The 72,089-nt window shown below is 39.0% G+C and overlaps 2 protein-coding genes across 4 annotated transcripts; both read left to right on the top strand.

Moving 5' to 3' along the window:
• Positions 1 to 17,934: 17,934 nt before the first annotated feature.
• Positions 17,935 to 23,823, top strand: LYZ (lysozyme). The gene is made up of 4 exons (XM_003259506.4): positions 17,935 to 18,138; positions 19,688 to 19,852; positions 22,099 to 22,177; positions 23,043 to 23,823. The coding sequence occupies exons 1-4, from the start codon at positions 18,003 to 18,005 to the stop codon at positions 23,107 to 23,109; spliced, it is 447 nt and encodes a 148-aa protein (XP_003259554.1). The 5' UTR covers positions 17,935 to 18,002; the 3' UTR covers positions 23,110 to 23,823.
• Positions 23,824 to 29,295: 5,472 nt separating this feature from the next.
• On the top strand, positions 29,296 to 57,824 carry YEATS4 (YEATS domain containing 4). Of its 3 annotated transcripts, XM_003259500.3 has the most exons (7): positions 29,296 to 29,619; positions 32,510 to 32,629; positions 35,358 to 35,424; positions 35,514 to 35,608; positions 40,394 to 40,486; positions 40,577 to 40,664; positions 57,171 to 57,824. In XM_003259500.3, the coding sequence occupies exons 1-7, from the start codon at positions 29,569 to 29,571 to the stop codon at positions 57,338 to 57,340; spliced, it is 684 nt and encodes a 227-aa protein (XP_003259548.1). In that variant the 5' UTR covers positions 29,296 to 29,568; the 3' UTR covers positions 57,341 to 57,824. The 3 variants fall into 3 exon arrangements, with proteins under 3 accessions (XP_003259548.1, XP_012355570.1, XP_030675866.1); XM_030820006.1 differs by lacking the exon at positions 32,510 to 32,629 and having other exon boundaries at positions 29,352 to 29,619; XM_012500116.1 differs by lacking the exons at positions 35,358 to 35,424; positions 35,514 to 35,608 and having other exon boundaries at positions 29,307 to 29,619.
• Positions 57,825 to 72,089: the final 14,265 nt, after the last annotated feature.

Raw genomic sequence — 72,089 nt, 5'->3', positions numbered from 1 at the left:
GAGTGATGGAATTGTGTGGTCTTTCCTGGACTGCCACTTTTCCATGTTTACCAGACCCATCAGTAAACAGTGTTAAAGCATTAGGTATGGGGGAGTGCAATACTGCTTCGAATTACCCTTTACTTAAAGGAATCCTGATGATATCAGGGTTATAACTTAGCAATTGACTGCATTAATCATTAAAATGGCAAGTTGAAATAAGTAACATGAAGTTTAAAAAGAAAATCTGAAAGCATCTCTAGAAGCAGAAACTTAAATAATATACTTTAACCATGTGCTTAAAGCCACAGGCAGAATAGCTTAAATCTTGCAATTGAGTTTTCAGGCTGATCAAGTTTATGGACTTTAATCTGGCCAACAGTCTTGAAAACAGTGACCCAGTAGTTGGGGAACTGAATTCAGGACTCTTTTAGCAAGTACAAATCAAAGACTATCTAATCAGTGGGTTAAGACAGTCATTCATGCATATGCTTTCACTACATACAACTTTTCTTCTAATTTAACAAATATGATTTAGTTAGGCTTAAAGTTCTCCTTTAAAGGGTAGTGTGTGGTTTTACATGCCTAGCTTTTAACTTTAACTAATTCATCGGCCTTCTGTAATCTCTCTCCCTTCAGAGGTTACTGTTCTACCTAAATTGGATTTGGAGAGCTACGTCGGGGTAGGAGAGAGATAGCAACAGTGGCCATTATCAGAAAAGAGGTTTTTCAAATTCTTACATTTTACTTAAATTTTAGCAGAGAATTATAATCTGGGATGTCGCTCGTAAAGAAGGAGCACTTGCCTTGGGTCACCTGCAGAGCTAGAGAGCTGAGCTGGCGGGTCCCTGGGCGGTAGCTGTTTTACACTTGTAAAAGCGCTGCCTTTTGCCTGTGCTGGCTCTGTTTCTGTGAACTTCCGGGCTGCCGAGCCTTTCTTTTTATTTACTGCTTGCTCGGCTGCATGGCTTTCGGCTCCTAATGCATTTTTTCTTATCTTTTTATAAACATACACCTGATTGCCTTGCCGATTCTGCATTACTGGGCAGGCTAAGAGCTCTGCTTCTAATGCTGCCTGCTTAAGACAGGGACTGATAGCTATAGCATATCCTCTGTCTTTTTTCCTATCTATTGGAGGAGGAGGCTCAGGTATAAACTCCGTTTCCTCTTTGTTATTTCGGCCCGGTGATATTAGGGTGGAGGGAAGAGGAGGTGATAAGGCAGGTGACCTTTTCTCCTCCTTGCTCTTTTTAGGCTCTTCTGTGTGTAACAGAGCTAGGGTTGCTCTAATTAAAGCCTATAACGTTAAAGTTGTTACTGGGACCTGTTGCCTTTGCACATGTTGAGATTTCTCGCCATTTGTTCCCAGAGTTCTACGTCTAGCGTTCCTTCTTCCAGGAACCATGGGCTTGGGATCACAACAGTTTGCATTACAACAGTTTGTCTAGCATGGATGATTAGGTCCCTTAACTGAGCCTGTGAAACTGAGGCTCCGTTAGCCTTAAGCAACTGTTTTAATCCTTTTATATAATGTTTCTGCTGTGCTAATAACTGTGGTCCCATGATGAAAACTCAGCTTGACCCAACTTCCCCCAGAACTTGGTAACCTTGAGTCAGCACCAATGACTTACTGATTACTCACTGACTTGACCGCGCGGTTCCTTTCTTCACCTTTGTTTTCCGGGGGGGTCCATCACTTTTCCTTCACGCTTCCTTCCCAGCTTTCCTCATGAGGGTGGTCCTCACACTTCCTGAGCAGCTTGCCTCATGAGGAGCTCCAACTGCGGGGAGTCTGTTTCTGCAGACCCCTGACTGGCCTCACACGGGTTTCCTCACACGGCTTTCCTCACATGGGTTTCCTCACACAGGCCACCAGTTGAGGTATTGCTCCTCACATGCGAGGGCATTAGCTGCGGGGTCTGCCCTCAGACCCTGACCCAAACGACAGATGAATAAAACGTACACTGACACACAGGTATTCTGTTTTGCCAGCCCAGCTGAGTGTCCAGCCGCCTGCACACCTAGAGAGGTTTGTCACTGTGGCTGGCCCTGAGCAGCTCCAACTCCAGGCATTTATTTAGTATACAATTAACAACAGAAGCTTTGAGTAAGCTTGAGTAAACACACTTTGAGTAAACTTGAGTAAACACACTTGTGGATAACTAACATGGTTAAGAGGAATGATTAAAGCTCAGGTACCACGGTCTCAGGTAAATACTGTCAGGCCTCTGAGCCCAAGCTAAACCAGATGGCCTGAAGCAACTGAAGATCCACAAAAGAAGTGAAAATAGCCTTAACTGATGACATTCCACCATTGTGATTTGTTTCTGCCCCACTCTAACTGATCAATGTACTTTGTAATCTCCCCCACCCTTAAGAAGGTTCTTTGTAGTTCTCCCCACCCTTGAGAATGTACTTTGTGAGATCCACTCCCTGCCCGCAAAACATTGCTCTTAACTCCACCACCTATCCCAAAACCTTTAAGAACTAATGATAATCCCACCACCCTTTGCTGACTCTCTTTTCAGACTTAGCCCACCTGCACCCAGGTGAAATAAACAGCCTTGTTACTCACACAAAGCCTGTTTGGTGGTCTCTTCACAGGGACGCGCGTGACAAATACCATTAGGGGGCAATATCCTTGGTCGACCTCCCCAGAGAAGGCCATCTGGCTCAAAGTTTAGTTAATTGAAGTTAGGTAAACAGACTTAACTGGGGAAGCCTGTGTTGTCCCTTGTATTTACCCTATGACCTAATGCTCTAAGGTAAGAACCAGCCGCCTTGGCCTGTTCAATTGTTACAAGCTATGTAAACTTTCGGCCTTCTAAAAGGTTTGTGACTATTTCCTATAACTTTCTCTAATATTTCCTTTCATGCGCGTCTGTGTGAAGAGACCACCAAACAGGCTTTGTGTGAGCAATAAAGCTTTTAATCACCTGGGTGCAGGCGGGCTGAGTCCGAAAAGAGAGTCAGCAAAGGGTGGTGGATTATCATTAGTTCTTATAGGTTTTGGGATAGGCGGTGGAGTTAGGAGCAATGTTTTGGGGGGCAGGGGGTGGATCTCTCAAAGTACATTCTCAAGGGTAGGGAGAATTACAAAGAACCTTCTTAAGGGTGGGGGAGATTAAGCTCTTCACTTCCACTTCCTACTTTGAAAGGAACTTCCACAGCATACCATGTTCTTTCTTATACCTTTTTTCCTCTTTTCTTTTCTTCTTTCTTTTTTTTTTTTTTTTTTTTTTTTTTTTTTTTTTTTGAGACAGAGATTCCTTCTGCAACCCAGGCTGGAGTGAATGCAGTGGCACAATGATGGCTCTACCTCCTGGGCTCAGGTGATCCTCCTACCTCAGCTTCCAGAGTAGCTAGGACTACAGGCATGTAACATCATGCCTGGCCAATTTTTTTTTTAAAAGACAGAATCTCACTATGTTGCCCAGGCAGTGTTTATTTTTAAATAAACTTTTAATTTCAGCATAGTTTGAGATTTACAAAAAAATTCTGCAGATAAGACAGTTCATTTCTGTATTCCCCACACCCACTTTCCCTTATTACTAACATCTTACATCAATAAGGTACCTTTGTTACAATTAATGAACCAATATTGATATGTTATTATTAGCTAAAGTTCATACTCTATTCAGATTTTTTAGTTTTTACCTAATGCCCCTTTTCTGTTACAGGATCCTATCCAGGGTGGCACATAACATTTTGTTGTTGTATCTCTTCTGGCTTCTCTTGGCTGTAACAGTTTCTCAGACTTTCCTTGTTTTTGATGAGCTTGGCAGTTTTGAGGAGTACTCATCAGGTATTTTGTAGAATAATCTTCAGTTGAGGTTTGTCTGATGTTTTTCTTATGGTGAGACTGGGGTTATATGTTTTGGAGAGAAAGACCACAGAGGCAAATACCATTTTCATCACATCATATCAAGGATGCATATTTATCAATGCGGCTTATCACTGTTGATGTTAACATTGATCTACTGACTGAAGTAGAATTTGTCAGGTTTCTCTCCTGTGAAATTATCCTTTTCCCTCATTTCCATACTGTATTCTTTGGAAGGAAGTCACTATGCACAGCCTCAATACTTCCTTGAGGGCAGAGTATCTACATAAAGTACTTGAAATTCTCCTGCATGGAGGATTTGTGTATTCTTCCTTTCTTTTATTTTTAAATATGTTTACCTCTACCTGGAATGCTGAAATAACACAATTTCAAAATTTCAGTGGCTTAACACGCATTTTATTCCTTATTCATTCCAAAATGCCTATCACAGTTTAGCAAGTGGCTCTGCTCCACATAGTCACTCAGACGCTCAGGCTGCCGGAGGTTCCACCATCAGGTAGCTACACTTTCTGAAACACACAACTTCATCAGTTGCCAAGGAAAAGTAAGAGCACTGGAGTGTTTTGCACCAGCAATTAAATGTTTCAACTTAGAAATGACATTTCTACCCATAGCTCATTGCCTAGATTTAGCTACATCACTCTGCCTAACTCTACAAGGGTACAGGGAAGTATAATCCTCCTCTGTGCCTGGAAGGAGAGGGAACTAGAAAAGGGTGAGTATTGCAAGTTTCTACCACAAGTCTTCTACCCCACTTGTCCACTAAACAAAATTCTATTCTTTCCCCAATTCTCATTCAGTTGAAATTCTATGAAGCGTTCACCATCTCTTCCAGACAGACTTCGGGTTCCCTCCATGCTCCATCATCACTTCGTAGCTATCACCATTAAAACTATTATATTGGATTATAATTGTTGGTTTGCATGTTCTGTAGAAGAAAACAACCGTGTTTTTTCACCTTGGTATCCTCAGCATCAATACAGTGCCTCTTACATAGAAAAATATTCAGTCAATTTTTATTATTGGCTGGGCACAGTGGCTCACACCTGTAATCCCAGCACTTTGGGACGCTGAGATGGGAAGATTGCTTGAGCCCAGAAGTTTGAGACCAGTCTAGGCAACGTAGTGAGATCCTATCTCTAGAAATAATGAGAAATCAGCTGGGTGTGCTGGTGGTGCACCTGTAGTCCCAGCTACTCAGGAGGTTGAGGCAGGAGGATCCCTTGAGCCCAGGAGGTTGAGGCTGCAGTGAACTATGATCATGCCACTGTACTCCAGTCTGGGCAATAAAGCAAGACCCTGTCTCAATTAAAAAAAAAAAACTTGTATTATATTGAATTAATGAATAGATAAATTCTTAAACTTTGTAACCAAATGTTATACAGGACCTTATTCTATAATAAAATCATAGTGTTCTTAGCAATGAAAGTGGAATTTTTTTGTCCATATTAACTTTATTTTTATTTTTATTTTTTTGAGACAGGGTCTCACTGTGTCACCCTGGCTGGAGTGCAGTGGTAAATCTCAGCTCATTGCAACCTCTGTTCCTCCTGGGCTCAAGCAATCCTCTTGCCTCAGCCTCCCGAGTAGCTGGGACTAAGGCGCATGCCACCACACCCGGCTAATTATTTGTATTTTTTGTAGAGATGGGGTTTTGCCATGTTGCCCAGGCTGGTCTCGAACTCCTGGGCTTACACGATTTGCCCACCTCGGCCTCCCAAAGATCTGGGATTACAGGTGTGAGCCACGGCACCCAATCTCTTATTAACTTTAAATGAAGTATTGAATCATACCTTCAAATAGTTTCTACCTAGATTGGTATGAGAAATCCTGTGCCTCAAACATATGGTCTTATTTCTAATGTATTCCAGAGGACTAAGTTAACTGTGTATTTTTAAAAATTATTCTCTTGGCCAGGCACAGTGGCTCACATGGTGGATCACACCTATAATCCCAGCACTTTGGAAGGCTGAGGTGGGCGGATCACTTGAGGTCAGGAGTTTGAGACCATCCTGGCCTGGTGAAACCCCATCCCTACTAAAAATACAAAAATTAGCTGGGCATGGTGGTGGGCGCCTGTAATCCCAGCTACTCAGGGAGGTTGAGGCAAGAGAATTGCTTGAATCCAGGAGGCGGAAGTTGCAGTGAGCTGAGATTGTGCCACTGTGTTCCAGCTTGGGTGACAGAGCGAGACTCCATCTCAAAAAAAAAAAAAAAATTAATTAAATAAAAAAATAAAAACTATTCTCTTTTTTTCTTTAACTCTAAGCTATATTTTGTAATTATTTTCTAATTAAAAAAACCACATTCCTCTGTAGTTTGTGGTTGGCTTTTATTTAGCACTTTGTGTTACTTCATAGCATCATGTGTAATGTCAGAATCCTGTTTTAAAACACATGTTCAGAAGAGAAGAGCAACAATTTAATTGTGGGTGGGATGTATTTTTTATACAGTGACTTTACCAAATTTGTTGAGTGTCTACATTGTACAAGTGAAGGCTTCTTACTGGGAAGGCAGAATCAAAGGTTTAAAGGAGCATAAGCCCTCAAAAAGCTCATGATAGCAGTTATAAAGACAATACAACAGCAAACAACAATAATAGAAAATGAAGTCATAGATGACATGTAATGACACATGTGTGTTTTTAACACTAAGTCCTCTGAGTTCAAGAATGGCACGTTCTGGGTGTGGAGTGGGTCAGAAGAGAGAAAACCTGGAGTTAAGGGGATTAGTAAGAAAGCCATGTACTAACATGAAGTTATCATGAAGTCCATACATGAAATTCAGGTCTAAAATAGATTCTACACTCCACAGAGGAGATTTAACTTGCAGTGTGATTGAATTCCTTACATAGGGATGATAATTCTAAGTGTAGTTTTTATGTGTTTAGGTTTATTTTACTACCATTTTTTTCACAAAAATTAGTAGTCAAGTGTGTGTATGTGTGTGTATAAATTTTTCTGTTTTAGAAGATAGCACATTTACCATGGAAACTTAAATATCTTTACTTCCTTAGATGTTAAAAAATCCATTTTTTTTTAGCAGATTAGGGTTTAGCATCCTATTTTAAAAATAACATTTCTAATTTACTGTTACTCTTCAATTACATGTCAGTTTGAAACAGCAGTCAAGGAAATTATTTTCTAAAATGAATGTGTGATCTCAACACAGTGTTTCTGGAACTAAAAACACCCACACAAAATAGATGTGCAAGACACTGATACCAGCCCTCATCCTCTTTGGGTCAGGCTGACTTGATTGCAAGGCCTGGGTGTAAATGGCACTACATTTGTGGGTTCAGTTTCTACTTGACTGAGGTGGAAATAGAGTATTTCCATGCTGGCAACCAGCTACCTCACAGAGGTATTGTGTACTGGAGTTGGAAATAGAGTATTTCCATGCTGGCAAACAGCCACCTCACAGAGGTATTGTGTACTAGAGTTGGGGGAGTGAGGGAGGAAAGAATAAGATAGTGTAGCTGCACCCAAAACAACTCAGAGTGATGCCAAAAGGGAGACCAGCATCATCTTCAAGTAAATGTGTATATACAAATCATCGTTAATAGGAAGTTAAGCATTTTAACTTATTTGCTTTCTAAGGGTTGCAGTAAAATGTTTGTCAAGAGGGAGTAAAATGCAACCCACATATATGACCCCATTATCCTATTTACAACAATTTCTTCCCTCTTTCATCAACATTTTGTGATGTTACCAGAGCTCATTTACAGGTTGAAATCACTAGTTCAGTGGGAGGGAATTTAATAAATATACAATTAGATAGGCACAAATGAAAAGATTATACAGAACCTAGCTTACAAAAACAAAATGGTAAAAATAAAAACAAAATTTTAAAAATACAAAATGAAAAGATTATACAGAACTTATATCCAAAGATCTTATTTAATACAGAAATGAAATCAGAATGCCCTTCTAGAAAGAGGAAGTTAAAATGGGAACGCTTCTGTTTCTTTGCAAACAAGACTGCATTTCATCACGTCTGAAAAATCAGTTGATGATTTCATTATAATTTCTCAATGTTGAATACCCAGTTATTGTGTAAATTGAGGAAAGATCTTTGTAACTTGACCAAAGTGGGAAGAACAGTGTTTGTTTATAATGGGAAAGGGGGAAGTGAGATCCAGCCAAAGTTCTAATTACTTTGGCCTTGGAAGCTTAAAGATAATGGAAATAATAGAGCATTGAGAAAGAAATCAAAAGCCCTTCAGAATGATTTTATCAGTTGTTCAACACTGACAGCCTCTAAGCGTTCAATGGCATTGCCTGCTGTTAGACCAATCTCTTACAGAAAACTCACACCTTTAAAATAAATATAGAAACCAGGTGTGGTGGTGTCTGGCCTATAGTCCCAACTGCTCTGGAGGCTGAGGTGGAAGGATCACTTGAGCCCAGGAGTTCAAGGCTGTAGTGTACTCTACCCATGCCTGTGAATAACCACCACACTCCAGCCTGGGCCACATAGCAAGACCCATCTACAAAATATAACAAAATAAAATTAAAATTAAAAAGAATATAATGGGTTGGCACAACTATATCAGGAACTGAAATCAACGTTATAGCTTGTCAAAGCGTGAGAATTGGGTCTCAACAGAATTTATTCCTTTTTCACTTCAATTTTTACAAGGTAGTATGGTAGACTGAAAAAGGGATGTAACTGAACCTGAATCCAAATCCCTGCTCTCACATTTATTAGCTATATTTCTTTCTTTATTTGTAAAATTGAAATGATACTTATAAAATCCCTGTAAGAATTATAGGTAATGTTTATTAATGGACTAGCACTTTGTAAGTATGTGATAAACAAAAGCTAGTATTGTTTCCTTTCCCTTTTTTCTTAATCTCCAAATAGTCTGAGTAATCACCACTTTAGGAGGCTGACTATTCAACCTCCTAAGTATCTCTTGAGCTCTCTCAGTTCTCTCCATAGGCAATCATCACCTGCCATCTGGATTATTTGTCAGTTCTCTAGCAACTCTCTCTGAAGCCAATATAGAGTGATTTCTTTAAAAATTTTGAGGCTGTTACTCTCCACTTCAATACTCATAAATAGTTTCTCATTGTCTTTGGGATTAAATCCTAAATCCCACTGTCTTTGGGATTAAGTGCCTAGATGTGGCCCTGCCCCTCCCACCCTGACCTCAATCTCATTTCTTTTTGCCACTTTATCCAGTGGCAAATGTCTTTCACCAGACATTCTAGCACTTACAGATTTAAAGTCCAAATGCCTTTTTATTTTATTTTATTTTATTTTATTTTATTTTATTTATTTTTGAGACGGAGTCTCGCTCTGTGGCCCAGGCTGGAGTGCAGTGGCGTGATCTCAGCTCACTGCAAGCTCCGCCTCCCAGGTTCACGCCATTCTCCTGCCTCAGCCTCCCAAGTAGCTGGGACCACAGGCGCCCACCACCATGCCTGGCTAATTTTTTGTATTTTTTAGTAGAGATGGAGTTTCATCGTGTTAGCCAGGATGGTCTCCATCTCCTGACCTCATGATCTGCCCACCTCGGCCTCCCAGAATGCTGGGATTACAGGCGTGAGCCACCGTGCCCAGCCAAGTCCAAATGTGTTTACTAGACATTCTAGCACTTCTTTCAGGGTCTTCATCAACCTGTTCTTGCCTCTTGCCTCTGGGTTTTAGAACATGCTGTTTCAGCCCCACTCTGTCTCCACAATTTCCCTACCACTCTCATTTGGCTAACTACAACTCATCATTCAGGTCTCAATTAGAACCTCCTAGACAGGTTTATCACTTTTGTTAATTTCTTCTGTAAACATATTGCTTCTATTCTGAAGTACTCACCACACTTAAAATTGTTTTCAATCAGCATGACTTACTATTCTATAAACTCTGTGAGGGCAAGGATGTTATCTGCCTAGTTCCTCCCAGAACCTGAGTTCCTTGCGCGGTGCTGCCTAGCAGATAGTAGCTGCTAGATAAAATTGTCAAACAAATTATTTCCCAATAAGTGCATGAGAGTATGGCACATGGCAAAGGCAACAACCGTAAGAAGCATATTAAAAGCAATTTAAGAGCTTAAAAGCCAGGATGCCTTTACAAAAGTGTTTTTGAACTTTAAACATAACTCTGAAAGAGTCTTAACTCTAAATATCCCTTTAACAGAAATGTTGTTACTTTTTAAAAACTATTTTCAGTGATTCTTTCAGATATGGCCTACTCTCTTTGCTCTCTGCCTTTGCTTATGTGACTTTCTGTATTTAGAACACTGCCCACCTAACCTCAATTCCTCCAGTCCCCTGGCTGGCTTGTATTTCTTGAAGACTTTGCAGAATTAAGAGGCTTTCCATAGGCAGAGTAGGTGGGGAAGGGCATAGCAGATTGAAGAAATAGCAAGAGAGAAGGCAAAGAACAGAGTAAAATGCACAACAAATACCAGAAATGGTGAATTCTCCTCTGTGGGTGGAGGTAAAATGCATGGCAGAGCCTAGCAATACCCTTACTAGGCTAGTGCTACTTATTAGGCCAAGTGATCAAGTGACAGATTTTAAATACAGTAACATGTGGCTTTTGCTAGAGACTATTGTAGCACAGTGTTGGCAATATAGTAGAAATAATTCCCTATTACCCAGTCCTCGGATGTATGGTGAATAGTATTATTTCCTTTCAGATTTAACCAGTTACCTGACCCAAAATGCAACAGCAGCAAGACCACAGCATAAATTAAAGTTAGATGATTACTGGAGTTTGGATGGTGTCAGAAAACCTGGGAAGGAAATTATCTAGCTTGTTTAATCTGTTTTGCAATGAGCAGGACCTCAAATTACAGGGATATTGAGTGCTAAAAGAACAGATTGCACGCCAATCACAACGGGAAGAAAGAAAACAAAGAACACGCTGTGATCACTAATCCTTGGGAAAAAAATACACTAATCTGAATTAGCCAAGCCTGAATTAGTTACCATTTCCTAGCAACCCATGTGCCTCAGGAGCCAACAAAATGCCGCCTTTGGATTGGGGTCAAGCCCTACTCCTCATAGGGACTGCTCCCACAGGAAGCCATTCTGACCCATGGCCAGGCTCCTGGACTTGCAGGGGGCAGCTGGTAGGGGTGCTCGTCCTGTTTCACGAGACTGGTACACAGCAGCTCCACTAGTTGAGAGAGTAATTACTTCACTTTAACCTTTCAGCATCTAGTGTCCCCCAGAGAGTCTGAGGGTATTGCTCCCTACACCCCAACTCTCTCACTCCCTGCATATTCTGCTAGCAGCCATGCTGCCACAACAGAAATGAGACTAGGTCCTCTGCACCCCTAAGCCAAACCCCACAGGACAGCCTCAGCTGAGTCATGAGTGAAATGCCGCTATCCTAACCACAGTATCCAAACGTCCTCAATAACTTCGAGGAAGCAGCACTGCTTCACTACCAAGTGGTTATTTGCACCCTCTGACAAAAGCCATGCCAATGCTTCTCTCAATTAATACAATTTAGATTTACCTGCGTCAGTGACATTCTGAGGGTTTTTTAATTCATTTTTCTCATATACTGACACAGGTAATATTTTAATTACTTAATACTAATAGCAAAAAAAGATTGCAGGAACAAAAAATATATAGTAGTGACATAAATTATAGTGAAACAAGATTATAAAGACAGAGAGGTCTGTCTCACTAGTGTGAGCTGTTGAAAATCCAAACACTGGCCGGACATAGTGGTTCACACCTACAAGCTCAGCACTTTGGGAGGCTGAGGTGGGAGGCTCACTTGAGCCCAGAAGTTTGAGACCAGCCTGAGCAACAAAGTGAGACCCCGTCTATACAAAAATTAAAATAATTAGCCAGGTGTGTGGTACGTGCCTGTAGTCCCAGCTACTCTGGAGGCTGAGGCAGGAGGGTGGCTTGATCCCAGGAGTTCAAGGATGTAGTGAGTTATGTTGTGCCACTGCACTCCAGCCTGGGTGACAGAGTGAGAATCTGTCTCTAAAAAAAAAAAAAAAAGAAAAAAAATGACCTAGAGTTACCTCTGGAGCTAATGGTGACCTGAATCGTGACACCAACGAGCTAGTTTCAGGAAAATAGTTTAATCCCTAGAGCCCCAGGAATCATCTCATCTTCTGCTTTCCAATCACATTCTAATCAGAGCAAGCAAGTCTAGGTCAAGTAGTGTGGTTAGTATAGATCTGATGTACCATAAATGGACGTAAGAAACATCACTTTGCTTTCTTCCCAAATCTAACAAAATATGTCTCTAAACCCCTCTCCCCCCATGTGGTGAGGCAGTGTTAGTTTTTGTTAAACTTTTTAAGCTGACCTCCTGTCCAGGAGCTTCGAGGAGTCTCAAAAAACTACAAAGTTCAGAAAACTTTGGAAGACCTTAGAGCTTCAGCCTGTCATGGTCATGCCTGAGCTATTCAGACAGTGGTTATTGCCCAAGCTGACGTGGTCATTCAAAGGCAGGAGGCTCCTTTTCCAAGCTTTGTTGATGCCCAAGGCAGGGCAATTTGTGTTCAATTTCTCTAGCAACTACATGCCATCCAAGAGACCTCTTGTCATTGCCCTGGACCCCACATGGGAGTGAGATGCAGAGTGCTACCAGTCTTGGAATCTGCTACCACTATCACCCTAGATGTGACCAAATTTGCCCCGTTAATACCCAATGGCCTCAGAAAGTCCCTCCCCAGCTTATCCTCTCTCAGTGGAATTTGTTTCCCAAACAACAGCCTGGATAGGAGGTAGCATTCTGGAAGCATGGCAACTTGTGTTTCTTCCAGGAAATATAAATGCTATTCTTGCAAGAGTTTTAAATCTTTTTTTTTTAAACTATGTAATAAAAGTGACCCTAACAAAAGAACACTGTACTGAGATATTCTTTCTAGTTACTTTTTACATGGCTTATATGTTATTTGAATGCTGCTCATGAAGCTCTGTGAAAATATTTCGCTTATTTCCATTGAAATTTAAGAGAACACAGATCTGGGTACAGATGAGCTGCAGGAGAAAGATGATTATAAAGTAACATGACTGCGTCAACAAATATGACAGAGTTCATATATGCAGATGAATGAGGAAGCCTTCAAAATAATCACCCTTACTTTAGTAATTCCACTGTCGATTAAAATATTTTTGGAACGGTCTCTCTTAGAGTTCCCTTCAAGGCCTAAAACACACTCCTCTCTTTCTCCCTCCCTTTCTTTCTCTTATTTTCTGTTATCTCCCTGAGATATTCGTTATAGCTTATGTCTTATTTTGTTTTGCCTCTGCTTCCTTTGAGTTCTTCTTCTCGAAATGTTTCTTTTGATATTAATGTCACTCTGTCTTTCGCAATAGTGTCTTTCATCAAGTATCCTCCACTGATTGTGTAAGAGTAATACAAAGCACCAAGGAGCTGAGCAGAAAATCTGTAAGCCTGGGTACGTCTCACCACAGGCAATTGATCAAGACCGGCCATTTCACTGTGGGCCCCAAATATTAATATCTATAGGTCTTTTCTCCTGGTTCAGACATTTACTCCAGAGAGGATCCTATTGGCTCCTGCCTGGGAGGTGGTTTTGGCAGCCAGACATCAAGGAGCTCAGTTCAGGCAAGTTGAGAGCTGGGTGACTGGCTTACTGCTCAGAATGCAGATTTGTATTTAATGCCCCTATTTTCATTATGGCATTATCCCCTGTCTTTAGTCATGCCCTGAGTCCTAAGTCCAGAGTATCTGGTTCATCCTCTCCAAAGAGTGATCTTCTCATCCTTCTTCTAGGGTTGGGAAAAGGCAGCAACCTGGTTACCTGGTCTGGGGGAGAAAATCTGGGGCTTAACTCTTCCATATACAGATTTCCAACCTGTTTCCTGTTTATAGCACTGCTGTGCAGTCCTGCCTTCGGAATTACCAAGTTTTTTTCCAGGATCTAGGGCACAAACTAGTTTGCTTTGTATTGATTTCCCTTTTTCCAGGCACTCAGGTGTCAGCTTTCTCCATTATCCTAAGTTAGTTACTACTCAACCACTCTGTATTATAAACTTTTATTGACATTTCTCATCTATTATCATTTCTTCTGCTTTTCCTTTGCCCTTATTGGTTTATACCTTTTCGAACTCCTTTTGTTGATACTTTAATGGAATTTGGAAAGTGAACAGAGAGAAACCTGTGTGCCCAACCCATCACTTTCAACAGAAGGCCTAGTGGCTTATGCTTGTAATCCCAGCACTTTGGGAGGCCAAGACAGGAGGATTGCTTGAGCCCAGGAGTTCAAGACTAGCCTTGGCAACATAGCAAGACTCTGTCTCTACAAAAAATGAAAAATTAGCTGTGTGTGGTGGTACATGCCTGTAGGTGGGAGGATCACCTGAGCCTGGGAAATCAAAGCTGAAAAAACATGATTGCACTGCTTCACTACAGTCTGGGCAACAGAGTGAGACCCTGTGATATAGTTTGGTTATTTATGCCCATCCAAATCTCCTGTTGAATTATAATCCCCAGTGTTGGAGGTGGGGCCTGGTGGGAAGTGTTTGGGTCATGGGCGCAGATCCCTCGTGGCTTGGTGCTGTCCTGGTGATAGTGAGTTCTCCCGAGATCTGGTTGTTGTAAAGTGTGGCACCCCCCCAACCCCCGGCAACTCTCTTGCTCCTGCTCCACCACGTGAAATACCTGTTCCTCCTTCACCTTCCTCCATAATTGTAAGCTCACTGAGGCCTCTCCTGAAGCAGATGCTGATGCCATGCTTCCTGAACAGCCTGCAGAACCATGAGCCAATTAAATGTCTTTTCTTATAAATTACCCAGTGTCAGGTATTTCTTTATAGCAACACAAGAATGGCCTAACAGAGCTGCATGCAGTGGCTCCTGCTTGTAATCCAAGCATTTTGGGAGGCTGAGGCAGGAGGATTGCTTAAGTCCAAGAGTTCAAGACCAGCCTGGGCAACATAGCAAGACTGTGTTTCTACTAAAAATTTAAAAAGTTGGCCAGGTGTGGTGGCACACACCTGTGGTCCCAGCTACTCGCCTGTGGTCCCAGCTACTTGGGAGGCTGAGGCAGGAGGATTGCTTGAGCCCAGGAGTTCACGCTGCAGTGAACCAAGATTGTGCCCCTGCACTCTAGCCTGGGCAACAGAGCAAGACCCTGTCTCCAAAAAAACAAAACGAAACAAAACTGGCCTAATGCCCTATCTAAAAACAAAACAAAACAGAGGGCTATAGCACATTCTTTAGAATATCTTAAATTATAGCAAATCTTCATCTTTTCAGGATCGTTTTAGTTTTGGGGAATAGTCAAAAGTGTGAGAAACCCTTGGTCAAATTCCCTTTCCTAGGCCTGAAGACCCCAACACTCACCATAAATAATTATTTTTCTCTATCTTGAGAAACAAATAAGTTGAGTAAATCATGACTATCGTCCATTGTAATACAACAAAGTAATCTAGGGTCTGTAAGCAACTTTCCTAAAAAGATAAAATGCATACATTGCATCAAAAAGAACATGCAGTACATACAAAATTTCTGAGGAAGAAAAATTATCTCTGCCCTCAAATCATGCTTACTTGCTATTTTATTTTTAAATAGATTGCTCATTAAACCTACCTCAACTGGAATGACAGGATTATAAATGGATGTTATAACTGCCCTTAACTTCTTCCCCAGAGGAGATAATTAAGGGGATCAAAAACACTTCTTCCCTTTGCAGTAGTCACATGATAACATGCTATCACTTTGGTTCAGGTTGGCAAGCAAATATTTGCTTGTTCCACTTCCAAGAAAGTATAAGGTCATAACTATTTAAACATTTGAAAACAAAAATTAATCTTATCAGCATAAGGCTGAAACCAGCATATGTAATAACTGGCTGTTCTTTAATATTGAGTTGGGAACGGCATAAAGGGGACCAAAGACTAACTCTTTTTTTTCTTCTTTCTTTTTTTTTTTATTTTTGAGACACAGTCTCACTCTAGTTGCCCAGGCTGGAGTGCAGTGGCACGATCTCAGCTAACTGCAGCCTCAACCTCCCGGGTTCAGGTGATCCTCTGACCCTCAACCTCCCAAGTAGCTGGGACTACAAACATATTTTTTTATTTTTTTTTATTTTTAGTAAAGATAGGGTTTTGCCATGTTGCCCAGGCTGGTCTCCAACTCCTGGTCTCAAGCAATCCTCCTGCCTTGGCCTCCCATAGTGCTGGAAATACAGGCATGAGCCACTGCGCCCAGCCAAGACTAACTCTTTTAATTGGTTTCTGTCTCTTTGGGTCCTGAAAACCTGTCTCACTATTTTTTTATTATTATTATTATTATTATTATTATTATTATTATTATTTGATACAGAGTCTCACTCTCTTGCCCAGGCTGGAGTGCAATGGCACAATCTCAGCTCACTGCAACCTCCGCCTCCTGGGTTCAAGCGATTCTCCTGCCTCAGCGTCCCGGGTAGCTGGGATTATAGGCACCCACCACCACGCCCAACTAATTTTTGTATTTTTAGTAGAGACAGGGTTTCACCATGCTGGCCAGGCTGGTCTCGAACTCTTGACCTCAGGTGATCCGCCCGCCTCGGCCTTTCAAAGTGCTGGGATTACAGGCATGAGCCACTGCAGCCAGCCATTTTTTTTCCTTTCTTTTTTTTTTTGAGACAGAGTCTCACTCTGTTGCCCAGGCTAGAGTGTAATGGCACAATATTGGCTCACTGCAACCTCTACCTCCCAGGTTCAAGTGATTCTCCTGCCTCAGCCTCCCAAGTAGTTGGAATTATAGGCTCACCACCACGCCCAGCTAATTTTGTATTTTTAGTAGAGGTGGAGTTTCACCATGTTGGCCAGGCTGGTCTTGAACGCCTGACCTCAGGTGATCCACCCGCCTTGGCCTCCCAAAGTGCTGGGATTACAGGCATGAGCCACGGCACGTGGCCCTATTTATTATTGAAGAATCAAAATTAGGCCTAGCCCGAAAAATGAGATTATTCTTGATTTTTGAACAGGGTCCTTGAACTGTCATTTAAAACCAAATCTGGTAATCTTTAGAGGCCATTGATGAAAAATAAGGGTAACTACAAAGTGATGACACTTTGTGTGGCTCAGAATCTGTCCTCATAGGCAGATACAGAAGCGCAGTTCTTTTTGAGTTCTGGTAGCATTGTTTTAAAAGCTGTGCACAGCCTCCTGAGATTGCTATTTTCAAAGGTAGCATTTAGTTGGATATATGTTTGGGTAGGTTTTATTTTAAAAATGCTGTTGCTTTCTAATGACCCCTTATGTTCTAATATGGAAATGGGAGGCAAAGTGTTGTGAAAAGTAGTTGGTAAAGTAGGCCGGATGTGGTGGCTCACACCTGTAATCCCAGCACTTTGGAAGGCTGAGGCAGGCGGATCACGAGGTCAAGAGATCCAGACCATCCTGGCCAACATGGCGAAACCCTGTCTCTACTAAAAATACAAAAATTAGCTGGGCATGGTGGCACATGCCTGTAGTCCCAGCTACCTGGGAGGCTGAGGCAGGAGAATTGCTTGAACCTGGGAGGCAGAGGTTGCAATGAGCTGAGATCACGCCACTGCACTCCAGCCTGGCGACAGAGTAAGAGTCCATCTCAAAAAAAAAAAAAAGGTAGTTGGTAAAGTTGTTCACATGAACCTTATTTATAATAGTAAAACACTGATTTATAATAATAAAAAATTTGCTATAGTAACAAAAAGAGTCTAGAGTAAGAAACTAGCTGAGCAACGTGGTGTCACCCTATACACCCATTAAGACAACAGGCACATGTGTCATGTCCATTTTGTGGAAAAGATATGTAAAATAATTTTAAGTAACAAAGATAAATATAAAAAAGTGAATGCATACAAAACAATTTCACGAAATTGAATGTTACTTAAAAATCACAGATCATTTTAAGGTGTACAAAATAGTTATTTTTTTCTTTATAATTGCTCAAATTCATAATCAAACAGAAGAAAGTTCCTGTCTTGGAAACAGTGCTATGCCCCAATTCTTCCAGAGCCAGTACTTTAAACAATTCAATTTCATTATTTTCCTGTAGACTAATTCTTAGGAAATCAGCGTATCTCTCTTCAAGCATTAAAAAATCTCTTTAGAGTCAGTAGATCAATAGACAGTTTCTGTTTTCCACACAGCTGAAAGGGTGGAGCCCTCAAACCACAAGGGGAAGAAGGAAGTTAAAAGATGTTAAATACTGGAGCCAGCTCACCCTGGCCAGCCTAGCACTCTGACCTAGAAGTCAACATGAAGGCTCTCATTATTCTGGGGCTTGTCCTCCTTTCTGTTACGGTCCAGGGCAAGGTCTTTGAAAGGTGTGAGTTGGCCAGAACTCTGAAAAGATTGGGAATGGATGGCTACAGGGGAATCAGCCTAGCAAACTGTGAGTCTACTCTCCATACTTCCAGAGAATTAGCTACATATGGAACAGACACTAGGAGAGAAGGAAGAAGAAGAAGGGGCTTTGAGTGAATAGATGTTTTATTTCTTTGTGGGTTTGTATACTTACAATGGCTAAAAACATCAGTTTGGTTCTTTATAACCAGAGATACCCGATAAAGGAATAAGGGCATGGCAGGGGAAAATTCCATTCTAAGTAAAACAGGACCTGTTGTACTGTTCTAGTGCTAGGAAGTTTGCTGGGTCCATGAGATTCATGGCACATGTAAGCTGACTGAAAGATACATTTGAGGACCTGGCAGAGCTCTCTCAAGTCCTTGGTATGTGACTCCAGTTATTTTCCATTTTGAACTTGGGCTCTGACAGCCTAGAGTGATGCAGTATTCTTCTTGTCTTCAAGTCCCCTGCCATGACATGGGATTTTTTTTTTTTTTTTTTTTAAGACAGTCTCATTCTGTGGCCCAGGCTGGAGTGCAGTGGCATGATCTCAGCTCACTGCAACCTCTGCCTTCTGGGTTCAAGTGGTTCTCGTGCTTCAGCCTTCTGAGTAGCTGTGATTACAGCTGTGCACCACCACACCCAGCTAATTTTTTGTATTTTCAGTAGAGATGGGGTTTCACCATGTTGGCCAGGCTGGTCTTGAACTCCTGGCCTCAAATGATCCGCCCACCTCAGCCTCCCAAAGTGGTAGGATTACAGGTGTGAACCACTGCACCTGGCCGACATGGGATTTTTAACAGTGATGTTTTTAAAGAATATATTGAATTCCCTACACAAGGGCAGTAGGAACCTAGTTCCCTTCAGTCACTCTTTGTATAGGATCCCAGAAACTTAGCATGAAATGTTTTATCATTTTTATCTACTCTACTTGATTAACTATCTTTCATTTTCTCCCACACAATTCAAGATGTGCCATGAGGAAAAGTTATTTTACAGTTTAGTACATAGTTGTCAATGTAATAATCTCCGTAGTTTTCAGATTTAATTCAGACATTTCCCCTCAATAGCTATTTTTGAATGAATGAGTGAAGGGATGAAATCACAGAATAGTCTTGTTTTCAAGATTCTAACTTGATATCCAAATTCACCTTTAGATATTATAAGAAAATTTCTATCAGAAAATCCTTACGTTTTTCTGATTTAAAAAAAAGCATTTTTCCATCAGCCTATGTATCTGCTATGAATTTACAAAGTCTATTCAACAGCTCTGTTGATTTTTCTGTTCTTGGCTGAATGTTGCCTGAGGGATGGGAGCACGCACGGGAAAGGTAAAAGCAATGGAAGAAACATGTATTTTAATATTTTTAAAAGTATGTTATATTGTTCATTAGTGTTACAAGATGATTTGCATTATAAAAGGATTCTCTTACAAGTCCCTTATCTTAACACTAAAGTGCTAAGATATTTTATAAGTAAATCTTTATACTTATAAAACAAATCATAAAATAGAAGTAGCTAAATAGAACTGATTTTGCTATAGAGTATAAGTCACTTAGTGTTGCTGTTTATTACTAAAAATAAGTTCTTTTCAGGGATGTGTTTGGCCAAATGGGAGAGCGGTTATAACACACGAGCTACAAACTACAATCCTGGAGACAGAAGCACTGATTATGGGATATTTCAGATCAATAGCCGCTACTGGTGTAATGATGGCAAAACCCCAGGAGCAGTTAATGCCTGTCATTTATCCTGCAATGGTAAGACAAGCTAATATTTGACCAATCTGGTTATACTTACAAGAATTGAGATGCAATACAAATGAAAAAGCCTTGAAAGGTTCATGAGGGACCTAGAAAAACTACATCTCAACTTCCAGAAAGTCATTATTATTTTCCTCATAATTCCCTGAGTAAGAAATTAAAGAAGTGGTATCATAAAAGGTTGATGTTTTTTAATATACAGAAGTTTCTGGAATGACCTATTAATTTACTGTCAATGGCCTTACTGATGCTTTGCCCAGAACAATGCCATTGCTCCTGCCTACTCTGGGGAGGTTTAGGGAGAATTTAGTTGTATGGTCCTTTTTCAATTGTTTTACTTTTTTTTAATGAAATGTTCTAAATGTATGGAAAATTAGAGACATTAGTATAATAAACAGCCATATGCCCATTATGCACTTTAAAAGTTGTTAACATTTTGCCATAGTTGCTTCTTCTATGTCTTTTTTTTTTTTGCTGAGAGTGTTTTGTTTTGTTTTGTTTTGTTTTGAGACAGGGTCTCACTGTCCCCCAGGCTGTAGTGCAGTGGCACCATCACGGCTCACTTCAGCTTCAAGTGATCATCCCACCACAGCCTCCCAAGTAGCTGGGACTACAGGTGTGCACCACCATGCCTGGCTAATTTTTGAAAATTTTAGTACAGGCAAATTCTGTGTTGCCCAGGCTGGTCTTGAACTCCTGAGCTCAAGCAATCTTCCCACCTCAGCCTCCTTAAGTGCTGGGATTACAGGCATGAGCCACTGTACCTGGCTTCTGCTGAGAGACATTTAAGTGAATTAGGAACATGATGATATTCCATTTCTAAATTCTTCAGTTTACATCTTCAAAAAATACAGTTCCTGTAGAATTATTATTGTAAATAACAAATTAACTTAAGGATTTATTTATTTGGGGTGAAACAAATATTTTATTGAACTCATAAAAATAGAAATACCATGTGGAATCTTCAGTGTCAAAAATATTGCAGAAATCTTGCAAAGTTGATATTATTAAATTGTTAAATATTAAAATTCCCAATAGAGAACATTAATTTTATTTCAAAAATCCAGTTAATTAAAAAATTTATATTATATAATAATCTTTGGTCATTAAATAAAAATTAGAAAATACAAATAAGAAAAATAACACCCATAATCTTACTACCCAGAGGTTTATAACCATGGGTAAATTCTGGTATATATTCTTCCAGAATGTATATCAATCATGTGTATGAATGTTAAATTATATCATACACATATATACCCACATACAAACATGTAAATAATGTGTGCTTTTGCAAAAATTAAATTGTATTGCCAGGCGCGGTGGCTCAAGCCTGTAATCCCAGCGCTTTGGGAGGCCGAGGCGGGCGGATCACGAGGTCAGGAGATCGAGACCATCCTGGCTAACACGGTGAAACCCCGTCTCTACTAAAAATACAAAAAATTAGCCGGACGTGTTGGCGGGCGCCTGTAGTCCCAGCTACTCGGGAGGCTGAGGCAGGAGAATGGCGTGAACCCAGGAGGCAGAGTTTGCAGTGAGCCGAGATCGCGCCACTGCACTCCAGCCTGGGGGACAGAGCAAGACTCCGTCTCAAAAAAAAAAAAATAAATAAAATAAATAAATAAATAAATAAATTGTATTATACACACTGCTTTACAATTTGCTTATCACACAAAATTATTTGCATGTCAGCAAATACAAATCGGTTTTTAATCATCTTTTGCTCCATTTTCCAGATGAGAAAAAAATACAAATCTGTTTCATCATTTTAAAATAATGACTAGAATTTTAATATATGAATATTCTATAATTTACTGATCCAACTGTTACTACTGAGCACTTAGGTTGTTTCCATTTTTCCCTCATAAATTGCTATGAATAGCTTTGTGTATACATCTTTGGGTGCATTTCTTATTTCTTTTGGATAAATTTTCAATAATAGAACTGCTGAGTAAAATATCACTAGGTTTTTTTTACAGTGTCTAGTACAAAGAAGACCTTTAATCATTTCATTAATACTTCCAGAGCTTCCAATGACTTTGGTAAATGAAGAAAAAAATGCTTCATTTCATGCTGAATGGGAGAGAATGAAGAGAGTTTTCCCCAACAATCACACATATATGGACTCATAGAAAATAATATCTTAGCATTCTTTCCACAGCCTAACAGAAAAAAGCTGACTCTACCTAAATTTAAAATAAAATATCTATTAAAGATTTTATTCCTTACCACCTGTCTTTCAGCTTTGCTGCAAGATAACATCGCTGATGCCGTAGCTTGTGCAAAGAGGGTTGTCCGCGATCCACAAGGCATTAGAGCATGGTACGTCTTAAGTGTTAAAAGGGAAAACTATTTTACTCTACTGTTGATATATACAATGAGAGCAGACTTTTAAAGACCAAAGTATGCTAATGACACCTAAAAATTGCAGCTTTTGGCTTATGCTAAATAACGTATTACCTATATCCTTGAAGAAACAATCTACTTTAACTGATCCAGAATCTTACTCTTTTACTCCTCAATTTATTTTAGGGGATTTCTAGAGTTTTAAGATGATTCACACTCTATCAGTTCCTTGTCATATCTTGAAATTCTTTTTAGAATAAGTAAATGTGGGCGGGGCACGGTGGCTCACGCCTGTAATCCCAGCACTTTGGGAGACCGAGGTGGGTGGATCACCTGAGGTCAGGAGTTCGAGACCAGCCTAGCTAACATGGCAAAACCCCGTCTCTACTAAAAATACAAAAAATTAGCTGGGTGTGGTGGCAGGTGCCGTAATCCCAGCTACTCGGGAGGCTGAGGCAGGAGACTTGCTTGAACCCAGGAGGTGGAGGTTGCAGAGGATTGCGCCATTGCGCTTCAGCCTGGGCGGCACAGTGAGACTCTGTCTCAAATAAATAAATAAATAAATAAATAAAAAATAAATGTGGCGTTCACTTTGCAGTTGCTGCTGTACAACGCACATTACTCAATCTTTATGTTCGGCATTCTATGCTCTACTGAGAAATTTGGGTAGGAGTGAAGTATTTTGTATACATATCTTCATTTAATAAATAGCAATAGCTGGGTCTATCTTACTATTTTATCTATTGATAAAATATTTTGTTTCCCCAAGGGGTGTGAAGTATGTATATTACAATGAAGATATGTTTTAACCTTTCACCATTTGCTTCATCTTTTTCTACAGGGTGGCATGGAGAAATCGTTGTCAAAACAGAGATCTCCGTCAGTATATTCAAGGTTGTGGAGTATAACTCCAGAATTTTCCTTTTTCAGCTCATTTTGTCTCTTTCTCACATTAAGGGAGTAGTAATTAAGGGAAAGGTCACACTACCATTATTTCCTCTTCAAATAAATTATATTTTTACAGAAGCAGGAGCAAAATATGGCCTTTCTTCTAAGAGACATAACATTCACTAATGTGGTTATTTTATATTAAGCCTACAACATTTTTCAGTTTGCAAATAGAACTAATACTGGTGAAAATTTATCTTAAACCTTGGTTATCAAATACATCTCCAGTACATTCAGTTCTTATCAAAGAAATAACCCAGACTTAATCTTGAATGATACGATTATGCCCAATATAAGTAAAAAAATAACAAAAGGTTATCTTAAATTGATCTTAGGCAAAATACCAGCTGATGAAGGCATCTGATGCCTTCATCTGTTCAGTCATCTCCAAAAACAGTAAAAATAACCACTTTTTGTTGGGCAATATGAAATTTTTAAAGGAGTAGAATACCAAATGATAGAAACAGACTGCCTGAGTTGAGAATTTTGATTTCTTAAAGTGTGTTTCTTTCTAAATTGCTGTTCCTTAATTTGATTAATTTAATTCGTGTATTATAATTAAATCTGAGGCAGATGAGCTTACAAGTATTGAAATAATTACTAATTAATCACAAATGTGAAGTTATGCATGATGTAAAAAATACAAACATTCTAATTAAAGGCTTTGCAACACATACCTTGTCTGTTTTTATTTAGACTCCTATAGTGTCTCTGAAGAAAAAAAATACAAATATTTGAAAAAATATGATTTGGTGCTCTTAATATCTCTTATATCCTTACTTACCTCACTTAAATAGTCAGATATTGCTGGAGAAAAATCCACAAACATGCTGACAGTTCTCACTTTAAATTCATAACCATAAATCTCAAATAAGCCCTCAAGCCTGCCTGACCATTTTAGTTACTTCTCTACAATCCTTCCATTTTTATGTCCCTAGTCTCCAAAATGACTGTTACTATTTTACTTTTCTCTCTTCAAAGCCTCAAGACACACATTCAGCCTCCTCCTCTGTCCCCTTATCCTCCACCCTCCTCTGCTCTCAGCAGATAACCTGGCCTCATATTACACTTATAAAACAAAAGCAACTTCATACCAAGTTTTCCCCTCCACATCACCAAAGCAGCAGTCATACCTTCCCATAGGCCCATCCTTCCTTCCTTCCCTCCTATTGTCAGGATGAAGAGCCTCTGCTCCTCCCAACAGCACTGACTCCACATGCAGTTTCCCTCCCATCCCTCTCACTACTCCAAGTTAGGCTGTTTCCTGCATCCCTAGTTTGTCCCTTTTAGCTGGATCACCTCCATCATTCTACAATCTGCCCTAGTAACCTTCCATCTTACAACAAATACTCCACTGATCCTACATAATCCTCCAACTGCAACTCCATTCTATGCTCCCTTTACAGCAAGACTTCTGGGGAAGGATGTCTGTACTTACCAACTCCATGACCTCACCTCCCATTGTCTTTTCAGCCCTCTCTAATCTGGCTTCCATCCTCACCCAGCTGAAACTGCTCCTCCAGGATTTCTCCCATGACTCCTCAGTGCTAATTCCAGTGATCATCTGGTTCATCTCAGCGGAATTTGACAAAGTGAACCGCTTCATACTTTTAGCAGTTTTTTAATCCCTTGGCTTTTCCTTATTTACATCCTACCTCACTGACTGTTCTTTCTCAGTCCTTCTCGCTCACTCTTTCTCTGCTATTTAATTTCTAAATGTGAGAGTGCCTCAGGGCTCAAGTCTATAATAATTTTATATACTACATATTTTACTTATTTGTCTCTTCTCACCAAAATATAACTTCCAAAATGACAGAGGTTTTTCTACTTTTAAAAAAAACATTGAAATAATCTCAGTCTTTCAAAAAATGTAGAAGTACTGTACAAAGATCTTTTATTTTTTGGAACTGTTTTGAGAGTAAACAGCCAACATGATACCCAATGGCCCTGATTATATCAGTGTGTAATTCCTATAAAGACATTCTCCTACATAAAACCTTAAAACAATTATCCAAATTAGGAAATTAACACTGATACATTACTACCACCTGGTCATCAGATTCCACTCAGTTTCATTGATTGTCCCAATAAGACCTTCATAACAAAAGCATCTAATTCAGAATCATGTTGTATTTGGTTGTCATGTTTTTTAAGTCTCTTTCAATCTGGATTGTTTCCTCAGTTGTTTCTTTCTGGACTTTTATGACCTTGCCACTTTTGAAGACCACAGACTAGTTATGTTATAGAATGTTCCTAAGGTTTTTCTGGTGTTCTCTCGATTCCATCAGGTTATGCATCTTTGGTAGGAATACCACAGAAGTGATGTTCTCACTGCATCCTTTCAGGTGGCATGCAGTTTTTGCAGTTTTGATTTGCCCCATTATTGATTATGTTCACTTGGATCACTTGATTAAGGTGAGGCCTGCAAGCCATCTTCACTGTAAAGTATTTGGGGAGGAGGTGCCTTGAGACTACTGCTCATCAAATTTTCAGTTTGTTTGTTTATTTATTTAGAGGCAGGATTTCACTCTGCCGCCCAGGCTGGAGTGCAGTAGCGCAATCTTGGCTCACTGCAACCTCTGCCTCCCGGGCTCAAGCGATCCTCCTGCCTCAGCCTCCTGAGTAGCTGGCACTACTGGCACGTGTCACCATGCCTGGCTAATTTTGTATTTTTAGTAGAGATGGGGTTTTGCCATGTTGCCCAGGCTTGTCTTGAACTCCTGAGCTCAAGCAATCTGCCTGCCTTGGCCTCCCAAGTGCTGGATTACAGGTGTGAACCACCGTGACTGGTCATGCATTTATTTATTATATCAGTATGGACCCATGGCTTCTATTTTATTCAAATCATAAGGAGTTATAGTCCATTACTATTATTTATTTTGATGTTCACACTGTCCTCGATTTGGCCAGTGAGTCCCTGCAAGTTGGCTTCTGTGCCATTTCGACATATTTCCATCATTCTTCAAGCACTTTCTTGTTTTCTGGCACAAGATATTCTAAGGCTCACCTTGTTCCTTCCTTGCTTCCAAAAATGGAATAGGCATTTCTCCAAGGAACCCTGATTCCTCAAACTGCATAATAGTATTAAAAAACAAGATCTGGGCACTAGGGTTTCACTGTTCCCAGGCCCTATCAGTGAACAGAGCTGGAAGATATATGTATTTACACTATATTTATCTCTATATCTATCTATTTATATTGAAAATCATGAATCCACACCAATATCTCCAATTTTAATCTCATACCACAGGATTCACTCTAGTTTTCTTCTTTCGCATGTTTTAACTCTCTTCTCCGACAGTAAGAAACTTAGCATCCATTATACTCATTATCCTTAAAATGTATCCTTAGTACATTCACCTATTTGATGGGTTTGCCTGTATGTAACCAATTCCCCAACTCTGCCCAACACTGAGTGCTCTCTACTCAGGCTCTGACATCCCTCAGTGGGTTGCTTCCTTCCCCAACACCTGGACACCCTCCTTACCATGATACATCTCTGATTTTATAATATGCTGAACCACTGTCCTGATAGGAAGAACAGAAATTTTTCACTCATTCCACTTCTGTATTCTAAACACCTAGAGAGTGACTGGAACATGGTACATGCCCAATCAATATCAGTTGATCGAATAAATCTCTTGCTGATTATTTAGTATGTTCCCTCCAAGCTGAACATTCTAAGCTTTTTGTTTTTGAGACAGAGTCTCGCTCTGTCACCCAGGCTGGAGTGCAGTGGCGCGATCTCGGCTCACTGCAACATCCGCCTCCTGGGTTCAAGCGATTCTCCTGCCTCAGCCTCCCTAGTAGTTGAGACTACAGGCATGCGCCACCACGCCCGGCTCATTTTTGTATTTTTAGTAGAGAGGGGGTTTCACCATGTCAGGAGGTCGATTTCCTGACCTCGTGATCCGCCCGCCTCGGCCTCCCAAAGTGCTGGGATTACAGGCGTGAGCCACCGCGCCCAACCTTTTTTTTTTTTTTTTTTTTTTTTTTTTTTTTTAATTAACTCTTCAAGGCCCCATGACTCCAGTACAACAGCTTGCGGGGTTCCAAGCCACGTCTTGGCTACGTAAATGCAGCACATAGACTAGCCATGGGAGGGCAGCAGAGGGCCACTACATAGGTGCAACCTTAGGCTTCAAAATTCTTGGACCATTCTGATGTGATTAAACTAAAAAATAATGAGTTTATGCATATCGAGATACCCTGAGGTGTACAAAGGATGAGTCAAGGTAGGGGAGAGAGAGTTGAAGAGTGACAGCTGAGAAACAGAGATAGGACATGTCCAAGAAGTGCCAGGATAACCCAACAACACAGGCTGATTGAGGAAACTGCCAGAGAGTAGACAAAGTAGACTGAAGAGGGAAAGCAATGTTTGTTGGAGATTTTGTTTTAGTTTTTGATAAATATTTCTTAGTCATAACAATTGTTTTAAATATAATTATGCCCCCAAACCAAATTTCTACTCTTATTCTGGCAACAGAAAAAAAATCAATATCAATGTTTGATCATTTTCAAAGAAACTCAGTTCCTATCTTGGTTGAAATGCAGTCACATCCATATGACAATTGAGCTTTTCATGTGGCACTAATATAACTAAGCCTTGAGCACATCCCTTGCACTTCTATTTAGTGAAGTCTTTTAAAAAATATTTTCTTAGAAGTTGTTAAATTGAATTACTAAAAATTACAATCAGCAGTATTTTCTACTCTTTCAGCTTATTTTTCAAAATATTTACCTCCATGCTTTTCAGTATTACACTTATATTGCTTCTTCTTGATTTTTCCATTTTAAGATATTGACTTCCTACTATGGAAGTTAAAGATTAAGCTCTACTTCCTCCTCCTCCAACCCCATCAAGCATAGTACCCTTCTCCAAAGCCCATCCTTCCAAATGTAATTCTTTTTTTGAGGGGGAGGGGGGAACAATACTCAGTATTTTTTTTTTTTTTTTTTTTTTTTTGAGACGGAGTCTTGCTCTGTCACCCAGGCTGGAGTGCAGTGGTGCGATCTGGGTTCACTGCAAGTTCCGCCTCCCAGGTTCACGCCATTCTCCTGCCTCAGCCTCCCAAGTAGCTGGGACTACAGGCGCCCGCCACCACGCTCGGCTAATTTTTTTGTATTTTTAGTAGAGACAGGGTTTCACCGTGTTAGCCAGGATGGTCTCGATCTCCTGACCTCGTGATCCGCCCACCTCGGCCTCCCAAAGTGCTGGGATTACAGGCGTGAGCCACCGCGCCCGGCCAATACTCAGTATTTATGTAACCACAAATACAATTACTTTCCTTTCTTGCACAAGATTTTATTTTCCCTAGAATTAATAGCTGCATAATTCTTACAGCCGCTTAGTTTTCTGTGACCTGTCATGAGTTAAACTCCCAAACTCTCCGTCAAATCTCCTCTTGAGGATTCAACGCCAGCTGGAATTTTGTCAATTCCATCCTTCTAAAGCAGTGTCTCCCAAAGATTTCTGACCAAATCTAATCTGGATGCGTTGCCGTCTGTGCCCGTACACAGCTATCGTCCCCGGGGCTCTTTCAGTATCATCTTGGGATCTTACTATTTTCTGTTTGTTATTTATTGTATTTCCTGTATTTCATAATTTCCTCCTTCTTGGCTTATTCCCTCATTTTGGTGGATCAGATCTACAGGATCTTCCTGGAGGTACTGAGAAAAGTAAGATAGGTACTATTTTTTGTGTGTAGTGACTTAGCACGTCTGAAACTCTATTCTATTCACACACTAGATTGATAGTTGGATGAGTATTGAGGACTAAATCGGAAGTAATTTTCCCTCAGAGTTTTGAAGACAGTACCGTATGGCTTCCTAGATTCTAACTGAGCAATCTGAAGCCACTCTGATTCTATAGTCTTTATAACCTGGAAGGGTGTGGGATCTCTTTTTCCTCGATGTTCGGAAAATTCACAATGATATGCCTTGACGTGGATGCTTTAATATTTGTGCTGGGTGCTTAGTAGGATCTTTCAGCGTGGAAACTCATCTCCCTAACATCTGGACAACTTTCTTAAGTCATTTATTGATTATTTCCTTCCTTTCATTTTTTTTTTTGTTTGGAACTCCTGGACTGGTTCTGTGGTGTGACTGCAGCCGCCAGGCGCGTGCGCATTGTACACTGCGTGCCCATACGCGAATTCGTTGCGCCTGCGCGCGGTGCTGCCGTCGCCCCTCCTTCCGCGGCGCTCTCCACCTGCGCGGGCCTGAATGGCCTTCAGGAGCGCTGTCGGCCTGAGGAGTTGAAGGTTACTCAGCGCCGCGAGCCCTAGTAACTCGCCCTCCCTCGGCCAAAAACCCTCCGCCTGGGTCCGCGCGCGAGGAGCGCGGCCTCTGAGGGGAGCGGCGACCCCGCCAGCCCCGGTCTCTTTCCCTGGCGGCGGCGGCTTCTTCCGTGGGACAATATGTTCAAGAGAATGGCCGAATTTGGGCCTGACTCCGGCGGGAGAGTAAAGGTCAGTGCCCGGACCGCCCCTCTTCCGGGGTGGCTCTCCCGCCCCAGCTCCTCCCTGCGCGGTGCGGGGAGGGCCCACTGGGTTTCCCTTCGCGCCTTCTCTCCTCGGGTTTGAACCGTGATTTCAAGGCGGAGAGCGAGTCAGAGCCATTGAGCGAAAAACCGGCGTTCATTGGGCCCCAACTTCCTCGCGTCACTGCCAACTCCCATCCCCGCCAAAAAACAAACAGATCAGTGGTGGCTTGGGGAAACCCGGACGTAGCTGCCGAGGAAACGGGCGACGCCGAGGAAACGGGCGACTCCGAGGGCTGGGAAAGCTCAGCTTGGTGCACATTCGCTGCCAATCTAGGTTAATGGTGAAGTGGTGACGCCACCCCCCTGGTGTGAGGATAACAATAACTGTAGCAAACAGTTGCTGAGCGCTTACCCGCAGTATTTCCAAGTGCGGTAACTGAGGCACGGAGGCATACGAAAGCTAAGAAAATTTGCCGGAGTTCATGGTGTTCACAAAGCCCCAAAGCAAGAGCATAACACTGTGCCTGGCACATGGGGAACATTCAGTAAATGTCAACTTCTTTTGTTTTTGATGAAATCATAGAGCCTAGCGTAATGTTTGACATTGTGATATTTATTTCCGTCACACATCCCCTGGCACGTTAATTTTTTTTTTTTTTTTTTTTTTGAGACGAAGTGTCCCTCTTGTTGCCCAGGCTGGAGCGCAATGGCACGATCTCGGCTCACTGCAACCTCCGCCTCTCGGGTTCAAGCGGTTCTGCTTCAGCCCCTCTAGTAGCTGGAATTACAGGTGCCCGGCTAATTTTTGATTATTTAGTAGAGACAGGGTTTCACCATGTTGACCAGCCTGGTCTTGAACTTCTGACCTCAGGTGATCCAACCCGCCTCGACCTTCCAAAGTGCTGGGATTACAGGCATGAGCCACCTTGCCCGGCCCTGCACGTTAATTTTTAAGGCAGGACCCACTGGCTCCTGATAAAACAACTATTTGTACCCCTTCTGAATTTTATTTATAAAGGAAAGGAAATTTTTCTTTAAAAAGAATCAACCACGGCTGGGTGCGGTGGCTCACGCCTGTAATCCCAGCACTTTGGGAGGCGGAGATGGATGGATCACCTGAGGTCAGGAGTTTGAGAGCAGCCTGGTCAAGATGGGTGAAACCCCGTCTGTACTAAAGATACAAAAATTAGCCGGGCGTAGTGGCGGGCGCCTGTAATCCCAGCTACTCGGGAGGCTGAGGCAGGAGAGTCGCTTGAACCTGGGAGGTGGAAGTTGCAGTGAGCTGAGATCGCGCCACTGCACTCTAGCCTGGGCTACAGAGCGAGACTCTGTTTCTTTAAAAAATAATAATAATAATAATTAGTAGGTTTTAAAAATACTTATCTGTGTGTGTGTGTGTGTGTTTTTTGAGGCGGAGTTTTGCTCTTGTTGCCCAGGCTGGAGTGCAATAGCGCAATCTCGGCTCACTGCAACCTCCACCTCCTGGATTCAAGCGATTCTCCTGCCTCAGCCTCCCGAATAGCTGGGATTACAGGCATGCGCCACCATGCCTGGCTAATTTTGTATTTTTAGTAGAGACGGGTTGGTCAGGCTGGTCTCGAACTCCCGACTTCAGGTGATCTGCCCACCTCGGCCTCCCAAAGCGCTGGGATTACAGGCGTGAGCCACCGTGCCTGGCCACTTTTCTTCATTTTTATTGTTGTTGGTTACATTCGCTCAGCACTTTTCACATGTTTGGTAAATCTTGCTCATTGTCCTTCAGATACATTTCTGTGACTGAGCCATTGGTTTCAGATTCATGTGCAACATTCAATATTTTCACTTCAATTGAAATTTTTTATCTTTCCGACATAATCTGTCAATACTCACTGCCTTTGCACTTATCAGATATAAGAAATATGTATGTTAAACTAAGGACAAATGTAGCAAACATGTCATCAGCCGCTATTTGCCAAGCTTCAGTCATCCAAATGACACTTGGCCATTTTTGCCATGTCTGAATTCAACTGTAATATTTATTGTAACATTTACATTTAAATCAATTTACTTTTTAAAAGCCTCTTTCTAAGCGTTAATGTTTTTTAAATTGTAGGGTGTTTGTTTTTCTGTTGTTTTTTTTTGGAGACAGAGTCTCGCTCTGTTGCCCAGGCTGGAGTGCAATGGTATGATCTTGGCGCACTGCAACCTCTGCCTCCCAGGTTCAAGCAGTTCTCCTGCTTCAGCCTCCCAAGTAGCTGGGATTACAGATGCACACCACCAAGCCCCGCTAATTTTTGTATTTTTAGTAGAGACGGGGTTTCACCGTCTTGGCCAGGCTGGTCTTGAACCTCTGACCTCAGGTGATCCACCCGCCTTGGTGAAATTGTAGGTTTTAATTTCTAGTTACAGTTATTATTATTTTTTAATACTCATTAAACACGTAAGTAAAAAAGTGAAAAATGTTTGACCTTTATTCTACCTCTCACAAATTACTCTTAATATTTATACTATACTTTGAGAAACACTGCCACAGGCTCGGTGATAAGGACATTACCACAGATGATGCCAGTCAGAATTGGCAATTTTTATTTCAATGCCTAGCTTTCAGATGTTTAAGTAAAGGCCTTTTGCATTTCTTTTAACAACACTCTAAAAGCGCTTTACGTGGTAATTTAAATAAAAGCATTTTCAAAGAGGGAACATTGTAATTATTCTGGTGTTTTTTGTGTTACTATGAAATGAGGATGTGTCTGAAATTGATTTGAGAGAAATCCATATTATAAGCAAACTATAGATTGTTAGACTGCCATTCTTTAAAACAAGTTTTCAGAGTTCTTATTCTGCATATTTAGCTAATGGTACAATATTCATTTATTTTAAAATTATTTTTCTTTTAGGGTGTTACTATTGTTAAACCAATAGTTTATGGTAATGTTGCTCGGTATTTTGGAAAGAAAAGAGAAGAAGATGGGCACACTCATCAGTGGACAGTATATGTAAAACCATATAGAAATGAGGTAGGCACTTGTTTTTTCTGTAACTGTTTTGCTTAAAGTTGTCTGTAATTTGTTTTGCTTAAAGACAACCTGTAATTTTTTTTTTTTTTTTTTTTTTTGAGACAGAGTCTCGCTCTGTCACCCAGGCTGGAGTGCAGTGGCGCAATCTCGGCTCACTGCAAGTTCCGCCTCCAGGGTTCACGCCATTCTTCTGCCTCAGCCTCCCGAGTAGCTGGGACTACAGGCACCAGCCACCACGCCCAGCTAATTTTTTGTATTTTTTAGTAGAGACGGGGTTTTACCATGTTAGCCAGGATGGTCTCAATCTCCTGACCTCATGATCCACCCGCCTCGGCCTCCCAAAGTGCTGGGATTACAGGTGTGAGCCACTGCACCTGGCCGACAACCTGTAATTTTTTATAGTAACTTTCTGATTATAAAATTGGTCCATTGTAGGAATGTTGTCAGAAAGTTTTTGAAAAAATAGAGAACTATCATCTTCATATGATACTAGAAATCAGTTTTCCAAAAATGTTTCCTAATTAAAATTAAGATAACAAGAACTATTTATGCTATAAATACAGTACAAGTACATCTTCCTAACATCATATCTAAGTTAACATAGTATTTAATCAGGAGTTTCAGGAATAAGCAGCTAATCCTTAAAGTAATAATGTGGTAATAAGTGTGAAAGACAGCTCTGCTGTGTCATCCGATTGCTAGTAATTTTGTTTCACTGCTGAATCTTCAATGCCTGGAACATAGCCAGTACACAGTAGGTATTTAACAGATATTTATCGAGTGAGTAAATTATTCCTCTATTTAAAACCCTTTAGAGTCTACCCAAAAACTTGCATGTGAATATTCATACCAGTGTTATTCATAATAGCCAAAAAGTGGAAACAATTCATTTGTCTATCAACTGATGAATGGATAAATAAAATGTAGTATATCCATACAATTGAATATTATCAAGCAATAAAAAGTAAAGTATTGATAAAGTAAAGATGCTACTACATGGATGAAACTTGAAAGCATTATGCTAAGTAAAAGAAGCCAAATATAAAAAAGGCCACATATTATATGCTTTTATTTATATGAAATGTCCAGAAGGGGCAAATCCATAGACAAAGAAAAAAGTGGTTGCTAGTTGGTGGGGGAGAAAGGGTATTGAGGTAAGTGCTAATGGATATGGCTTTCTTTTGTGTGATAAAAATGTTCTAAAATTGCAGTGATTCTTATGAGACTCTGTAAATATTAACTAAAAACCATTGGCTAGGCAAAATGGCTCATTCCTGTAATCTCAGCACTTTGGGAGGCCCAAGCGGGAGGATCGCTTGAGCCCAGGAGTTTGAGACCAGACTGGCAACATAGTAAGATTCCATCTCTATAGAAAAAAAAAGGTGTCATTATAGTAAGATTCCAGTTTATTTTTTAAATAATAAAGTTAGATATTAATGTAGATATAAGTAATTTAAAAATTCCTAAAAGTAAATTAAAAAGTTAATAAACATTACTATTGAATGTGACTTATTGCTTTGCATTTTTTTATTCTTCTATAATGAATTATATATTTTAACAGCCACCTTTGCCAACAGAAGCCCTTTTATTTGCCATAACTAATGAATATGCTTCTGTACTTTTAAAATAAAGTTAAGAAAATGAGGAGTTTTTGTACTCAACAGTCTTAGATTGCTTTAAATTAGTTGTCCTTAGCTTTATGTAATATAATTTTTTGTTTGTTTGAGATGGAGTTTCTCTCTTATGCCCAGGCTGGAATGCAATGGTGCTATCTCAGCTTACTGCAACCTCTGCCTCCTGGGTTTAAGCAATTCTCCTGCCTCAGCCTCCTGAGTAGCTGGGATTACAGGCGCCCGCCACCATGCTTGACTAATTTTTTGTATTTTTAGTAGAGATGGAGTTTCACCATGTTGGCCAGGCTGGTCTCGAACTCCTGATCTCAGGTGATCCACCTCCCTTGGCCTCCCAAAGTGCTGGGATTACAGGCATGAGCCACCGTGCCCAGCATATGTGATATAATTTTGTTCTTTGAAATTGACTATAGATTTGCCTTATATTTCTGTAACAGTACCAGATATGTACGGTTGTTTTAATGGAAAAAAATCAAAATTGATTTAGAATATTATCTATAGAGGTGTATTAAAACAAGATTTGCCCAAAAAAAAAGTGAATTTGGGATGTGTATTTCTATATATTACAAATCATAAAAGAATTCAACACAGGCTTCCTTTGTTTTAGTTTTTGTTTTTTAAAAAAGCAAAATAGGCCAAGCGCAGTGGCTCACGCCTGTAATTCCAGCACACTGGTAGGCCGAAGCGGGTGGATCACCTGAGGTCAAGAGTTGGAGACCAGCCTGGCCAACATGGTGAAACCCCGTCTCTACTAAAAATACAAAAAATTAGCCGGGCGTGGTGGCAGCCACCTGTAATCCCAGCTACTCAGGAGGCTGAGGCAGGAGAATTGCTTGAACCTGGGTCAGGGAAGTTGCAGTGAGCCAAGATCGTGCCACTGCACTCCAGCCTGGGCAACAAAGCAAGACTCCATCTCAGGACAAAAAAAAAAAAAAGCAAAATAACTTCCCAGGTATAATTCATGTTTTTTAGAAAATTAGATTCCATAAAATTTGAAGGGAAGTATGTTTTTTATAAAATTAAGTATATATGCTCAGTGTATTTTTTCCTAGTTTTCATTTGTAGATCATAAAACTAATTAATTCCTTATATTTTAGGATATGTCAGCATATGTGAAGAAAATCCAGTTTAAATTACATGAAAGCTATGGCAATCCTTTAAGAGGTACAATATAGTCTTTTGATTCACAATATCCAAAGTTAAAAATGGCTAGGAAACTAAACCGATAATTTACTATTTTTTTCTGTCTTTAGTTGTTACTAAACCTCCATATGAAATTACTGAAACAGGATGGGGTGAATTCGAAATAATCATCAAAATATTTTTCATTGACCCTAATGAAAGACCTGTGAGTAGCATTAATCTTTGTAAATATAAAATAGATTTCTTAGTAAATGTGAACATGTAATAATACTTAATGAATAGTTTTCATTCAGATGTGTTTTATGTAAATTTATGGCACAATGTATCTTGCCATGAGTTACGTTTTTCATTTTTAAATGTAGTGCCTTTCAAAATCCTTTTTTTTTTCAAGTATGGAAAAAAACATATAATATGAACATATATTGGAAGGAAACCATGGAAATCAGATGATTACTGCAGCAAAAAAACTTAAAACTATTATTATCATTCAGTTATTAGTAATAAACAAGTTGAGCCCATATGCTGTGTAAAATGGTTTTTATAGTTTTTGGTAGTTAAACCCTAAGAAATAGTGTTTTTGCTTTTTTAGGCTGTCATCAGTACTAGCGCTTCATTTTCTATCTTATTTATGAGTCTTTATAGCCACTAGCTTTTTCATCTTTTAATCTCTTCTTATCAGATTGTTGCTTGATAACGTAAAAAAAATCCCTCCAGGCTTTTGCTTTGATCCTTCAGCAACTTTGTTAGGTTGTGATACCCTCATTTTAGAGATCAGGATACCAAGGCTCAGAGGTCAAGTCACTGCTCAAAAACACTCAGTTAATTATGGTAGAGCTAGTTTTTGAACCCAGATATTTGCATTCATACCTTTTTCTAGTATTTTTTCTTTTGAGTAAAACCACTAGACCTTTTTTTTTCTTAAGCCTGTAGGGTCAAAACTCAGTAATGGCTCTCACATTCCACATATGTGGCTGGGGTTTAACTCCAGTTTCAAGGCTTTCACATTCATCACCATTTTATCTTGTTAGAATCACATCATTCTTTTAGCACCAAACATTTACATTTTAATTATCAGATTATATTTTTTAAACTGTGTATGTATTTTTAAAGGAGCTGAATATCACCTGGACCAGTATTTCAGCAAACCAGTTCCTAACTGGCTGCATCAGAAACACCTGAGGTGCTTGCCTATTTATTTATTAATTTTTGTGAGGTGCTTTTTAAAAATTCAAGCTCCTAGGCCTCACCTTTTGGAGAGTCTGATTCAGTAGGTTTGGAATGGGGCCAGCACCGCAGGTGATTTTGATGCACAGTGAGATTTGGGACCCAATGACGTAGACTTACTCTTTTCTTCCTACATAGGAATTTATTTAGGCAATCTCTCAAATGAGAATCTAGTTTGGGCTTGCATATCTCCAATATGGAGAATTAACTTAAGTCACTAAAACATCCTATTCAAGGTTGGGGTAGTTTTAGTTTTAAGAAAGCTGTACTTCGTCATGCTTCCCTGAACTTTTTACTGATTACTATTCCTACCTTAGTTTTTTCTCATGAGTAAGCATCCATAGCTCATTTAAACATTTTTTGTGTTTTCATGTGATGAAGTTTTTAGATCTCCTACCATCCGTGTTGCCCTTCAGGAAAACACTCTCATGTTATATTTTGTTTGTCAATAATTTTTTTTTCTTTTGAGACAGAGTTACACTCTGCTGCCTAGGCTGGAGTAGAGTGGCATAAACACAACTCACTGCAGCTTCCACCTCCTGGCCTCAAACAATCCTCTGCCTCAGCCTTCCCAGTAGATGGGACCACAGATGCATGCCACCATGCTGAGTTTATTTTTTTATTTTCTGTAGAGATGGGGGCTCACCATGTTGTCCAGGCTGATCTCAAACTCCTGGGCTCAAGCATTCCTCTCACCTTGCCCTCCCAAGGTGCTGGGATTACAGGCATGAGCCACCATAACCGGCCAAGAAATTATTAAATATTATATCTGCTATTTGCAAGATATTGTTTAAGTGATTGAGAAGGATACAAAAATGAGACACTGACCTTAATGAGAATTGTTTATTAGGGAAAAGAGAGCATAGAATTTAGCAGATGTTGAGAGGGAGAGAGAAGAAGCCCGTATGTTACTAGAGTAGAAGCTCTTTTTCACTTTGTAAGATTGCTGGATTTTCATCTTTATTTTGAAAATATGCTGCCTTACCTCCCTGTCTCCTCATCTGTTACCCCTTATCCGCAATTGGAAAATAAATCTATGAAAGAAATCATTATATCCTGTAACCTCATTATGAGACAGCTCTTGAAGTCACTCTTAGAAAGGTATAATCTATTGCACTGCTATAGTGATTAATCTATTGAATAGATTCCCATATAGATTTACATAGGCCTGAATTTTGTTCTCTAAAAAGTATTATAGGGTTTTTTAGTATTATTAAACTATTGTACTTTTTCAATAGTTGGCTCTTACAGAAAATGTCCAGTGAAGGTTTATTTAAAATATCTAAGAAAGACAACTTGGTTGGAAGGTAACTTGTGATTTACTTCTGCTACCCAGTAACCTATTATACAGATCAAGCCACTATAAAAAGAATGGTTGTTTCTAAAAGCAAAATGTCAAATTGAGTTTTCGTTCCTAGAAATAGGGATTTCTAGGCAAGTGTAGGCAGTTTCATTGTTCTAAGAATTTTCAAACACCACTCAAAATTACAGACATCTGTCTTGAAATGTTTTTATAGCCTATATCTGCATGAATGCCCCTGGAAGTCTGAATAATAAATTTAGGGAAGGACAGTTTTACAATGTAATTGTAAGAATTTTTTAATTGTAAAAGTCAGATGTGCACATGGTTTTAAGAGAAGATTTTTGAAATAAGAGTAAGTCTTCTGTATTAGTTTTCTAGTACCATAAACTGGGTGGATTAAAACAACAGAAATTTATTCCCACAGATCTGGAGGCTAGAAGTCCGAAATCAAGGTGTTGGCCATGTTTTTTCCAAAGCTTTTAGGAGAGCATCTTTCCTTGCCTCTTCCAGCCCCAGATGTTCCTTGGCTTTTGGCAACATATCTCTAATATCTTCCTCCATTGTCACATGGCCTTATCTTTCTCCCTGATCTCTGTGTCTTCTTCTCTTAGAAGGACACCAGTCATATTGGATTGTGGTCCACCCTAATGACTTCATTGTAATTACACCTGCAAAGACCCTGTTTCCAAATAATGTCACATCCACAGGTACTGAGAATTAGGGCTTCATATCTTTTGCCTGCATTTATAGTCCCAGTTACTTGGGAGGCTGAGGCAGGAGTATCATTTGAGATCAGAAATTCAAGACCAGCCTGGGCAACATAGTAAGACCCCATCTCAAACAAAATATACCTTTTGTAGGGAGGTCACAATTCAGCCCATAACATCTTTATCCCATCTTTGACCTCTTTTCCAAGAAAACTGCTTTTTAACAGTTACGTGCTTTCAATTCTTCTAGAAATGACTCACGTCCATCCATCTCATATTTAAATCCCTAATATTGGATTTCTCAGCTTCAGATAGTATCTTTCAGTGCCTAATGATTGATTATAGATGATCCTTTTTCTTCCTTTTTCCAAGTTTTTTTCATTTTGCTGAAGGAATTTTTTCAGAAAGGATGCCTGAGAAATAAACTTTCAGAGATATTGCCCATCTGAAATGTCTTTATTTTTTCTTCATACTTCATTGTTGGGGAGAAAAATTCTAGGCACTAAAGGTAGATATGCTTTCTTGTCTATGAGTGGAGAGAGAAGTAAAGGTCAAGAGGCCCAGCTACCCCATAGCATCTTGACTTTGATACTTGCCAATTCTGAGCTTGGAGCGCTGTAGGGCTCCTGGGAGCTCTGGCTCACACCTCTGAGGCAGTTTTCTTAAGTTTTTAGGTTGTGGTTTTTCTCTGTTATTGTTTATTATCCTTCTTGGTAGACTCATGTGTTTTCTGTCTGTTCCAGATATTTGTTAAATTATTTGCTTTAAATAATTTGATATGTAATTCATGCTCTCTTATTTTGCTGTTATTTTAGTAGAATTCTGTGCATTTCCCTCCTCCCCTTTCTACATTCTTAGTGCATCATCTTGAGCCTGGAAGATGTCCTTTAAGTAGGATATCTCCACTTGCTGAGCCATGTCCAGGGAAATCTGACATTCTGTTAATTGAGCAAGATTGTCTTTAGGGGGAGTTGATGATGCTTGTTTAAATTCAGTTGCAAGGAATTTTATATTTTCTGAATTTTTCAATGTACCCTTCCTTGCTCCCTATTTGGTGACTTTTTTGAAGAGTAGCATTTTCTTACAATTATGCTAGCTAACTTTTTGGAAAATTATTTGATGTCTGGTTTTCAGAACTTCAACATGAACTCTGATGTTTTCCCAACTAGATTTTATTTTGCTAAAATAATCACACATTGTGCTGCAAAGCTTTTCCCTTGATGTCTTACTATACCTCTTTTTAAGTATTTGAAGACATGTTGCTCTTCCCAAAGTGAATTATTACTAACTTTTTATTTATTTATTATGTCATTTATGTAATAATCTTATAGATCCCCAAAGAAATTATCTTGCCCTCACTGAACTTTTTCATTCCCCACAGTGAATTTGTAAACTCTAATCTTCAAAGCAGTCACAATTAATCCACTTGTGTAAGTAAAATAATTCATGTTTTAGTGATTTCTCAGTTTAATTTCTATAGCTTTATCTTGTATTATTTTTAGTTTCCTCTCTAGAGATTCTTGAACAGATTCTTAATTACCTTCTAAAGAATATTCATGTTAGGTAGATATGAATGAATCTAATAGGAAAATAAAGGTACAGAAAATTTGGGTGATTTGCTGCAATAAGTTGCAGTTGAAACAAGATCATGAATTTGACTTTGTATACTTCAGTCTCTATTTCAGTTAAAAAAATGCCAGTGTCTTGTGATGATAAAAACCATTGCACTGATTTGACATCTGTTTTTATTTCACAGGTAACCCTGTATCATTTGCTAAAGCTGTTTCAATCAGACACCAATGCAATGCTGGGGAAAAAGACAGTGGTTTCAGAGTTCTATGATGAAATGGTAAGAAGATTTTATAATGATAGTTTTAAAAACATTTGAAGTTGGAGAACTTTGAAGTTATTGGGTTTTTTGTTCATTCTGTCCCGTTAGATATTTCAAGACCCAACAGCAATGATGCAACAATTATTGACAACATCTCGTCAGCTAACATTAGGAGCCTATAAGCATGAAACGGAATGTAAGTACCATGCATTCATAATTCTGAAAAATAATTTTTTTTTTTTTTTTTTTTTTTTTTTTTTTTTTTTTTTTTTTTTTTTTTTTTTTTTTTTTTTTTTTTTTTTTTTTTTTTTTTTTTTTTTTTTTTTTTTTTTTTTTTTTTTTTTTAATGTATTCTGTAATAGTGAAAGGGTTGTATGATTAGTGCCTTTTACACTTTAAAAAAAAGTGATATAGGTAAGTTTTTTAGGTGTTAAAAAACACAGTTTGTATTACAGTAGAACATGTAAAAAGGATGTTTTAAATTGTTCTCAAGTAGGCCTGCTTTCAAGAAGGGTGAAAGCCTCTCACATTCTCTCAAGTAGTTTGTCTGTTTTATTCCCTAATTACATTTAAGTATAGTTTTTTATTAGTCTTCTTAGTTTTTTTTTTTTTTTTTTTTTTTTTTTTTTTTTTTTTTTTTTTTTTTTTTTTTTTTTTTTTTTTTTTTTTTTTTTTTTTTTTTTTTTTTTTTTTTTTTTTTTTTTTTTTTTTTTTTTTTTTTTTTTTTTTTTTTTTTTTTTTTTTTTTTTTTTTTTTTTTTTTTTTAACAAATCTATGTGCTAGGATTACAGGCGTGAGCCACTATGCCCAGCCTAGTTGTTTTAATTTTTAGCTCCCACAAATAAGTGAGAATATATGATGTTTATCTTTCTGTGCCTGGCTTACTTCACTTAATATAATGACCTTCAGTTCCATCCATGTTGTTGAGACAGGATTTCATTCCTTTTTTATGGCTGAATAGTACTCTGTTGTGTATATGTACCATATTTTCTTTATCCATTCATCTGTCGATGGACACTTGGGTTGCTTTCAAATCTTGGCTATTGTGAATAGTACTACAATAACATAAACATGGAAGTGCAGATATCTTTTTGATATACTGACTTATTTTCTTTTGGATATATACCTAGCAGTGGGATTGCTGGATCATATAGCTCTATTTTTAGTTTTTTGAGGAATCTCCAAACTGTTGGCCATAGTGGTTTTACTAATTTACATTCCCACCAATAGTGTATAAGGGTTCCCTTTTCTCTGCATCCTTGCCTGCATTTGTTATTGCCTGTCTTTTCGATAAAAGCCATTTTAACAGGCATGAGATGACATCTCATTGTAGTTTTAATTTGCATTTTTCTGATGATCAGTGATGTTGAGCACCTTTTCATATACCTGTTTGCCATTTGTATGTCATCTTTTGATAAATGTCTATTCAGATCTTTTGCCCATTTTAAAATCAGATTCTTAAGGAGTTGTTTGAGCTCCTTATATATTCTGATTATTAATTCTTTGACAGATGGGTAGTTTGCAGATATTTTCTCCCATTCTGTGTGTTGTCTCTTCACTTTGTTAATTGTTTCCTTTGTGGTACAGAAGTTTTTTAACTTGATGTGATCCCGTTAATCCATTTTTGCCTTGGTTGCCTGTGTTTATAGGGTATTACACAAGAAATCTTTGCCCAGTCCAATGTCCTAGAGAGTTTCCCCAATGTTTTCTTTTAGTAGTTTAATAGTTTGAGATCCTAGATTTAAGTCTTTAATCCATTTTAATTTGATTTTTGTATATGGCGAGAGATAGGAGTCTAGTTTCATTCTTCTGCATATAGATATCCAGATTTCCTGGCACTATTTATTGAAGAGACCGTTTTTTCCTCAAGTATATGTTCTTGGCACCTTTGTCAAAAATGAGTTCCCTGTAAGTGTGTGGATTTGTTTCTGGGTTCTCTAGTCTGTTCCATTGGTTTATGTGTCTCTTTTTCTGCAAGTACCATGCTGTTGTGGTTATTATAGCTCTATAGTATAATTTGAAGTCAGGTGATTCCTCCAGTTTTGTTCTTTTTGCTGAGGATAACTTTGGCTATTCTGGATCTTTTGTGGTTCCACATAAATTTTAGGTTTTGGTTTTTGTTTTTTTTTTTTTCTATTTCTGTGAAGAATGTCATTTGTATTTTGATAGGGATTGCAGTGAATCTGTAGATTGTTTTGGGAAGTATGGGCATTTTAACAATATTGATGTTCCAGTTCATGAACATGGAATATCTTTCCTTTTCTGTGTGTTCTCTTCCATTTCTTTCATTACTGTTTTATATTTCTCATTGTACATATCTTTCACTTCTTTGGTTAATTCCTAGTTATTTAATTTGTAGCTGTGGTAAATGAGATTACTTTCTTGATTTCTTTTTCAGATTGTTCACTGTTGGCATATAAAGATGCTACTGATTTTTTTGTATGTTGATTTTGTATCCTGCAGCTTTACTGAATTTGTTTATCAACTCTTAATAGCTTTTTCGGTGGAGGCTTTAGGTTTTTCCAAATATAATATCATCTGCAGGCTGGGCGTGGTGGCTCACGCCTGTAATTCCAGCACTTTGGGAGGCCAAGGCAGACGGATCACCTGAGGTCAGGAGTTCAATACCAGCCTGGCCAACACGGGGAAACCCTGTCTCTACTAAAACTACAAAAATTAGCCGAGTGTGGTGGCATGTGCCTGTAATCCCAGCTACTTGGGTGGCAGAGGCAGAAGAATTGCTTGAACCTGGGAGGCGGAGGTTGCAATGAGCCAAGATTGTGCCACTGCACTCCAGCCTAGGCAACAGAGTGAGACTCTGTCTCAAAATAAATAAATAAATAAATAATGATAATATCATCTACAAACAAGGCTAATTTGACTTTTGCTGAATTTTATCAGATCCTTTTTCAGCATCAATTGAAATGATCATATGGTTTTTGTCCATCATTCTGTCGATATGATGTATCACATTGATTTGCTTATATTGAACGATTCTTACATCCCTGGGATAAATCCCACTTGGTCATGATGAATGATCTTTTTAAGGTGTTGTTGAATTCTTTTTGCTAGTGTTTTGTTATGGATTTTTGCATCAGTGTTCATCAGGGATATTGGCCTGTGGTTTTCTTTTTTTGATGTGCCTTTGGTTTTGGTGTCTGGGTAATACTGGCCTCATAGAATGAGTTTGGAAGTATTATTTTCTTAATTTTTTGGAATAGTTTGAGCAGGTTTGGTATTAGTTTTTCTTCAAATGTTTGGTAAAATTCAACAGTGAAGCCATTGGGTCCTGGGCTTTTCTTTGCTGGGAGACTTTTTACTACAGCTTCAATCTTGTTGCTTGTTACTGGTCTGTTCAGGTTTTGGATTTCTTCATGATTCAATCTTGGTAGGTTGTATGTGTCTGGGAATTTATCCATTTCTTCTAGATTTTCCAATTTATTGGCATATAATTGCTCATAGTGGCCACTAAAGATCCTTTGAATTTCTGCACTATCAGTTTTAATGTCTCCTTTTTCATCCTTTATTTTGAGGTTTCTCTTTTTTCTTAATCTGGCTGAAGATTTGTCAGTTTTATTTATCTTTTCAGAAAACCAACTTCTTGTTTCATTGATCCTGTATTTTTTTCTTCATTTCAATTTTATTTATTTTTACTCTGATCTTTTTTCTTCTACTAACTTTGGGTTTGGTTTGCTCTTGCTTTTCTCGTTTTTTACAATACATCGTTAGATATTTTATTTGAAGTTTTTTCTCTATTTTGATACAGACATTTAAAGCTACACATTTCCCTCTGAGTACTGCTTTTGCTGTGTTGTGTTTCCATTATCTGTTTCAATAAATTTTTCAGCTTCCTTCCTTCTTTCCTTCCTTCCTTCCTTTCTTCCTTCCCTCCTTCCTTCCTTCCCTCCTTCCCTCCTTCCTTCCTTCCCTCCTTCCCTCCTTCCTTCCTTCCCTCCTTCCCTCCTTCCCTCCTTTCTTTCTAACTTTTTTGGAGCTGGGGATCTCACTATATTTACCAGGCTGGTCTTGAACTCTTGCCCTCAAGTGATCCTCCCATCTCAGCCTCCCAAAGTGCTGGGATTACAGGTGTGAGCCTCCGCACCTGATCCAATTTTTCAATTCTTAATCTCTTCATTGACCGGTCATTCAGAAGCATATTGTTTAAATTCCATGTGTTTGTATAGTTTCCAGAATTCCTCTTGTTATTGATTTCTAATTTTATTCCATTGTAGTCAGAGAAGATACTTCACATTACTTGTTTTTTTTAAAAAAAGTTTTATGACTTGTTTTGTGGCCTAACATATGGTCTTTATCCTTGAGAATGATCCATGAGGTCAGGAGAAGAATGTGTATTCTGTAGCCATTTGATGAAATGTTCCATAAATACCTATTAGGTCCATTTGGCCTATTTTGCAGATTAAGTCCAATGGTATTTTTTGTTGATTTTCTGTCTGGATGATCTGTTCAGTGCTGAAAGTTGGATGTTGAAGATGCCAGGTATTGTTGTATTGGGGTCTGTCTCTCTTAAACTCTAATAATGTTTGCTTTATGTATCTGACTGCTCCACTGTTGGGTACATATATGTTTACAATTGTTATATCCTCTTGCCGAATTGACTGCTTTATCATTATATAATGACCCTGTCTCTTTTTATAGTTTTTGTTTTGCAATCTGTTTTGTCTGATGTCAGTATTGCTATTCCTGCTCTTTTTTGATTTTGCATGCAATATCTTTTTTTTTTTAATTTGCATGCAATATCTTTTTCCATCCCTTTATTTTCAGTCTACATGTGTCTTTATAGGTGAAGTGTGTTTCTTGGAGGCAGTACATCATTGGTTCTTGTTTTTTCATCCATTCAGCCACTCTATGTCTTTTGATTGGAGACTTTAGTCCATTTACATTCATTGATATTGATGTTTACATTCATTAGTATTGATAAGTAAGGACTTCCCGCCATTTTATTTTTCTGATTGTTTGATGGTCTTCTCTTTCTTCTTTCCTTCCTTCCTGTTTTCCTTTTAGTGAAGGTGATTTTCTCTGGTGGTATATTTTAATTTCTTTTTATCTTTTGTGTTTCTCTTTTATGTTTCTAGGTTTGAGCTTACCATGAAGCTTGCAAATAATATCCTATAACCCGTTGTTGTTTTAAACTGATGACCGCTTAACACTGATTGCATACACAAGCAAGCAAAAAGAAAGCAATAAACACTATATTTTAACTTTATCTCCCCACTTTTAATTTTTTGTTGTTTCTATTTATATCTTATTGCTATCTATATCTTGAAAAATTGTAGTTATTATTTTTGATCAGTTCATCTTTTCATATTTCTACCTAAGACTTGTGTAGTTTACAAACTGCAATTACAATGTAATAATATTCTTTGTTTTTCTGTTTACTTGCCAGTGAATTTTGTATCTTCAGATGATTTCACATTACTTATTAACATGCTTTTCTTTCAGATTGAAGAACTCTTCAGCATTTCTTGTAGGGCAGCTCTGGTGTTGATGAAATCTCTCAGCTTTTGTTTGGGAAAGTATTTCTCCATGTTCAAAGGCTATTTTCACCAGATGTACTATTCTAGGACAAAAGGCTTTTTTTCCCTTCAGCACTTTAAATGTCATGCCACTTTCTACTGGCCTATAAAGTTTCCACTGAAAAGTCCACTACCAGATGTATTAGAGCTCCATTGTATGTTACTTGTTTTTGTGTTTATTTTCTCTTGTTTTTAGGATGCTTTCTTTATCCTTGAGATTTATGAGTTTGATTGTAAACTGCCTTGAGGTAGTCTTCTTTGTGTTAAATCTCCTTGGTGTTCTATAACCTTCTTGTACTTAAATATTGATATTTTTCCCTGAGTTTGGGAAGTTCTCTATTATTATCCCTTTGAATAAACTTTCTACTCCTATCTCTATCTCCTCTTTAATTAAGGTCAGTAACTCTTAGATTCTACCCCCACCCTGCCTTTTTATTTTGAGACAGGTCCTGACTTTGTCGCCCAGGCTGGAGTGCAGTGGCATGATCTTGGCTCGCTGCAACCTCCACCTCCCGGGTTCAAGCAATCCTCTCACCTCAGCCTCCTGAGTAGCTGGGACCCACAGGCACATGCCACCACTATGCCCAGCTAATTTTTTTTTTTTTTTTTGGTGGAGATGGGGTTTTGCCATGTTGCCCAGGCTAGTCTCGAACTCTTGGGCTCAAGCAATCCTCCCTCCTTGGCCTCTGAAAGTGCTGGGATCATAGGTGTGAGCTGCTGCACCTGGCCTGGATTTCCCCTTTTCTAGGTTATTTTCTAGAACTTGTAGATGTGCTTCATTTTGTCTTGTCTCCTTTCACTGTGAATTTGCAAATAGCCTGTCTTCAAGCCCACTAATTCTTTGTTCTGCTTGATCAGTTCTGCTATTAAGCGACTGATGCATTCTTCTGTATGTTGGTGGTGTTTTCAACTCCAGAATTTCTCTGGCTCGATTCTTTTGATTTCCATTTATTTTATTAAATTTATGTGATAGGGCACTAAATTCTTTATCTATGTTATCTTGAATTTCTTTTGAGTTTCCTCAAAACAGCTATTTTGAGTTATCTTTCTGAAAGGTCACATATCTCCGTCTGTTAGAGATTGGTCACTGATGCCTTATTTAGCTTGTTTGGTGAGGTCATGTTTTCCTGGATGGTCTTGATACTTGTTGATACTCATCAATGTCTGGGCATTGCAGAGTTAGGTTTTTGTTGTAGTCTTTGTAATCTAGGCTTGTTTGTACCTGTCCTTGGGCAGGCTTTTCAGGTATTTGAAGGAACTTAGGTGTTGTGATCTAAATTTTTGGTCACTGCAGCCATATCTGCATTAGGGGATACCCCAAGGCCCAGTAATGCTGTGGTTCTTGCAGATTTGTAGGGTACCACTTTGGTGGTCTTGGATAAGATCCAGAAGAATCCTCTAGATTAGCAGACAGAGACTCTTGTTCTCGTCCCTTACTTTCTCCCAAACAAACAGAGTTTCTGTTTCTGTGCTGAACTGCCTGCACCTGAGGAGGGATGACACAAGCACCCCTTTGGCCACCACCACTGGGACTGCCTTAGGTCAGACTTGAAGCCAGCACAGCACTGGGTCTTGCCCAAGGCCCACTGTAACTGCTGCCTGGCTGCCACCTATGTTTGCGTGAGGCCCTAAGGCTCTATAATCAGCAGGTGATGAAGTCAGCCAGTATCGGGGAAAATTCAGCCAGATATCGGGCGAAATTCACCCCCAATATTTCACATAGGTTCTTTTCTATTTTCCCTAAGTGTCAGCCAGTCTGAGAAATAAAGGGACAGAGTACAAAAGAGAGAAATTTTAAAGCTGGGTGTCCAGGGGAGACATCACATGTCGGCAGGTTCCATGATGCCCCACAAGCTGCAAAACCAGCAAGTTTTTATTAGTGATTTTCCAAAGGGGAGGGAGTGTACGAATAGGGTGTGGGTCACAGAGATCACATGCTTCACAAGGTAATAAGATATCACAAGGCAAATGGAGGCAGGGCGAGATCACAGGACCACAGGACCGGGGCAAAATTAAAATTGCTAATGAAATTTTGGGCACACATTGTCACTGATAACATCTTATCAGGAGACAGGGTTTGAGAGCAGGCAACTGGTCTGACCAAAATTTATTAGGCAGGAATTTCCTCGTCCTAATAAGCCTGGGAGTGCTACGGGGGACTGGGGCTTATTTCGTCCCTACAGCTGCAACCGTAAAAGACAGCCGCCCCTGAAGCGGCCATTTCAGAGGCCTACCCTCAGGGACACATTCTGTTTCTCAGGGATGTTCCTTGCTGAGAAAAAGAATTCAGCGATATTTCTGCCATTTGTTTTTGAAAGAAGAGAAATATGGCTCTGTTCTGCCCGGCTCACCGGCAGTCAGAGTTTAAGGTTATCTTTCTTGTTCCTTGAACGTTGCTGTTACCATGTTCTTTTTTCAAGGTGCCCAGATTTCATATTGTTCAAACACACATGCTCTACAAACAATTTGTGCAGTTAATGCAATCATCACAGGGTCCTGAGGCGACATACATCCTCCTCAGCTTACGAAGATGACAGGATTAAGAGATTGAAGTAAAGACATGCATAGGAAATCACAAGGGTATCGATTGGGGAAGTGATAAGTGTCCATGAAATCTTCACAATTTATGTTCAGAGATTGTAGTAAAGACAGGCGTAAGAAATTATAAAAGTATTCATTTGGGGAACTAATAAACGTCCATGAAATCTTCACAATTTATGTTCTTCTGCCATGGCTTCAGACAGTCCCTCCGTTCGGGGTTCCTGACTTCCCGCAACATCTCTCCCTTTCTTTTTATATAAATGTGCCATGGTGATGAAGGCTTGTTCGTTCTCTTGATTTTGACGCAGGATTCTTTGACTGGTCCGGCACACTAAAAACAAGCCGATTAAACAGAGAAACATAATTCCAAAATTTACTACAGTGGAGCCCCCAATAGACTTAATCCAAGTCGTGGGGTTTAATCCATAAAGATTTTCTGCCACCTGATCTAACGCCTCAGCTGCAGGCACAATGGATAAGTGAGCTTGAGAGGCTTCAAAAATTTGTTTCTTTAATTTAGTTATGTCCAATGATAAATTATCTTCCCTACCCAGAAGGTGTCCTTTGACCATTTCCCATGAATGATCAGTCTCATTATAGGAATATGGGGTGATAACGGAAATCCAAAGTATTCCAGTTGCACTGCATTTGCATGCGATGTTCGAGACTCACCACCCAATCTCCAAGCCAAATAACAGACTGTCTTAAATCATTAATTTGATTAGCTTGTGTCCATCCCTTAAGGGCACTGAGTTTCCCTGGGCCGGGGTAGGTCCAGAGATTCTGTCCAGGAGCCAGGGTCTGGAGTTGGAAACCTTAGGAATAGTCCTGGTGCTCTGTTTTACTGTGGCCGAGCTGGCACCCAAGCTACAAGACAGCGTCCTTCCCATTCTTCCCTCCCCTTTTTCCAGGCAGATGATTCTTTCCCTGTGTCCACCACTACCACAGGCCCACAAGGAGTTCTGTCAGGGTACCACCAATATTTACTTAAGGCCCAAGGGCTCTTCAGTCAGCTTGTGTTGAATACTGCCAGGCCTGGGACTTTCCCTTCAGGGCAATGGGCTCCTCTCTGGCCTAGGTAGGTCCAGAGATGCCATCCAAGGGCCAAGGTGTGGAATTGGGGAGTTGGTACCAAAGCTTAAGACAAAGTCCCTTTTACTCTTTCCCGTGTGTGGAGGCTGTCCCAGTAATTCAGATTTGGTAGAATGGTGGCTTGGACCAGAGTGATAGCAATGGGAGAAGACATTAGATTTTGGACTTGTTTCGAAAATAGGTACAGTAGTATTTGCTGATGCTTTGAATAATGAGGTATTGGAGAAAGAAAAGCAAAGGATGACTTACATGGTTTTGGGCCTGAGGAACTCCAAAAAAGTCATTGCTTTTTACACAGGTGGGAAGTCTCGGAGGAACAGGATTTTTGCAATTCAGAGTACAGCTTTGGCTGGCCAGGTGTGATGGCTTATGCCTATAATCGCAGCACTTTAGGGGGGCCAGCATGGGAGGATTGCCTGAGCCCAGGACTTCAAGACTAGCCTGAGCAATGTAGCGAAACCCCATCTGTACAAAAAAAATTTTTTTAATTTTCTGGGTGTGGTGGCACATTCCTGTAGTACCAGCTACTCAGGAGGCTGAGGTGGTGGGATTACTTGAGCCCAGGAGGGCAAGGCTTTAATGAGCTGTTATCATGCGACTGCATGCCAGACTGAGCAATACAACAAGATTCTGTCTCAAAAAAAAAAAAAAAGTGCAAATTTGGACATGATGGGTGTGGGATGTCTGTAAGACATGTAAGCTGAGATGTTGAGAAGGATGTTGCACCCTGGCATTCAGAGAGAGGAGAGATCTAGGCTGGAGACATAAATTTGAAAGTTAATACAATTATAAATTATGAGACCAAATGGTATCATCAAAGGAGTAAGTGAAGATAGAAAAGAGGTCCAAAGACTGAGAGACGTGGGCACTCCAAAATTTAAAAATTGAGGAGATAACCAGCAAAGGGAATGAAGAACAAACAGCAAATATGGAGGGAGAAAAACTAGGTGCATGTAATGTCCTCACAGCCAAGTGAAAAAAGTGTATCAGGAACTAGAGAGTGTCTAATACTGCTGATAGGTCAAGTAAGATGAGGGCCCAGTAATTGGATAGAGTAAGATGGAGCTCCTTGATGACTTTAACAGGAGCAGTGTAAGGAGAACAGTAAGGCCAGAAGATCAATTGAAGTGGATAAGAGAACATCAGATAAGATAAATTGGAGACAGACACTGTAGACAACTCTGTCTAGAAGCCTGGCTGTAAAGGGGAGCAGTAGTCTTTGAAGCAGTAGCAGAAGCAAAATACGGGGTCAAGAGGGTATTGTTTTCAGGGGGAAATAAACTAGTATATCTGTAGGCTGAAAGGGAGTGATCTAATAAAAGAAGAGGTAGAGGGATGGTAATGAAGTGGGGAGGGAATTGCTGTTTAACAATTAGTGGTTATAGAAGTGTTTTGTTTATATTTTCATAAAACACTTGATTAGGACTTAAAAGATCTGGGTACTAATTATAATTTTGTGACTTAGTCATTGAAAATTTATATGCTTTAATTTCTTTATCTGCAAAAATGTTATGAACATAAAACAGTTAAGTATGTGATCACTTTGAAAAGGTAAAAAGCACTACGGTGCTTCATTAGTGATCACGCTCTTCTTTCTCTCATACCATGAAATGTGCCCATTCATGGCAGAAAGTTCTCTTTTAAAATTCAAGTGCTCACATTTTTCTGTTTTTGACAAAACTATCATCATTTATTTATGTATAACAAGTAGGTATAAATAATGTGTTTTGTGAAAAGGCTATAAATCTGTTTCGATGTGTTAAATCTTATGTATGGAGCTGTATAACCTTGGGAAGTTTTTATCAATAAATTAGTTTTCTGTGTGATCTTTAGTTCATTTTCTTAATAGTACCAAATCAATAAGGAAGAAAAGTCTAATTCCATAAATGGTGTTGGCATAATTGGTAAGCTTTTGGGAAGAAAACTTAATTTTGATCATCACTTCATAGTACTTACCAAAACAAATTCCAGTTTAGTTAAAGATATTTAAATGTTTTTTTGAAAATCAGTCAGCCTGTTTTTTGAAAAATTAGATTACTGGCTATCCTGGCTAGGAAGGACTTTCTAAATTTAAAGTGTTAGGAAAAATCACATTAAAATAAGGATAGACTTTATTAAAATATATTTAATTTCTGCATTTCAAAAAGGCAAAGAAGAAAAGTTTGCAGAAAATATGGCAAAGAATTAATGTTTTTTAAATGCTAAAATTGATAAATAGAAAAACATGTTAAACCTCAGTAGATAAATGGGCAGAAGATATGGACAGACAGATAGAATAAGAGATCACCAGTAAATAAAATGATAAAATATTTGGCCCTGCTAATAATTTTAAAAATGCAAACCAAATAGCAGTGAATGACTATATTTGTCCTATTAAATTAGCAAAAGCATTTTTTTTTTCCCCTAGAGACAGGGTCTCGCTCTGTCACTCAGGCTGGGTTGCAGTGGCATGATCATAGCTCACTGCAGCCTCAAACTTGTGGGCTCACATAATCCTCCTGCCTTGGCCCCCTGACAGTAGCTAGGACTACAGGTATGTGCCACCATGTCTGACTAATTTTTTTTTTTTTTTTTTTTTTTTTTTGTAGAGGCAGGTTTCTCCCACCTCAGACTCCCAAAGTACTGGTATTACAGGCATGAATCACCATGCCAGCCAGGAATTTTAAATAGTTGTACTGATTAAGAATATAGTAAACTTTGCATTCTCATGAATTGTTTTGTGAGTATAAATTTAGCTCTTTAGGAAAGCTATCTGGGAATATTAATCAAAGGTCTAAAAAATGTATGTATAGTTTTAATAATTTGAGGGCATATGATAGTCAATATTTAGTAATAATAAAATGCCAGACTTATTCAGTGCTTACTATTTGTACTCTTCTGAGTCTGTACATGTACAAACTCAATTAATTCTATAACAACTTTATTAAGTAATATTTAGAAAAGGAAACCGAGGTGTAAGGAGGTTAAGAAACTTGCCCAGGGTCACACAGCTAGTTAGTAGTAGAATCAGAACTTGATCCCTGGCAGTCCTCAGAACTTAGGCTCCAAAAATTTAATAGTATTTTTATAGAGAGAATATTTATTATGGAGTATATTGGAAGTTTATTTAAGCACTAATGATCTAGCTTTTTAGTTGCTTCTTCAAGAAATAGTAAAAATGATAGTGAACACTTACTGAGAGCTTACTATGTACCCGACAAGCACTTTCCATTTCTTAACTTATTGAATACTCTAAATAACCCTAGGAGGAAGATACTATGATTAGCACCATTTTGTAGGTAAAGACTCTAGAAAGATTTGATAACTTGCCCAAAATTACCCAGGAGAGCCTGTGTTTTAAACCCAAAATCTGTCCACTTAACTAATAAGTTGTAAAAAGCCTGATAGTCTGTCTCCTAACCAGTATGTTGAACTGACTTTTTAAACGTAGTAATTCTTTGGATTTGTTTTCTCGAAATTGAGACTTCATTGGGAAATTAAAAACAGAAACTTTTCTTTTTTTGTATAAGCATTTAACACATAGGAAGCAGAACATTGGAACAAGCTAAAAGAAGTTTTAAAATGTTTTCCCCCAGGATCTCATTGCTAATTAACTCATGTCTTCTTCCAAACATCTAGTGCCCTTTGCAGTCTTACAAGTTGTCAAAAATAAAAGTATCATGAATCAAACAACATCAATCTATGTTATATGTACAGTGAATGCTGTCCTTCTGACAATTGAGTTAATCAGGTCTCCCTGGCTAGTTTTAAAACTACCGCTTACAGCTATACAGGACTCCTTGTTTTTATGCTGCTTCCTGGGCCTGTATGCCCACTTCATTTACCTAACTCCTTTCTCATTGTTTAAAATTCAGTTTAGATGTTACTACTACCATGAAGCCCTCCTTCATAAAACTCACTCTTTCTACTTGATTTGAATCCAGTCTACTCTTGTCATTCCCTATGATTACCTCATAACATTAGTGCATTTTTTCTTACCTGTTTCCTGCCTCTGTACCCCAGCATCTAACAAAGCACATATCATTCAGTGTGTTTTTTAAATTGATGTGGGGAGAGAGGGTATAGGGGAATACAAATTTCTGCATAGTAAAAAGCACTGGGAACAAAGTCTAAAGACTGACAAGCCATAGAAAAATGTACTCATGTCACAAATGACTAGTTTCTTAACATACAGTATTCCCCCTTTATCTGGAGAGGACACATTCCAAGAACCCCAGTGGATGCCTGAAACTACAGATAGTACCAAGCCCTATATACTGTTTTTTCCTATACATATATACCTATGATAAAGTTTAATTTATAAATTAGGCACACTAAAAGATTAACAACAATAATTAATAAAATAGAACAATTATAACAACTCTAATAAAAGTTATGTAAATGTGTGCTCTTCCCCCCCCCCACCCCCCAAAAAAATCTTATTCTACTTTTTACTCACCTGTTTTCAGACCGCTATTGACAGTGGCTAACTGTAAGCATGGAAAATGAAACCATGGATGAGGGGGGACTACTGTATAAAGCTCTATGTAGCTCCTACAAATCAATAAGAAAGGCCAATAACCCAATAGGAAAATGAGCAAAAGGAAAACATCATTTGTAGAAAGGGAGAAATGTCTCAAACATTGTGAAAAAGATGAGTCAGCCCCAATAGTAATAAGATGAATTCGAATTACATTGAAATACTGTTTTTAACCTTTCAGGTTAGGTAAGACCAAAAAGTTGATGCAGTAGGGAAACAGACACAATGCTAATGGGATTATAAATTGGTAGATCCTTTTGAGTTGCTTGCTGTTCTTCCAGAATTGCAAGTACATACATATTCTGTAACAATTCCATTTCCAGGAATTTATCCTATAAATATACTAAAATGATTATTCACAGCATACACATTATTGCATTGTTTGTAAAAGAAAAAAATGGAGATACTCTTGAGTGTATATCAATAGGGGGCAGACTAAATGAATTTTGTATATCCATTCAATTAGGTCTTCTGTAGTCATTAAAAAGAATGAGACAGCTCTGTGTTATAGGATGAGCTTCCAGATATAATGTTAAGTGAAACAGCAAGGTGCAAAACAATGTGTATAGAATGATACCACTTGTGTTGGGAAGAAGAAGAAACTGCACTTGGGTATATGCTTTGTATATCAGCAGACTATTTCTGGGAAGATATCAGAGAACACAACAGTGATTATCTCTGGGAAGAAGCACTGATTGGTCGTGGCAGGCTGGGAAACAAGTGTAATAGAAGGGCATATTTTTTCACTGTCTACTCTTTAATCTTTTAATTTGTAATCTTGTGTGTACTACCTACGTATAAAAATAATTTTTAAAAGAATGAAAATTACAAAGTAAAATATGAATTGTTTTGGCAATCACAAAAAGCAAGTCACCAGCAATGAGCAAAATAAGGAAAGAACTCATTAATATTCATTGATTTTTTTTTTTTTTTTTTTTTTTTGAGGCAGAGTCTCGCTCTATCACCCAGGCTGGATGGAGTGCAGTGGCGCAATCTCGGCTCACTGCAAGCTCCGCCTCCTGCGTTCACGCCATTCTCCCACTTCAGCCTCCCGAGTAGCTGGGACTACAGGCGCTTGCCACCATGCCCAGCTAATTTTTTGTATTTTTAGTAGAGACAGGGTTTCACCATGTATTGCATGTTTTTTATGTGCTAGATGCTTTACATATAATTACTTCATGTAATCCTCGTAAATCCTCTGAGAAATACCTAGTTTTAACTGTATTGTACAGACAAAGAGACTGATGGAGCCTTAGAAATGTCAGCATTTGGCTAATAAGGAAGCAAGGGTTTATTTGAACTCTGATCTTTTCTGATTCCATAGTTGGGTTTTTTCCCACCAAACCATCTGGCTTCCAATTAGTGACCATCTTTTATTAGTGAAAGTAAGTATAAGTGTACTTTAATAGTGAGCAGCAGTTACCAAAAATGTCCACAAGATGGAAATGTTAGACACAAGCAGATATTTTTCTTTGTAAAACATCATGCTACATATCCAAGTGGCATATTTAAATAGATGTGTCCTGTTTTGCAGTAATGTTTCTTTAGTACTTTGTTATGGATAGATAGTTTCAGATATCACTTAATATTTCTCTTTTCTCATAACAATAGTTGATAGGGCTTTTTCTGTACCAGGCAGTATTCTGGGTACTTTACATAAATTAATTCATTAAGTCTTCTCAACAGGCTAGGTGTGGTGGCTCACACCTATAATCCCAGCCGCTTGGGAGGCTGAGGTGGGATGATCACTTGAACTCGGAGTCAGAGTTTGCAGTGAGCCAAGATCACACCACTGCACTCCAGCCTGGGTGACAGAGTAAGATCCTGTCTCAAAAGTTTCCCAACAAATAATATTATGAAGTATTTGCCATTATCATTTCTGTTTCATAAGTGAGGAACATAGGTGAAATAGCTTACAGTGTCACAGCTAGTAAGTGGCAGAGCTGGGATTCAAATTTTAGCAGTTATTGCTACCTATTTGAAAAAAAAAAGATATTGGCTTGTTTTGATAGTGTGATTTTGTTTATAAGTTTCACCTGGGCCGGGCGCGGTGGCTCACGCCTGTAATCCCCGCACTTTGGGAGGCTAAGGAGGGTGGATTGCCTTAGCTCAGGAGTTCACAGTCAGCCTGGGCAACACGGTGAAACCCCGTCTCTACTAAAATACAAAAAATTATCTGGGCATGACAGCATGCACCTGTAGTCCCAGCTACTCAGGAGGTTGAGGCAGGAGAATTGCTTGAACCTGGGAGGCAGAGGTTGCAGTGAGCTGAGATTGTGCCACTGCTCTCCAGCCTGGGCGACAAGAGCGAGACTCCATCTCAAAAAAAAAAAAAAAAAAGTTTCACCTGTATATAAATTTAAGAATACTTGTAGTTAACGCTTCTTCTCCCCCCAACCCCTTAAGACAGAGTCTCACTCTGTCACCCAGGCTGGAGTGCACTAGCATCATCTCAGCTCACTGCAACCTCTGCCTCCCAAGTTCAAGTGATTCTCATGCCTCAGCCACTAGAGTAGCTGGGATTACAGGTGTGCACCACCACACCCTGCTAATTTTGCATTTTTGGTAGAGACGAGGTTTTGCTATATTGGCCAGGTTGGTCTCGAACTCCTGGCCTCAAGTGATCCACCTGCCTTAGCCTCCCAAAGTGCTGGGATTATGGACATAAGCCACGGCGCCCAGTCACCTCTCATTAGCTGATGTATCTTGGGTTTGTGTGCCCCCTTATTTCAATCAATATGTGTATGGAAAAAAGGACATTATGTCTTAAATTTTTAACTGTGAGTTGGTGACCAGAGTTTCATTTTTAGTTGTAGGAAACATCTTAGATCCTCTCGTGGGAATTCAGACATTCTTCCACTCCCCCAACCTGCACCCATGTTTAATGTTGTAATTGTTAAGTTATCCACATTTCATCATGGAAACATTGTCGTCAGGAAATGCCATATTTATTACCCTGTCATATATCTTAAACATGTGAGAAAAATACTTTAGTAAAAGTCTTTGTTTTCTTTAGTTGCAGAGCTTGAAGTAAAAACCAGAGAAAAATTAGAAGCTGCTAAGAAAAAAACAAGCTTTGAGATTGCAGAGCTTAAGGAGAGATTAAAAGCAAGTCGTGAAACTATAAATTGTTTAAAAAATGAAATCAGAAAACTTGAAGAAGATGACCAAGCAAAAGACATATAAACAGTTCTCATGAGAACTTGGTAGTAAGCTAAACTGAAAATAAGGTGGGCTTCACTGGAGAAATGGACTTACTGCAAATGCTATGATGTTTCTTAGAGGAACTTCATATATAGCTGTTGACCATGAATTTCTTAGCAATAGGAATTTGTACTATTTCAGCAATCTTTAATGGAAAATATGTGTGTAAGAATGGATGCTATATAGGTATTTTACCAACCCATTTTAAGAAAATTCTATGATATTAAGCACAGTTTTTAAAAATGTTTATTGTAGTATATGTATAGCTTATTACCCTTTTGACAGGCATCAAAATTTCATTATAAAGTATTACTTGTACAAATTTTGTACTTCTTTAGTGGCTAGAATTAGTGAAGAAACTTAATGTGTATATTTACTTTCTTCAAGTTCTTACCTGCCCCCATCCTATCTTTTTTGTATATGATGTGTCCAGTAAGTATTCAATAAATGTAGTTTACAGATCCTATTTCTCCTTCCTGATGTGTTTCTTCCTCTTTGAAGACTTTCTGGAACTCCCTCAATACAATTAAAGTATCTTTATAGTATTGTGACGTCACATCTCTTATTGGCACTCATTGTCGCATATAGAAGCTCTTTGATGGTAAAGATTATATTTTAAGTTTTGTTCTGCCTATATCACAGTGTCATTATTCTTCACATACAAATATATTAATTCTTAGGGGCCAGGCACGGTGGCTTTCGCCTGTAATACCAGCACTTTGGGAGTCCGAGGCAGGTGGATCACCTGAGGTCAGGAGTTTGAGACCGGCCTGGCCAACATGGTAAAACCCCATCTCTACTAAAAATACAAAAATTAGCTGGGCATGGTGGCACATGCCTGTAATCCCAGCTACTTGGGAGGCTGAGGCAGGAGAATTGCTTGAACCCAGGAGGCAGAGGTTGCAATGAGCTGAGATCACGCCACTGCACTCCAGCCTGGGCAGCAGAATGAGACTTCATCTCAAAAAAAAAAAAAAAAAATTAAATCTTTTGTAGAGACATATGGGAAGCAGCTGCAGCTGTGCATTAGCTTCATGCACTACTCCTACCTTCTCCTCTTTAGCCTCTTCTGTTCAAATCCACACAGCAAGTCCTCTACTTTTGGATTCATCTACTTTTAACATTCATTAATACCTAATCTTTAAAGGTATGTTGGCTGAACCATCTTGGCAACCTAGGAAAAAAAATACTTTTTTATCTGTCTACCCTGATGGATTGGTTACTTTTTACTTTGTGGCTTTATTTTTTAAGGTTGTGACTTTTGCAGTTATTATGAAGGATGTACAAAGGCCTCTGTGGTCTGAAATTTCGGCCAGAGCCCTCTGGGGCTTGATGGTGGTACTTTTAATTGTGCCAGGCATCATTCATTTTCTCCGCACCTTTTATCCCCATGCCTACCTGCCAGGCTCATCATGATAAGATTCCCCAAGTATAGCGTAGGGCCTGGGGATAGATCAGGAAAATGACATGAGGGAAAAGCCCCATTCTACTTGAGGAGTTGGCACAGGCAATCATTATTCTAGTCAGCTCCCCAAGAATGTATTGGTTCATAAAACTAAAGTCCGTGTAGGTAGGTCTGACTTCATGCATGCATACAAGGGTTCAAAATATGTGGTCATGGCTCAATCTTACTCTCTATTCGCTCGTATTTCTTTGTTGGCTTTAATCTTGGTAGGATTTCACTGTGACATTGCAAAGAACTATAACTCGATAAAAATTTTTTTAATGGGCAAAGGATTTGAACAGAGATTTCTCCAAGGAAGGTATCAAAATGGTCAATAAGCATATGAGGAGATGCTCAGCATCATTCATCATTAGGAAAATGTGAATTATAACCACAATGAGATAGCACTTCACATCCACCATTGTGGCTATAATTTTAAACAAAATACCCAAAAAAGTTGGTGAGGATATGGAAAAATTGGAACCCTCGTATATTGCTGGTGGGAATGTAAAATGGTTCAGCCACTTTGGAAAACAGCTTGGCAATTCTTCAAAAAGTTAAGCATAGTTATCCAATGACACAACAATTCCACTCCTAGATATATACCCAAGAGAAATGAAAACATGTTCACACAAAAACTTGTACATCAATGTTCATAGCATCATGCATGACTGCCAAAAAGGAAACAATTCAAAATGTCCATCAACTAATGAATGCATTTTTTAAATGTGGTATCTCCATATGATAGATTTTCCCATTCTTTTTATAAGTGGAAAGAGAGTATTTCCCAAGGGATAATTTATTCATCTAGACAATAAGAAGAATTAAAGAAACTCAGCTAATTCGGCAGCTCACTTCTTGAAAGAAGATCAAAGTATTAGTCTCATTTTTTCTAACCAATGTAGGTGGTTGGTGATGTTATTCATATTTTACAGATAGGAGATTAAGGAACTATAGCTTGGTGTTGAGTCAACCAGCAGTGACTCAGATGAGTAATCTGCTATGGGCTTTTCTGTCTCATTAATACTTAATTCTCATGTTCAAAGTGTTAGCATTTTTAATTGTCTGTTGCTCATGCCTAAATACTTTTCAAACCTCCTTCCTTTAACTAATTGTAGTAACTTAATACCATATCAAATACGAACATCAGGTAGCATAAATGCAAAACACTGTAGATAAAAATCTTGCTAGCCGTTAATAACATGTAAGAAAATTCTAGTGTTAATTCTGTTGGATGGAATACTAAAGCATAGATATTTGAAATCTCTTTAGAAAACATTTCAGGTACCTGTTCCTTAACATTACCCCTAATGTCTTCAGTTTTGTTTTGTTTTGTTTTTTAATAATAGATTTCAAACTCTTGAGATCAAAACCAAAGAAAATGACTGGGCATGATGGCTCACGCCTGTAGTCCCAACACTTTGTGGGGCTGAGGAGCTCTTGAGGCCAGGAGTTTGAAACTAGCCTAGGTCACATAGTGAGACTTGGTCTCTACAAAAAAAACCAACCAAACAAACAAAAAAAACAAACAAACAACAGAAAAATTGGCCAAGTGTGGAGTAGTCCACCTGTAGTCCTAGCTGCTCAGGAGGCTGAGGCAGGAGGATTGCTTGAGCCCAAGAGTTTGAGACTGCAGTGAGCTATGTGTGGGCCACTGCACTGCAGCCTGTTGACAGAGCAAGACCTTGTCTCTTTTATAAAAAGAAAGAAAATGAGATCATACAAGTACCAGCTAGGAAAAAAATAAGAGTAAATTGCTTCCCCTTAACCCAGCCCCTGCCAACAACTGATAAAGAAAAGAAATAAAAAAAGTAAATATTTTCTTGGAGTTGGAAAGTACAATGCAAAACCCAGAAATCATAAAGTTTTGGATCTCAGATTTGAATGAGTTTAGGAATCTCTTGAGAGTTGCTAAATCTGGGGAAAGGGGATGGTGGGGGAATAGGAAATACAGATGAAACAAGATTGGCTGTTGCTAATTATTAAAGCTTGATAATAGGTACATGGGAATTTATTGTTTTCTGAACTCTTGTGTGTGCTTGAGATTTTCCATAAAAAGGTTTTTAATAATGTCAGAGAAAATCATTTTTTCTCCCTGAAGTCAACTGATGAAGAATAAGTCAATCTTATCTTGATCTTACTGGATCAGCACACTGTCTAACAAGATGACAGTAGCTTCCAATTGCATGGTTAGCATGTTTACTTGTATGTTTTATTTTAATAATTCTAGCAAATTCTTCAGTACTGATCACTGAATGTAACAGAAGTTTGGAAGAATGGATAGGAGGGAGGAAAAAATAAAGGGGGCAGTTAGGAAAGGAGAAAGAAAACCCCTTAGGGAGCTTCGTAATATTTCAGAGTACAATAGTAAAGACATTTGATTAGGTCTAGAATGGGGCCCAGGAATTTGCATTTGTACAAGGCATCCAGGCGATTTGAGAAATGGCATAGTGGCACAACTGCACAAATTGTATTACATAAAATGCAACGCTTCTAGATGGAGACAAAAAATAAAAATAGCCTAAAGGAGAAGTGGGACATATATGTGTCTAAAGCTTTAAGATTAAAAGAATTATTATGAATCATTAAGGAAAACAAATGAACCACTGGCAAAAGGAGCAAAATACTTGGACAGGTAGTTCACTGAAGAGGACATAAAAATAACCAATTTTATGCTTCGTCTCACTAATCTTAAGAATATGCATATTTAAATAGCAAATATTTCTCATCCATGTAGGATGAGATAAATGGTACAGATAAATTGATAACAGAGAAGACACCACTGATGATACCAACAGGGAGACCAGAAACAGGCCATCTGGAAGATGGAGATAGTGTGTTTGTTTGTTTGTTTCTTTGTTTGTTTGTTTGTGGCAGAGTCTCACTCTGTTGCCCAAGCTGGAGCACTGCAGCCTTGACCTTCACCACCATGCCCAGCTAATTTTTGTATATTTTGTAGAATTTTGCCATATTATTGCCCAGGCTAGTCTTGAACTCCTGGGCTCAAGCAATCGGCCCACCTTGGCCTCCCAAAATGCTGTGATTACAGGCATGAGCCACCATGCCTAGCTTGAGATAGAGTATCATTTTTTATCTGAAATTCAAATTTAACTAAACATACTATATTTTTATTTGCTAACTCTACTTTTTAAATTTTAGATTTAAAAAAAGCAAAGCAAAACAAAAAAAGACAGTGATAGCAAGAGACTGAGGAAACAGCTACCCTCATACAATGATGGGATTATAAATTAGTTCAATGTTTTCCGAGGATAATTTAGGAATATCTGCTAAAAGACTCTGACTCAACAGTTTCACTTTTAAAATTCACACTTGTTTACTTTTTTATTGAAAGCAAGTAGAGTTTTAGGAATATTTATTTTCACAGAAGAAAGACGGGAAAAGGAAAAAAATAAGAAAAAAAGAATGTATTACTTACAAACCATTTATCCAAATATGCAAGATATGCACAAGAATTTTCACTACAGCATTATTTACAATAAAAAAATAGAAAAAAAATTGGAAGCAAGGCAAATGTCTATCAATAGAAGCTGTATAAATATGATATATCATGATACAATGGAATCCTCTGTGGTTGTCAAAATGAATAAAGCAGATCTATGCTGGTTTGTTGGTGGGGGAGGGAAGGCAGTTTGAAAAACAGTGTTTATGATTCAATTTTTGTAAGTAATATGTTAGTAAGCAAAGAAAAGTAACTTAGAGGAATGAATCATCACCAAACTTAACAGGAAGAATTTTAGGGACTGTAACTATCTTCGTTATGTATCTAAATATTTAGCTTTTTTAAAAATAATGCATTTCATTTGAGTGAAAGAGAATAAAAATAGTTTAAAAATTAAATGAAAAGGAAAAACAGACGTCTTGATTATCAGAACATTGCCTCCTATGATGAAGTGTCATGTGACAGTTCAAAGAAATTAAACATGACCTGTAAATGATGTAAGGGACCAGGGCCAGGACTCCTTCAGGAACTTTACTGAAGGGACTTACGGGTAAGGTCCTTGCTCTTCAGTGCATTGTCCAGTGAACTCAGATAAATAACATTATGATCCTAATGTAAAAATAGTTAAAGGTACAAGTTTCATCTATCTCTTGCCCCCAGCCTGGACTCTCTGATCTGGCTTTTGAATTATTTTTAGTTACTTTTACTTAAGATAAATTTTAACCAATTGACCACCTAGATTTCAGTAGCCTTATGTAATATGCCTCATGTCAATCCCCAACTCTAGGTAGCCCTCCTGGATCTCCACCCTAATCTGTTTACTGTTTCTCACTTTCACTGGCTATCCTGAGTTAACTGTTCTCTACCCTCAAGATGGCTTCATTGCTCTTTAGTAATTCCTTAGTCTACCCTTAGTAAATTCTTAATTGTTGCTGTCTGAAAATTTCCAGTCTACTGAATCACCAGTCTGCTTATTCACTAAATGAATAGAGTCATAAAGCTGGGAGCTAATCATCTAACTTAATTCTCTCATTTGATAAGGGAGTAAAGCCATGAAGAAATTAAATGACTTTCAGAGTCACACAATCTGTTGGGACCAGAGATTCAATTTTAATTCAGCATTTCCTGACTGAACAGTCATGGTACAGCTCCCCCAAAGCTTAGAGAAGAGTGTGCAAACTGGAAATCAACTGGGAAACAAACTTTCCAAGAAAGAAGAAATCTGTAAGCTGAGGTTTACTGTTACTGATATAGTCCAATCCCTATTATTAAAATTTTGGCTCATTCTCCCACCAGTTAATCTGGTTAAATCATGTTCTCAAAATTAATGAGAATTGTCACTCCTATTTGGTTTAATTACATGCATGAATTGAAACCACGAATCTATTTACTCTTATTTTGCACATCAGCAGATGACCTCAGTTCTTACATCATTGAGATCACTGATGCTGTTCAAATTGATTCTGTAAACTTCCATCCATACAAAGTTTCTCTTTGTTCTCACCAAATCCTGCTTTCTTTCATCTCCCTAAATGTTCTCGCCATCTGTAATTTTAATTCCAATTTATACTATATACTACTGCAAGTTTATAATTAGGGGAAAATAAACTTTCCTGAGCCTCAGTTTGCTGTGGTAAACATACTACCTACCTCACGGAATTCTGTTTAAGGGTAAATGACATAGCACATGTAAAAGCATGTTGAATGGTAAGAATAAAAAGATAATAATGCTGGCCATCTGCTAAAATCCTTGACAAAATACTAGCAAACCAAATCCAGCAACATAAAAAGGATAATAAGTCCCATTATCAATTGGGATTTATCTCAGGAATGCAAGGTTGGTTCAGCATATACAAATCAATAAGTGTAATACACCATTATGAGCTGAATTGTGACCCTCTTCCAATTCACATGTTGAGCCCTAACCCCTAGTACCTCAGATTGTGACTGTTTTTGAAGATAGTGTCAAATAAGTAATTATAATCATTAGGTTGGGCCCTAATCTAATACAACTGGTGATATAGTTTGGCTGTGTCCCCACCCATATCTCATTTTGAATTGTAGCTCCCATAATCCCCACTTGTTGTGAGAGGGACCCAGTAGAGGTAGTTGAATCATGGGGGCTGGTTTTTCTTGTGCTGTTCTCATTATAGTGAATAAGTCTCATGAGATCTGATGGTTTTATAAAGGGTAGTTCCCCTGCACACACTCTCTTGCCTGCCACCATGTAAGACACGACTTTGCTCATCTTTCACCTTCCACCATGATGTGAGGCCTCCCCAGCCATGTGGAACTGTGAGTCCATTAAACCTCTTTTTATTTATAAATTACCCAATTTTGGTATGTCTTTATTAGCAGCATGAAAATGGACTAATACAACTGGTGTCCTTGTAAGAGGAGACTAAGACACAGACAGTCACAGAAGGAAGACCATATGAAGACACAGGGAGAAGACAGCCATCTACAAGCCAAGGAGAGAGGCCTCAGGAGAAACTAATCCTGCCCACAACTTGATCTCAGACTTATAACCTCCAGAATTGTGGGAAAATAAATACCAAATACCCGTATGTGGTAGTTTGTTATGGCAGCCTTAATAACTAACATATAGACTATATTAACAGAACAAAGGATAGAAAATACACATGATCATCTCAATAAATGCAGACAAATCATTTGACAGAATCCAATACCCATTTATGATTAAAAAAACACTCAACAAATTAGTAATATAAGAGAACTTCCTCCGTGGAAAGCATCATACATAGTGGTAAAAGACTGGATTCTTTCCCCATAAGATTAGGAAAAAGATAGGGATGTTCACTCTTTCCACATCTATTCAACATTGTGTGGGAGGTTCTAGCCAGAGCAATTTGGCAAGCAAAAGGAATAAAAGTCATCCAGATTAGAAAGGAAGAAGTAAAATGATCTCTATTTGGAGACGACATAATTTTGTATAAAGAAAACCCCAAGGAATACACACACACACACACACACACACACACACACACACACACACACACACAAAACTATTAGAGGTAATAAATGGATGCAGCAAAGTTGCAGGATGAACGATTATATACAAAAATCAATTAATTCCATACTCCAGCAATGAACAATCTGAAAATAAAAATTTAAAAAAAATTTCATTTATAATAGCATCTAAAAAAATAAAATATTTGGGAATGTAACACCTAAAGTGCACTCAACCAAATAAAAAATAGACAAAAATTGACTGGACACAGTGGCTCACACCTGTAATCCCAGCACTTTGGGAGACAGGGTGGGTGGATTGCTTGAGCCCAGGAGTTCAAGACCAGCCTGGGCAACATGGCAAAATTCTGTCTCTACTAAAAAAATACAAAAATTAACTGGGCATGGTGGTGTGCACCTGTAGTCCCAGCTACTTGGGAGGCTGAGGTGGGAGGATCGGTTGAGCCCAGGAGATGGAGGTTGCAGTGAGTCAGGATCATGCTACTGCACTCCAGCCTGGGCAACAGAACAAGACCCTGTCTCAAAAAAAAAAGGCAAATTGATCTTCATCATTAAAAACTTTTGTGCTTTGGCCGGGTGTGGTGGCTCATGCCTGTAATCCCAGCATTTTGAGAGGCTGAGGCAGGCGGATCATGAGGTCAGGAGATTGAGACCATCCTGGCTAACATGGTGAAACACTGCCTCTACTAATACAAAAAATTAGCCGGGCATGGTGGCGGGTGCCTGTAGTCCCAGGTACTCAGGAGGCTGAGGCAGGAGAATGGCGTGAACCCGGGAGGTGGAGGTTGCAGTGAGCCAAGATCATGCCACTGCACTCTAGCCTTGGTAACAGAGCAGGACTCCGTCCCAAAAAAAAAAAAAAAAAAAAAAAAACTTCTGTGCTTCAAAGGACATTCTTTAAAAAGTGAAAAAAAAAACCCACAAAATGGGAGAAAATATTTGCAACTCATATATCTGACAAGAGTCGAGTATCCAGAATATATAAAGAACTCTTACAACTCAATAATAAAAAGACAATTAAAAATTCGGCAAAAAATTTGAATACACATTTCTCCAAAGAAGATATTCAAATGGCCAATAAGCATATAAAAAGATGCTTAACATCGTTTGGAAATACAAATCAAAATGATGGTAACACTTCACATCCACTAGAATGGCTGCAATAAAAGAGACAGACAATAAGTGTTGATGAGGATGTGGAGAAATTGAAACTCTCATCTATTGCTGGTAAAAATGTAAAAAGCTGCAACTGCTGTACAAAAAGTTTCAGAGTTCCTTAAAATGTTAAACATAGAGTTACCATATGACCTCAAAATTCTTCTAGATATATACCCAGGAGAATTGAAAACATGTCCACACAAAAACTTGTGCATGAATATTTATAGCAGCATAATTCAGAATAGCCAAAATTGGAAACAATCCCAATGTCCATCAACTGATGAATGAATAAATCGAATGTGGTGTATCAATACAATGGATTATTACTCAGCAGTAAAAATGAATGATGTGCTAAACATGCAGGATGAACCTTATAAACATGCCAAATGAAAGATGCCAGACACTAAGGCCACCTACTGTATGATTGCACTTATATGAAACATCCAGAATAGGTAAATCCATAGAGACAGAAAGTGATTAGTGGTTGCCAGGAGATGGGTGGGGAAGGGAGGATGGGGAGTGACTGGGTACAGAATTTTTTTACGTGGGGGTGATGGAAAAGTTCTTGAATTAAATAGTGGTGATCGTTGCACAACCTTGTGAATATACTAAAAACAACTGACTTGTATACTTTATGGTATGTGAATTATATCTCAATTTAAAAAAAAAGCTAAGTGTTACCATTTACTGAATACTTTATGTGCCCCATACTCAAGACAAGCCAGTGAGTACATCTATTATCCCCACTTAGCAAAACAGGTTCAGGGAGATTAAGTGCTTTGCCCAAGGTCACATACTAGGAAGTCATAGAGCTGAGACACACAAAGCCCTAACATTCACTTAGCCACCAAGCTGTATTGATCAAAAGTTTTTAATAGTTTCCATTCATATCTAATAATACTCAATAAAATAGAAATATTTATCGTGTGTATATAAACAATACATTAATATGTATGCCATATATAGATATATATATCTCCTACAAATTGATGAAAAAAGTCAATTCAATAGAAAAATGGGCAAAGAATATGATCAAGTAATTCACACATACAAAAAATACAAATGGTAATTAATAAACATTTGAAAAGATATATGGCCAGGCATGGTGGCTCATGCCTGTAATCCTAGCACTTTGGGAGGCCAAGGCATGAGGATCACATGAGCCCAAGGGTTTGAGAACAGCCTAGGCAACACAGCAAGACCCTCCCCGCTCTAATGCAAAAAGTTTTTTTTTTTTTAAAAAAAGGATGTATGAACTCACTAGTAATCAGAGAAATGCAAATTAACACAAGACAATTGTTGGTTCATTATAAAGACAAAATTTAAAGATGTCTAATATTCAGCCACAGAGAGTGAAAGGAAATTGGTACTCATACATTGTTGGTGTGCATTAAGAGTAATAGCCACTTAATATTACCTATCAGAATTTAAAATTTACTGAGTGCAGTGGTGCGTGCCTGTAGTCCCCGCTATTCAGGAGGCTGAAGTGGAAGGATCGCTCAAGTCTAGGAATTCTGACCTGTAGTGCACTATGCTGATCTGGTGTCCACACTAAGTTTGGCATTAATATGGTGACCTCCGGGAGCAGGGGACTACCAGGTTACCTAAGGAAGGTTGAGCCAGCCCAGGTCAGAAATGAAGCAGGTCAGAATGTCCATGCTGATGAGTAGTGGGATCATACCTGTGAATACACTGCACTCCAGCCTGGGCAACATAGTGAGACCTTGTCTCTTAAAAAAAAAAAATTGAAAATTTACCATTTGATCAAGTAATTTCACTGATAGGAAATACTTTCATGTGTAAGGATGTTCATTGCTTGTTTTAATAGTGAAAAAATAGATCTAAACCAAATGTCTACCTATATCTACATAATTTCATGTAAATTCTCAGAAAAATATTACCAGGAGTTATTTTGGGGGAAAGCAGTGAAACTGGAGCTGGTGTTGGGGAGCATGAGTAAAGGGCTAGCAAAACTGTTTCCCTTTCTGCATGAGAACTCAACCTTTGGTGGCCAGTAAGGATCTTGCTGCGGGAACCTAAGCAGCGCTGCTGGGTGGACTGCTGCAGGGAGTCCCGGGAGGACATGCCCATGGCCCGATGGCAATCTATGCTTCCTTTGGAGTATCCGCTGAAGTATCCGAGTGTGGTCTAGATTGTGAGTTCATGTTTAGTTGAACCTAAAAAGACCTCCTGTTGGGCATAGCTGGAAATTAAAAGTAAATTTGTAAGTTAAAAATTAGTTCATACACACCCTCCATTTCAGCCAGTAGGATCTTCATGCTGTTCCTTAAATGTACGCTGAGGTTTCTTGTCTCTCACACTTTCCACTTTCTTTTGTTAAAGTATTTCCTTCCTTCCAGGCTGAAATTGCCTGCCAGCAAGTAAGCTCATCCTCCTCTAAACTACCTTAGCATCTCGCTTGCCTCTGTTTCACGGTGTTCAACTCACCTAGAAAGGGAAAACTGGAATGGGCGATCTCCCAGATCCAGCTGTGAACCTAGGATTTTAACCCTAGATTTGTATTCCCATTCTTCAGACGGTAAGCTTTTTGGTGAAAGAGGAGGCGTTAGTCTTGTTTATCTTGGTAAGTGTGTGTAAAGCCCTTGGTAAGCCTCTCACCTGGGAAGTGCTCCATGGCATTTTATTGTTCCCTGCCACTTAACTTCCAGGGCCCGTCCTGGAACTATTCCACACCAGGGCCTAAGTTTAGTTACAGATCTTGGCTTTTCCTCTCTCTATTCTAGCCTGTCCCAATGCCAGGCACAGAGTCTTGTCCAGCTGCGTTCCAAGATATAACAAATAAGTACATAGCTCACTACATGTCAAAAGTGAAAACCCCTAGATTTGGCCTAAAATGGGGCCATTCGTGTGGGCCTAATTATGCTAGGGTTGTTCCTATACCTAAAATTTTAGGAGGTTAGACAAATATATAGTATGTTTTTGTTGAGGTTTGGTGACCATAACTAAGCTATTTTTGTATCTCCAAAGAGCAACCTAAAGTCCCAGGACTGCTCTGTCCAATCTTCTAGAGTTGGGATCCACAAACTTTTTCTGTAAAGGGCCAGATAGTAAGCATTTTATGGTCTCTGTCGTAGATCCTGAACTCTGCTATTGTAGCACAAAGGCAGTCAGACATAGATGAGTGCTGAGTTCCAATAAAATTTATTTATAGACACTGAAATTTTGAATGCCATATAATGCCATGTATCACAAAATATTTTCCTTCCTTTGCTATTTTTCTTTCTTTCTTTTTTTTTTTTTGAGATGGAGTCTTGCTTTGTCACCCAGGTTGGAGTGCAGTGGCGCAGTCTTGGCTCACTGCAACTTCCATCTCCTGGGTTCATGCAATTCTCCTGCCTCAGCCTCCCGAGTAGCTGGGATTACAGGCTTATGCCACCATGCCTGGCTAATTTTTGTCTTTTTAGTAGAGACAGGGTTTCATCATATTGGTCAGGCTGGTCGTGAACTCCTGACCTCAAGTCATCCACCCACCTTAGCCTCCCAAAGTGCTGGGATTACAGGCATGAGCCACCACGCCCGGCTTGCTATTTTTCAAACATTGAAAAAATGTAAAAAATATTCTTTATTCACAAGCCATACAAAACCTTGCAGCAGGCCAGATGCAGCACAAGGACTGTAGCTGGCTGGCCCCTGTTCTGATGTTTCTCTAGACTGGGAGTATATAAGAATCACCAACCGCAAGGGGACCTTTGTGATTTGCCCTGTGAATTCAAAGTAAAAACCTGAGATTTGGCCTTTGTAAATGTTCTGAACTGACGAGATTGGTCCAAGTTACCCTATTAAAAGGGATTTGCATCCAGGTGTGGTTGCTCACACCTGTAATCCCAGCACTTTGGGAGACCTAGGCAGGCAGATCACCTGAGGTCAGGAGTTTAAGACCAGCCCGGCCAACATGGCGAAACCCTGTCCCTACTAAAAATACCAAAATTAGCCAGGTGTGGTAGCACATGACTATAATCCCAGCTATTCACAGGGCTAAGGCAGCAGAATCCCTTGAACCCGAGAGGCGGAGGTTGCAGTGAGCCAAAATCGTGCCACTGCACTCCAGCCTAGGCGACAGAGCAAGACTCTGTCTCAAAAAAAAAAAAAAAAAAAAAAAGAGGGGGCAGAATTTGCAGAAAAACCATGACATACAAGCACAATGGCTTATTTCTTCTATTTAATGTTAGTCAAAGCTTGTCACCTACCTGTTCATGAATGTGGCAAAGGAATTGCATCATGAGGAATTCATTTCCTAACCTCCTAAAGTGTATTGCAATTTGGCTTCATCCTTCACTTTGATACCCAAATTATCAGACATCTTCTTGAGGCCACATCCAAACAAGCAGTTTTCAGGGCTTATTTTATATGACCTCTCAGAAGCATTTGACAAAATTGACCACTTTCTTTTACTTGAAACTTCCTTTCTCTTTCTTCTCTCTCTTTCACCATGATTTTTTTGTTTCTTTTTTTTCCTCCAGTCCTTTGGCCAATTCTTCTGTCTCTTTCAGCATTTCCTCTTCCTCTGTTCATTCTGTAAATGTGTCTTATTCTCTAAGGTTCTATTCTGAACCATCTTCTTTTCCCCTTACTTACTCATGGTTTCAAACAGAATTTCACGCTAATTGTCACAAGTCTAGATTTCCAGCCCAAATTCCCATGCTGAGCTCTAGACTCTCCATTTTGTTACCTCCTAAATGATATATTTGGGTGTTCTGCAGGCACTTCAATTGAGCATGTTCCAAGCTTAAGTTATCATCTTAAATTATCCTATTTCAATCTTCTCCCCATCATGAATTTCCTACTCTGTTAGATGGCATTAGTACCAATGCAGTTGCTTGTTGCTATGGTTTAAATGTCCCCTCCACAACTCGTGTTAAAATTTGGTTGCCATTGTGACAGTGTTGGGTGAGACCTTTGGGGGCAGAGCCCTCATTGAATGGATTAAAGCTGTTTCCTCAGGGGTGGGTTAGTTATTTTGGGAGTGGGTTAGTTATTGTGGGAGTGGACTCCTGATGAAAGATGAGTTTGGCCCTCATTTTCTCTCTGGCTCTTGCACTCACTTGCCTTTCTGCTTTCATCGAATGGGAGGCTAGAACAAGAAGACCCTGACCAGATGGCCAAGCAGATGCCAGTGCCATACCCTGGGACTTCCCAGCCTCCAGAACTATGAGCCAAATATATGCCTTTTCTTTGTAAATTACCCAGTCTGTTACTCTGTTTTAGCAGTTGAAAATGAACTAAGACACCCATATTGTCGATAGTAGATAGGATCTCTCCATTCTAGGTTCCTCTGGTGAGAAGTGCAACCCTCCACTCACATAGGTGGGTTCTGTGGCCATGTTTATATTATGTGACCCTTCCCTCTGCCTTGATTAGACTTGGGTGGGTGCTTAACCCAATCCGGATTAATCAGACTGTCTCCTGGGATTATCTTCAGCTACTACTAATTCTTGAACTAGAGCTGGTACAGCTATGTGCATGGAGAAGAGCAGAAAGCTGGTATACAGAGAGAGAATGAAGTTGATACACAGAAGGAAGCAGAGAGAGAGAGAGAGGAAGATATGGCCTTGGATAGAGTAATCTTGGCTCTGCTCTTCTCACTCACCACCTGCCTGTGTCAAAGCCTGCAGGGCAGCCCGTGTACCCAGATCACAACTTTCTGGATACAAATAGTT

Source organism: Nomascus leucogenys, chromosome 10 (genome assembly GCF_006542625.1).
Source record: "Nomascus leucogenys isolate Asia chromosome 10, Asia_NLE_v1, whole genome shotgun sequence".
NCBI lineage: Eukaryota > Metazoa > Chordata > Mammalia > Primates > Hylobatidae > Nomascus > Nomascus leucogenys.
Note: the sequence above shows the minus strand (reverse complement) of the source record. Positions and strands in the feature narration are given on the sequence as shown.

What these genes read in the sequence shown, in the direction of transcription:
- LYZ (XM_003259506.4), top strand. Translation starts at nt 18,003, where the DNA reads ATGAAGGCTCTCATTATTCTGGGGCTTGTCCTCCTTTCTGTTACGGTC. An exon ending in CTGTCATTTATCCTGCAATG is followed by an intron (nt 19,853 to 22,098) that starts GTAAGACAAGCT and finishes CCTGTCTTTCAG; the next exon opens with CTTTGCTGCAAGATAACATC. An exon ending in CCACAAGGCATTAGAGCATG is followed by an intron (nt 22,178 to 23,042) that starts GTACGTCTTAAG and finishes CTTTTTCTACAG; the next exon opens with GGTGGCATGGAGAAATCGTT.
- YEATS4 (XM_003259500.3), top strand. Translation starts at nt 29,569, where the DNA reads ATGTTCAAGAGAATGGCCGAATTTGGGCCTGACTCCGGCGGGAGAGTA. An exon ending in CTATGGCAATCCTTTAAGAG is followed by an intron (nt 35,425 to 35,513) that starts GTACAATATAGT and finishes TTCTGTCTTTAG; the next exon opens with TTGTTACTAAACCTCCATAT. An exon ending in TTGACCCTAATGAAAGACCT is followed by an intron (nt 35,609 to 40,393) that starts GTGAGTAGCATT and finishes TTTATTTCACAG; the next exon opens with GTAACCCTGTATCATTTGCT.